The sequence below is a fragment of the Azolla caroliniana genome, unplaced genomic scaffold (genome assembly GCF_043228905.1).
Source record: "Azolla caroliniana isolate FFs.n. ecotype wild unplaced genomic scaffold, voAzoCaro1.0.p SCAF_1, whole genome shotgun sequence".
Lineage (NCBI taxonomy): Eukaryota > Viridiplantae > Streptophyta > Polypodiopsida > Salviniales > Salviniaceae > Azolla > Azolla caroliniana.
Window position 1 is genome coordinate 3562170 of NW_028230436.1, and position 71118 is coordinate 3633287.

General features: G+C 38.0%; 8 protein-coding genes and 1 pseudogene across 11 annotated transcripts; 6 read left to right on the forward strand and 3 right to left on the reverse strand.

Moving 5' to 3' along the window:
* Nucleotides 1–3417: 3417 nt before the first annotated feature.
* Nucleotides 3418–4046, reverse strand: LOC147868383 (glycine-rich RNA-binding protein GRP1A-like; annotated as a pseudogene).
* Nucleotides 4047–13984: 9938 nt separating this feature from the next.
* Nucleotides 13985–19039, forward strand: LOC147868384 (G-patch domain-containing protein 1-like). Its single transcript, XM_087318573.1, has 11 exons — nt 13985–14153; nt 15320–15404; nt 15927–16015; nt 16097–16124; nt 16212–16296; nt 16558–16624; nt 16731–16839; nt 17572–17819; nt 17985–18317; nt 18393–18512; nt 18895–19039. Exons 1-11 carry the CDS (start codon nt 14076–14078, stop codon nt 18955–18957), a joined length of 1305 nt encoding a protein of 434 aa, XP_087174699.1. The 5' UTR covers nt 13985–14075; the 3' UTR covers nt 18958–19039.
* Nucleotides 19040–20179: 1140 nt separating this feature from the next.
* LOC147868385 (single myb histone 1-like) lies at nt 20180–24025 on the reverse strand. Its single transcript, XM_087318581.1, has 6 exons — nt 23048–24025; nt 22460–22662; nt 21621–21705; nt 21460–21543; nt 20572–20926; nt 20180–20479 (listed from the first exon to the last, which is right to left on the reverse strand). Exons 1-6 carry the CDS (start codon nt 23195–23197, stop codon nt 20424–20426), a joined length of 933 nt encoding a protein of 310 aa, XP_087174707.1. The 5' UTR covers nt 23198–24025; the 3' UTR covers nt 20180–20423.
* A 1692-nt stretch (nt 24026–25717) lies between these two features.
* LOC147868386 (uncharacterized) lies at nt 25718–29574 on the reverse strand. Its single transcript, XM_087318586.1, has 5 exons — nt 29409–29574; nt 27122–28472; nt 26761–27033; nt 26500–26655; nt 25718–26069 (listed from the first exon to the last, which is right to left on the reverse strand). The coding sequence occupies exons 1-5, from the start codon at nt 29423–29425 to the stop codon at nt 25950–25952; spliced, it is 1917 nt and encodes a 638-aa protein (XP_087174712.1). The 5' UTR covers nt 29426–29574; the 3' UTR covers nt 25718–25949.
* Nucleotides 29575–31626: 2052 nt separating this feature from the next.
* On the forward strand, nt 31627–37690 carry LOC147868387 (cactus-binding carboxy-terminal, cactin). The gene is made up of 13 exons (XM_087318592.1): nt 31627–31936; nt 32886–32977; nt 33071–33170; nt 33579–33650; nt 33743–33805; nt 34546–34686; nt 34912–35007; nt 35105–35386; nt 35472–35628; nt 35727–35869; nt 35987–36181; nt 36416–36682; nt 36886–37690. Exons 1-13 carry the CDS (start codon nt 31670–31672, stop codon nt 37003–37005), a joined length of 1995 nt encoding a protein of 664 aa, XP_087174718.1. The 5' UTR covers nt 31627–31669; the 3' UTR covers nt 37006–37690.
* Nucleotides 37691–39333: 1643 nt separating this feature from the next.
* LOC147868388 (uncharacterized) lies at nt 39334–42758 on the forward strand. 4 transcript variants are annotated; one of them, XM_087318601.1, is made up of 8 exons: nt 39334–39493; nt 39573–39736; nt 41080–41139; nt 41199–41309; nt 41463–41516; nt 41634–41699; nt 41792–41870; nt 42568–42758. In XM_087318601.1, exons 1-8 carry the CDS (start codon nt 39446–39448, stop codon nt 42643–42645), a joined length of 660 nt encoding a protein of 219 aa, XP_087174727.1. In that variant the 5' UTR covers nt 39334–39445; the 3' UTR covers nt 42646–42758. The 4 variants fall into 4 exon arrangements, with proteins under 4 accessions (XP_087174727.1, XP_087174724.1, XP_087174737.1 ...); XM_087318598.1 differs by having other exon boundaries at nt 39336–39493; nt 39573–39737; nt 41075–41139; XM_087318611.1 differs by having other exon boundaries at nt 39337–39493; nt 41214–41309.
* Nucleotides 42759–44885: 2127 nt separating this feature from the next.
* Nucleotides 44886–46766, forward strand: LOC147868389 (uncharacterized). Its single transcript, XM_087318622.1, has one exon. It carries the CDS (start codon nt 45017–45019, stop codon nt 46205–46207), a length of 1191 nt encoding a protein of 396 aa, XP_087174748.1. The 5' UTR covers nt 44886–45016; the 3' UTR covers nt 46208–46766.
* Nucleotides 46767–55466: 8700 nt separating this feature from the next.
* Nucleotides 55467–56942, forward strand: LOC147868390 (uncharacterized). Its single transcript, XM_087318627.1, has one exon. It carries the CDS (start codon nt 55533–55535, stop codon nt 56784–56786), a length of 1254 nt encoding a protein of 417 aa, XP_087174753.1. The 5' UTR covers nt 55467–55532; the 3' UTR covers nt 56787–56942.
* Nucleotides 56943–69294: 12352 nt separating this feature from the next.
* On the forward strand, nt 69295–70639 carry LOC147868391 (uncharacterized). The gene has a single exon (XM_087332886.1). It carries the CDS (start codon nt 69356–69358, stop codon nt 70619–70621), a length of 1266 nt encoding a protein of 421 aa, XP_087189012.1. The 5' UTR covers nt 69295–69355; the 3' UTR covers nt 70622–70639.
* Nucleotides 70640–71118: the final 479 nt, after the last annotated feature.

A 71118-nucleotide genomic window follows, 5' to 3' on the forward strand; every position in this document is an offset into this window, starting at 1 on the left:
GTTCTCCTCTATCAGAAGCATTGATTGTAAGTCGAAAAAGGAAGGCGTATTCTCCCGGGTACACACAGCCGTTCTGAACACTCCGAACTTCGACGCCAAACCTCCGAGACAGATCTGGACCATCACGCTCTCCTCGATGTTCCCCTCTATGGAGGCGAGGGAGTCGCAGATATCCTTGATCTTGGAGGTATAGTCCGCCACCGACAAGTCGCGTTGTCGTAGGTTGCTCATCTCTTGTCGAAGCTGAAGCTTCCTGGTTGTGGTGCTCGCGGCGAAAATCTTCTTCAGATTTTCCCATGCACCCTTCGGCATCTTTGCATCCCGAACATAGCTCAATAGCTGTTCGTCCACACACGACGCGAAGCAGTATAATACCCTGCTCGATGATTGCTCCCACGACGGGAAGTCTTTGTTTGTTCATTCGGGTGCCGCGTCATTAGCTCCTTCGACATAACTCCAGTAGCCGTGCCCGAGCAGGTACTGGTGCATCTTGTAGGACCAAGACGCGTAGTTGGTTCTGTCGAGCTTCTCTGTTGGAAGCGAGCTCGCCATGCCTCTATCGATGGTTCTTCTCGTTCTTCTTCGTCAAGCTGTGTCGGCTACAGAGAGGTTCTCAACCCTCGCGCTCTGATACCATGCAGAAAGTAACGTGTGGAAGCAAGTATGAAGACCGAACAGAAGGAAGAAAACTCAGGTTTAATGGAGAGCTTGAGCTCACGCAGAATACGCGGGAGAGACAGACAGAGTGAGAGAGGAAAACACAAGAGGTATATTCAAAAAAATACACAATCTCTATTCACCACACTCTATACATATGTGTGTCAATGAACACTTTTATACAAGTCCTAGAAGGACTGACCGAAGTACTAACAGTACTTCAATGCTCATTAAGAGCTCCTACACTAACTGGCAAATATATTCCTCACGGAATATCTTTCCTAACGGCCTCCCGGTTTACGCACCGATCCGGCCCTACCTACGCACCGGTCTGCGTACCGGTTTACGTATTCGGCCTAACCGATCGGTCCCAACCGATCCGGTCCTTGGCTTCTTCAGCCGATCCGGCCGATGTTGAGCTTGTCTCTCAACACATTCACATTGCGCTATTGCCGTGGTCCCCAAAACATCGTCGCCGATGGATTATCCCGCATATCCTTTCAGGCGAACCAGGTCGCCTTTGACACAATCAATTTCCCCATATCCTCATCCCAAATCGCCAACATGCAACAACACGAAAAAAAATTCCAAGACATCTGCCACCGCGTACGAGCCGAGCCCATATCATCCCTCACCAAGCAATTCATGATCCAGGATAATGTCCTGCTTTTTTGCCAAGTAGGCAAGGAACCCCGGGTCTACGTGCCTGAGCAACTGCGCCTGTCTTACCTTCGTTTCTTCCACGATCACCCGTTGTCCGGCCACTTGGGTTTTCATAAGGTGCTAGACAAAATCCGTTGCAAATTCTATTGGTCGGGGCTACGCAACGAGGTCGCCTCCTACATCAAAGCATGCAACTTATGTCAGGCCATCAAATCACCTCAAGTGGCTCAAGGCCTCTTACATCTGATACAAGTTCAAGCTCCATTTGAAATTGTCGGATGGGACATTATGGGCCCCTTTCCCGAGTCACAAGAAGGCAACAAATGCATCCTCGTCATAACCGAGTACTTGACGCGTTGGGCTGAGACAGCCGCTATCCCAGATGCCAAGGCTATGACCATCGCCTCCAAATTATTGGAGAAAATCATCTTCCCCCATGGGTGCCCATTCCAAATCTTGTCCGATCGAGGACCCCAGTTCAACAGCGAGCTCCTACGCCTAGTTTCTACACAATTAGGAATCCAACAATTATTCACGTCACCCTACCATCCACAGACAAATGGATTGACGGAGCGCCTCAATCGAACCTTAAAATAACAAATCTCGGCCTACATCGATCCGCTGCACTCGACCTGGAACCGGATCTTGCCCTTCGTTACGCATGCCTACAACACAACTGTGCAAGCGTCCACCCGCATTAGCCCATTTCGGGCCCTTCACGGAAGGGACCCGCGCTTACCCCCAGAAGTGGCAGTCCCGCAACCAATCACACGACTCCACTCTAACACAGTGTCCTGGTGGTCCCACCTGCAACAACTCCAGCCCCTCCTCCGCAAAGCCATCACGAGCAACCTGCACCAAGCACAGCTACGCCAAAAACGACAACACAATGCAGGCCACGCCAACCATCAATACCATGTTGGGGACAAAGTCCTAGTCTATTTCCCATCCGTTGTCGCGGCCTCAACGAGTCGCTCATGCACCGATGGATTGGTCCCTTCAAAGTTCAAAAGCAAATACGCAACACTACATATCTGCTCCGCCGTGCCTCCAACAACCACTCTACCTTTGCCCACCAGTCTCGCATGAAGCCCTTCCATCAGCTACCATTGCCCCCGCCCACGTCCACACCCACGCCCACGCCCATGTCATCCCCCCACCTAGAACCGTCGTCCACACCCCGTCCACAATAACCTTTTTTTTTACAAGGGGGAATTGTGGCGGTCACATGGACCACACCCAAATTAGGCCACCTAAATTAGGCGCCTACCAAGCCCCATAATTAGAAGAGCTAATTGGAGTGGGAGAACACCCTCCACGCTAAGAGTAGTCTATAAAATGTAACTTAGAACGTAATGGAAAGTGAGCTATTCTTGAGAGCATTTTGAGAGCATTTCACAGTACATAATGTAATGGTAAATTATATGTTTGTTACAAACAGAGACCGTTACATTCTTGTCACATGCACATAATTGTGCATGTGCTCACGCATACTCATCCTCACACTCATATACATTACACATACCGAACAACCCATTTAACGTGTTTTACCCTTATACCACCCCGTACAACTCCTACGAGTAATAGTGCAGAAGTCGTTGGTGTCAAGGATAAACATCCTCTCGTCCCGGCTTGGCCCTCTGCATTCATACATGCATACAAACACAACCATGGAAATGCATATACAAATACACACGCATGCACATGCATACATATACACATACAAACATCGTTTTAAACTGATATGGTACTAAACTAAGAACCTTCATGTTCACAATGTCACCTTCCCTCATGTTTTCAACATCATTGTTTCCTACATCCTCCTCCTTCTCCCCTTCCTTCTCCCCCTCTTCACCACAAACACTTGGATTATCATTGATCAAGTGACAATATTTCCACAAGACCCTCAAACAAAAAACAAAAGTTCACACATTAGAACCTATCCTTCTCTCTCGCCTTCTTGTAACTCGTCCTGCACATCCTTGCTCGCTAGAGGACTACTTCGAAGAGGAGGTCGATTACGCTCATGGTGCTCTGTCTCTGTCTCTCTCTAGAATCGTCTCTTTAGGGATATCAAATTTTTTCCCATCTGAACCATAACAAAAGTGTTAGAGTGAAACAAAAGGCCTCGAGTAACAAAAGCGAAAAGGAAGTCAATACTCAATTTACAAACAAATTTTTTTAAAGTTTTCATTTCGTTTACTTCCTCCAATTTTCCGAAACCGAGCCACCACTTGAATACCTATTATTACCCCCACCATAACCACCATTGTGATTACAACCACCATAGCCATCATTTCCACCACCATTGGCATCATTATAGCCACTGACATGGACACTACCACCATATCCATTGTTTCCTCCATCTGATCTCTCCTTGCTACCATAACTTCCACGATCTCCATATCGTGAACCACCACCTCTATTGGTGGCATGATAGCCTCCATCACCCCTCCTAATCTTGGTTCACAGTAATGTTGCTTCCATTCATCGACTCAATCGCATCCGTCATCACTTTCTCATTAGAGAATGTCACAAAGACAAAGCCTCATGATCGGCTTCACCACCATTGACAAGCTTGGAGTTGATAACTTCGCCGAAGTAACGAAAGGCATCGGCAAGGTTGCGATCATCAATGGTCCACGCGAGACCTCCGACGAAGCAACAATACTCAAGATCTACAACAACCATGGAAGCTTCGAGATGGGGAGGGGGGTGGAGGAGGAAACAGGGCCTCTCTCAAATCGACAATACCTCATGACATTATTAAAGCAGAGTTCAGTTTGCCCCTGATGTTAGTAGAAGCACGTTTCCAAGTGGTAGTTTTTATTCATCGGATACATAGCCAATCACAAGATAGGATCTCCCGTTGAGCCTTTGAGGCATCCCGATCCCTATATGCGTTTGGAGACACTAGCAATTGGTATAGCATTGTAGTGAGTTGGTTACTTGCAAATGGCATAGACATTAATAACCTACCTCCCCTTAAGTACAATCATGGGTTTGATCAAACCTTAATATCTTATGAAGACCGGATTAAAGTAATATGCTAGGAAATATGGCAAATTTACACCCGATATACATGGATCACCCCACACGAGACACTCCCATCTAAAATGTTATACTATAAGGAACACTTCTTTCACTTCTCTAAGTTAGGTTTTATTACATGACCAAGAGATCTAGGTATAGTCTTAGCAAATGCACTAAGGGTGGCCATTGGACAACTTAGGATATCATCTCACCAACTTGAGAGTGGTCGGGCTAATAGAGTCCCGAGAGAGGACAGGCTATGTAGATTATGTCACATAGAGATAGAGGATGCATATCACTTTACATGCAAGTGTCCAACCTATGTCGAGATAAGGGCAGAATACCAAGACATATAGGACTCTCTCCCACCCTCTCCAAACTATTAGATACCCCGGATATAAAGAGACTAGGTAGGTATATCTTAGAGCTAAAACAACATAGGGAGAATAAGCTACAAAGTGTTAACCATAGCCCTTTTAATATTCATCAACATGTAGGAACAAGGGGAGACGATGAGTGTGGATACCCTTACATCACTCGGCCTCTCTCTTGACGAAGCAAAAATGCAAAGAACCACCAAACGCCCTTGGAAGTTGGGCTTCAAAACAACTCGACGTGGAGTAGAAATGATTAAGAAGATAAGGGAACGTGAGCTACACCGACTAGAAGCTATGGTTGGGGTACCTTCTACATTGGGACCACGGGGGGCCACATCCACATCGAAACCCTTTGACCTCCCGCTTCTTTTCAAGAGACGTGGATGGAAATGAAACTAGGCCTAGTATAAAGCCATTTCATTGTAGAACATGTTTGTTATTTTACTAGAACTATTTAGCTTAAGCTCTATTTTTATTTTATTTTATTTTTACTTTCGATGAATGGGTAAATATCCCATTTTGTTGTAAACGAATTGGCTCATGGGCCAATTACCAAAAGCATTTGCATGACTATAAAAGGTTTATTCAAAGAAAGAGACGAATATGGGAAGTTACTCAACAACTTCTCCAAACTCAAAAGAAAGCACATGCATGTGCTAAATTTTGGGGAAATCTAAAGGGGAAACGTGTTGAGAGTTATGGTGACTTAACTCTTCATGACTTGTCTATGCATTGTAAGAATTTATATGAGTTATCTCTTGCCGGAAAGATGATGTGTTATGGTTCTCTTTCACATATGTCTCCCTTCTTTGTAGAACGGGGAAATCGTACACATCGATACATGTTAGAGCCCATACCATTATCTACCATTCGAACCATTGCTTCCATGCGACTTAGCTCACATGCATTGCGATGTGAAATAGGGCGTTGGGGCACAAGTGATGAGAGTGGTCAGCTATGCACACTTTGCCCTAAACAAGTTCGCGAGTCTGAGTATCACACTTTGATACAATGCTCTACCTTTGATCATATTCGACCATGCTTTCCACATCTCTTTGACCGAGCCCAATCTTTGCATGAATTCCTCTCACAACCACAATGTGCACTCTCGATTGCAACATTCATTGGTAAAGTTCTTGAACATCGAGAGTCTCTACTCACTTTCACATGTATCACGTGAAATGTAATATTTTTTGTCTCATAGGTCATATTTGACCTCCGAAGACGATAATATAATCTATTTATCTATCTATCTATCTTTACAATTGAAGATATATGCATAGGACTTAAGAAATTGGCCTCTCAAAAGGCAAGCGATCTTCAATGTATAAAAGATGAAATGCTCAAATGGACGGGAAAGGAAGCACATATATGGATATGCGATATGTTTAATGATGCATTGCAACATGGTATGCCATATGATTGGACTACAAATTGGATCAAAGCTTTACATAAGGCGGAGATGTAAATAATGTAAACAACTATCGAACCATCATGGTTGGCTCATTAATTGCAAACCTATTTGGATGTATAATGGAATAAAAGATAAGTGTATGTGCAGAAAAAAATGGTAAGAGAGCTTATGGACAAGATGGTTTTCGAAAACACCATAGCACCATTTATCATCTTGTCACTCTTCGAGTATTAATAGAGGAAAGTCGCCTTAGAGGTAAAGGTTTATATTGTTGCTTTGTAGACTTCAAGAAAGCTTTTGATATGGTACCTCGTGAGCATCTTTGGAGGCGGATGGAAGAACTTGAGGTGCCAAGTGAATATATGCTTGCAATTTCCTGAATATATGAGAAGGTTATATGTTGTGTGCGTATGAGAGATAGACTTTCAGATTTTTTCAATAGCACTATTGGTGTTAAGAAAGGATGCCCACTCTCACCAACATTATTTGGTCTATGCATTGATGAATTAGAAGAAATGATTACCAAGTTTGTAAAGGAAGAATGTGTTGAAGAAGTTGTCATTGGGAATGTTGTGATTATGCTTTTGTTTTATGTGGATGATGTAGTGCTTTTTGCAAATACTTCAAGAGATGCACAAAAGCTTATGAAGGCATTGGAAAAATTTTGCATGCATACTAGATTAAGTGTCAATAGCTCTAAAACAAAGATTATGCTTGTGAAGAGTAGAAAAGAGATAAACCATGCATTATGTACAACAATGAGCCACTTGAATGTGTGGAAAGCTTCAAATATCTTGGCCTTGAAGTTCCTTCAAATCATAAAGGGAATGAATGTGCTACACGCCGCTTAGAGGCGGGTAAGCGAGCATATTATGCATTTGAGAACACATGCAATCTTGGAGATATTAAGTGTTGGGTCCTCAAGAAATATATTTTTGACACTTTGGTGACCCCAGTTCTTCTTTATGGGGTGGAAGTATGGGGCGGTAGCATCCCTAAATCTACATGGAAAGAGTTTGAAAATGTCCAAAAACATTTTCTTACAAAGTTTCTACAAGTTAAGAAACAAACACCCTACACCCTCCTCCTTGAGATGGGATCGCTTCCCATTGAGATCATGGCCATGGAAAGGGTTGTTGAATACATGCTTAAGGTTCAAAAAAACCCCTCACATCGACTTCCTAGAATTGCATGGGAAGCAAGCAAAAAGATCCAAAAGACTCATAAAAGCAAAATTTTGAATGTGACTCTGTTAAAAATATACATATATTTGCCGATCCCTATCATGATCCCTAAGAGAACATAGATATCTAGCTTTCACAAAGATAAGTAGGTATGATGGTAGTGTGTAACCGGCTTGTTTGTGATCTTGCATCTAAAATTGAGTGAGTTCCGCATTTGCATTCCAATGAACTTGGCTCACACATTGGATGGAAATGGGGACAAATGTGCGATGAATCAATTTAAGTCCTAAATCTAAGAGAATCCAAGTTTGATCCAGCTCCGCATGCATAGGCTCGGCTTGTAAAAAATCAACAAACCAATGTCCTACTTCAGATCATCGATGCATGTTTTTTTTTCCATAAAAATATCCTCCATTGATATTAAAATTAAAGTGGCCAAAGCCAATATACAAATAGTCTATAATATTTTCCATCTCAACAAGTATAGATCATCCGAGAAAGGACCAAAGGTAAGTGTTAGCATCAATCTCAATGTTCATCAATTGATACATGTTTTTGTTAACCCTCCACATAACATATAGTATCGTGATTCGACTTACAATACATGAGGACTCTACTGAAGCAAGCTCTTTGTTTTGCTCTAATGAATTGTTCATTGGGATGTCACATTCATACATTGGCATGACTACTAATTCATGATGATAATCTCCCTCATTGAAACTTTTATCCTTGCTCTGGATACACAACACACATATATAACATGCACAATAAGTATGTATGTGCTAAACATAGAAGCAATGTAATGAAATGCTTTGGCCAAGAATTTGCTCATGCATCACACATAGGAAGAGAGTGAAACAAAGGCCAATGATTAATAGATTTATAACTTGTGTTTCAGCCAGCGGGGACATGGGACTCTATTCCATAAGCATACGTGGCATGCACACATTGGTTGCGGAAAAGCCAGGATACGTGCGTTTTCACTTATGACATGGATAGTTACACCTATTTTTTTATTTTTTTATTTTTTAAATATACACCTTAGTATATTACTTGAGAAATGTACATAGAGAAAACAGAAGGAGACATTTCATCTCACTTCTATTGTGATACAAAGGCTAGTACCAACATCTGATCAAACAGATGGTATCATATAAGAAACAAATGGAGCGAAAACAATGAGCTATGCAGCAAAAAAGAAGGTATGGCATAATTCCACCTCGACCAGAAGTTGTATTTGAAAATAAGAGAAGCCCTTGCTATTGTTTGTTAAAGGCCACTTGACATTGCCATAGAACATCAGCTGAACCTTGCAGATCATCATATTGACCACGCCGTGTATAGACAAATAACAACCAGAATTCAATAAGCACGGTTCAGAGATGTATGTGAGCATTATTAAAAACAATATCACATCTCACTTTCCATATTATCCAAAGAGCCAATGACGTAATAGTACGCCAAATAACCAGTTTTTTAATTCTAAACCGTCGAATAAAATATGGAAATGAGGTGAGATCGAGGTGTCCATGGGAAAAGTGAAAGACATGAGAAGCATACAACTAGTTGAGGGATATAATATAGATATATTTTTAACGTCCATGGGATACCTATTATGATCTGTGAGATGGTGCCTACACCGTGGCAAGGATCAAACTTGGGTTCTCTCAATTTTATGGATAATGTTGTCCTCATCTTATGACTATCCACGTCATGACATAATCCCATGGGTGACCTCTCAAATTTGTCTTGTCATATGAAACACCAACATGCTTATGTTCTCCCATGTTAGAACACCAAATCCATGCATTTGTTGACACGCACTTCATGCAACTCTAGTCCGCACATCCAATATTTAACCCATTCCATTCCAATTCAAACTTCTACCCAATGGAACATTGATCCTCAAAAGCGGTTTCAAGAGCTTCTTACCCCCATGCAAATTATAATTAGTGATAATGGGGCTAACTAATAAAAGATTGAGCTAATCTTGAAACAAGGAATCAATATTGAGGATCAACTCCTCCAAATAAATTGTATTTAACTTCTCAACCTCCCCTCAATTTATAATCATAATATTGAATTTCTTTTAACTCCCACTAACTATGTACAATTAATTCCTTAATTGTCATGTTATATTGGTGCACAACACGTATGGCCGCGATAAAGCTTCCACGTGACTTAGGGATGATTATAGTGTGAGAAGTAATCAAGGGTGAACCCTCCTCTTTCTTTATGATCTACAATGTTTTGCAATGTTTTTCCTCATACTGAAACCCACATACTTGAATGCTCACTATAAGGACACTAAAACCAAACATACTTAGGCATCAACCTATATTTGGTCATGAGAAATAATTCCATGAGAAACAATTACATGAACATTTGAATATATACCCATCAACCTATAGCTCGATCGAATCACAATTTTACATCAATTACATAATTATTCATATATGTCTAATTTGTCAAGTTCCAACATAAACTCAAACTTTGTTTAAATTGCCATGTGCATTATCCTTGTATTTTTCTTGCTTGTTGGTCTCTTTATCATTTACACAATTTGGTGATGGGTTGAAGAAGTGGGTACTTGAGCTTAATATCACACAACATGATATTACCACCCAATGATTATAGTTGTAATGTCATATTGGCACCTGGTGATCTTATTTGCAAAGTTGTGGCAACAATCTAGTCATGGACTCCTTGCATGTCTTGTACATATTAATTCGTGGAATGACAATTTAGTTTAATCATTGGAACTAGAAATGACCCAGATGTAGTGTGCTTAAGTCTAGGATCCTCTATTCCATTACAAACTGGGGGTCTATCATTTGCTTGATCTCCACTAGAAGAAAGAAGGAAACATGTGATTCCTTTCCATGTGTGAACATAGATAGGCTCCACACTAATTGCAAAGTGATCACGTGGTTTCATCTGTGTTCCACATGCCCCATTTACATGACTTTTTTGTATTCTTAGTGGATATTAATAACCACTTCATTGAATTTCATCAAGACACAACATTCCCCAACAAAACTAATAAATATAGGGTCTAAGATTGCAATATCAACGCGGTTACCTCTTCTCCACACAAAGAGTGGATATTGTAAATGAGCCCCATGACATCATCGCAACAACAAAAATATGTACATGTAACAAAATATCCCTTGCTTGCAATACAATTTATTAGTAAAACAAATTCAACTGATGAATGTTGGGTTCAATAGCAAATTGGCATATTTGATCATCATAATTAATTGAATTTGTTAGTTTGGAAACCCTAAAATGTTCCCATTGCCAATTTATAAAAAAACACATATCCTAAATATTCCAAGCTCTAAAAATATGTTGTTTACGCCATCTTATTAGTACATGTGTTAAAGCATACCATCGGGAGAGTTTGCTTTAATAGCTAATACATACATGATGCAATCAAATAATATACTTACATAAACGCATAAATTGATAGCCAAGCATTTTCACATAATTACTCATTTCGTGTGAATGTGAACATAGATGAAATAAATCTTCATTTTTCATATTCTTGAAACATAGTTATATTTAAGGAAATAATTTTAGTTTGGTTCTTGTAGGAAAAGCATTCCTCTTGCATATATTTGAATAGTTTTGTATCTTAGAACATTTGAAAGTTGTTAAAGAAATCTCACGTTTACGGTTGTCTACAATTTGCAAAAATCCCTCCAAAGATTCTTTGGCTTTATTTTGAGCATAATTTCTATTGGGGGTTTGCCATTTTGAGATTCCCCTCTAATAATTTATTCATTGGTAAATAATTATACCAAAGACATTCATCGTATTTTAACTTAAAAAACATTCTTGGAGATAAAACAAGTAAGAGCTTTTGACCTATAGAAAATCGAGAAAGAGAAGCAAGTATATTCCTTGAAACATAGTACCATGATCAAAGAGATTTATGAGAAAGCATTTTAGGTTCAAAAGAGACACCATGACATTCATCATTCTTGGAGGAACCCATAAGATGCAATAAATTGAGGATCTAATTATTTCTTGCATCATATCTTTGTAAATTGCATATAGGAATGGAAAGCCAAGAGCAAATTACGGAGCATCGTGGTGTCAATGCTCCAACTTCAACTATGAGTTCATGGCAATACATAAGGGAACGACTTTCTATGGCTCCGATTTCACCAATTAGTTCGTGGCAATACATATGGGAGAAGCTTTCTATGGTCCCCACTTCAAATATGAGTTCGTGGCTACACATAAGGGAGAGACTTTCTACAATATTCTCTTTAATATGGATAAAGCAACAAGGTGGGCGTATGGATGCAAAAGATTTGCAAGAAAAAATGAAGGGACTTCGGAACGTTCTACAAGGGTTGCAAAGCATAGAAAAAAACATATTGGATACTGCCCAATTAGAGACATCAAATATCCTTGATGTCATTATTGATGATATTCAAAGCCTCCAAAATGCATGTTCCCTTATCTTCTCCAAAATGGCTAACAATGTTTCCTCTACTTAATGTCTTTCTGCCTCTCAAACTATTACTAAACTTCTTTGAATGTAACACCATAAACACATTATTTCAATATTTTTAATGGATATAATAGATATATGTTTAAGATTGTTAAGTTGAAACACTAATCACATACACCACCTTTACCATCACTCTCTCTAAATGTTTTGAACTCGGTTCTCTGCTTGGTCCTTTTCTTCTTGGAATTAAATTCATGCTAGAATGATGGGAATCACGTATGTTTGAACTCTTGTTTCTTGATAGGATTCACAAACTAATTTATTTCAACAAACTTATTTTATTTTAATAAAGCATTCAATACTTCCATTTTCAATAAAAGATAATTAGTCTTAGTTGGATATTTGAATAGATCAATCCAAAATGTGTCTCAACAAATAAAGCAGAATCCTATTCATTGTGTGAAGGAAAGTTGGTCGATGTTTATTTCAATTTTAAAAGGTCAATATGACTCCTTCATTGGTAATGAAGATATTGTCTTTTTGAAACAACAATCCTTTAAAGGCAAGTGGAAGGATTTGTTCGTCTTTGTGGAGAGAAATGACAAAATGGTTTGGCAAGATGTACCTCCTCGATGGTTGTTTCCTCCATAGTACGTAAAATTTGTGTTCGTCTAGCATAACATTCGTTTTCCTACTTGGAAAACGAATGCGAATGTTATTCAAACATTCTTGTGTTTTTTTTTTGTTTTTCCCCCATTTTTTTTATGTTTTTTTTCCCATTTTTTAGGCTTATTTACCTCATAATAAATTGTTAATCCAAAAGTATGGTATTTATCATTCTTTGAGGGTGTTTTTCTTATGTGAATTACTGAAACATTCGCGAAGCACGTATGGTACATATGGTTCATACTATGGTAAACTTTCCTCCATAGATGGAGTTTGGTTTCACTTATGACTGAGTGACGGATATACCTTTTCTTTGCTATCTTACCCTCCACTAGATTGTATCATTATATGTTTTGTATGTGCTTATTGGATTGGTAATGGGAACTATAGTGTAGTTTTGTTTAAAATAAAAAGAGAAAAAAAGATCAGTGGTCTTAGATTTGTAACCATTTGGATTATTCAAGGAAAACCATTTAACTACACAAACCTTTGTTTACAATAATTTACAGGGAAAGACTTCACAATCCCTCGTAGTTTTGCAATATATCCCCAAATGCCATTGGCTCGTCCATCAAGCAAGACATGCTCCCCTCCCCTTTGTGATGTATTCCTCTGGCTTTTAAATGAGATATGTATATGTGATTGCTCACGTCTCCTCGTGCATAATGTGGTATAAATGATGATTCCAATTTCCATGTGCTTGTATACAATTAAGCTTTGGTTTACATCCTTATTAAGAAACAAATCAAAATGAAAACTTTAGCATTTTTGTAGTGTATGCCACTCTTGGATATAAAAATCTAAAACACTAGGTGAAAAAAAAAACTTGTATACGTGAAAGCTTTGATGATATGGCTTTGAGTAACACTGCAAATTCATAATCAATAAGTTAGTTTCAGTTCTCATATTTGATGCAATGCTCTCACATCGTGCTTAACATGCGATGTTGTCTTAAGATACATCGACACTAATATGACTATCATATTGTCATCAATTGGTAATGTGACCTTGAAATGTATAAACTTGCTTTGCACGTCGATGAAAAGGATATGGTTGTCACGTCATAATCTAAGGCATGAACGACAAAAGGAAGTTGCATTCATTTAGGTGTCTCAATTGAGCAAGTGAATCCGTGTAAGGAAACCATAAACGATGGTTGAAGAGGTAAGATTGGTTGGCTCACATGCATTGAACCTCATAAACTCCCTTTCACATGTCAACGGAAGACCACAAAGACAAAATCTAACCCAAAGCAAGCCAAAACAACAAAGGGCAGCCAATCCATGGCACACATGTAAGCAAATGATACGATAACGAATCATCAGTGATTGACAGGCAAAAACCATGTCGGGCAGTGGAGGCCAAGCCATAGACGATACAAATGATCGGTCACACAAACTTCCAACTGAAATGGGAATGTGCATGTTCACACTTGGGCCGGCCGGGCGAAGTGTGTCAGTGTGACCAGACGAACCCAATGGTTGGTTCTACCGTCCCATTATTTGATTTTACCTTCTGCTGCACACACTTTCTCCTTTTCTTCTTCGTCTGCTGCTTTTCTCCTGTGGGGTTTTTAGGGTTGGGCTTAGGGTTAGGCCTATTCTTCTTCGTCGAAGATGGCCGCGCCCGAAGCCCCTCTCTATTACCAGGGCGTGTCTCGAACCTCTCCCGCGTTTCGCCTTCTCAAGCAAATGGCAAGTCTTTCTTTCTTCCTCTGCTTCTTCGTCTCATATTCGAATTTCAGATAAATTTTATTCATTTATCCTGCGTGAATAATCGTTATTTTGTACTGGTACGATGCTAATACAATGGTGAGTCTCTCTTCTTCTCTCCATTTCCTTACTTCAGAAGCATTTCTTGATTTTTGCTACGACCAAAGAAGTATTATAAACTACGAGAATTCAGATCCATTTTGATGATGCTTTTCATCCGTAGCTCTTTAAGAAAAAACTTCATGATACGACCTCTAAATTAGAAGCAAACTGCAAAATGACAGTTTTTGATGTTCAAAGTCTTTAGTTTGTGATCTCTGAATTATAATAAAAATGAAAATGGAGTTTTGTAGCAATCATACAAAGAATTGACTATGTGATCTTTATATTTGGAGCAATATGCAAAATTACGGTTCTAGTCATACAAATCTTGTTCGATGAACACGTCACTTTTTAGCAGCTTTTAAATCTTAATGTGTGTCCATGTCTGGGAAAGGAGCCTAATTTACCACAATGCAGCCTGAATTATATATTTGCTGTATTTGGTCTGAAGTCCAGCACAATTTTCTTAAATGCACTATATATATTTGGTCTGAAGCTCACATTTTTTCATGCATCAAAAGGAGTAGCTGATTAGAAGGTAACGTTGTTTCATGCATGAAAACGAGTAGATGATTGATGAAGAAAAGTTTCATTAACGCACCTGGTGGAATATAAGGAAAAATGTAGCCAAATTTCTCAGAAATGTTCATTGTCCTTGAAAGAAACAGCCTGAGAGAACTATGGACACTTGTAATTACTCATCTCATCCATTCTATGCATTAAGCAATAAATCCATACTCCTTGTTTGTACTTCCTTGGTAGTATTGATTGCACGGATATTTTTCTTAGCTATGTATGCACATTTATTATCTGGTTAACTGTTGAATTATTATTATTTATCTGTAAGCTTAGACCGTTCTCGCTTATTTAGGGATATAGTTATGAATTGAAGCCTTAACAATTGAGTCAAGCAGTTTTATTCACACGTTGTGTTCATATCAGGACTGTAGGTGTGTCATAATCGCCAAATTTCGTTCTCTGCAATTATAGAATTATCCAATCTTCTTAAGGTAAATGTATTCTTATAGTAAATTCACAACATGCAGGGTTGGCAAGAAGGAGAAGGATTAGGAAAGGAAAAACAAGGTATCACCCAACATGTCAGAGTCAGCAAGAAATCTGACAATTCAGGTATTATTTGAACTTTTCACATACCCAATGTGGTTATCAAATTATGATATTTATGGAGCAAATGCTAGTTAACTTTACAAATTGCTGTAATACTATGGTTGGATAGTGGGGTTCAATTTGAACATACAACACATAGATGTGTAGCTAGCAGTTAATTGCATATAAATGCTGAGGTTTCTTTCGCATGTATACACATCTATTAATCTCAAAAAAGGTTAAATGTGTGTGTTGTGTGGTAAATCATAGCTTGCAAACTGCTTAGGATCCTACATCATGCCCTCCTAGTTCAAAGGGTTAGAGATTGTTCTAATCGATGAGCATGTTGCTCTATTATTTATGATTCCCCAAGCTCCTTATGTTTGAAGCATGTACAAACTACAGAAAGCGTATCACCATATCTTTTACTAGCTATTTCCTTATTCAGTACTTTTTTTGTGTTTGCATATTGTGCTCTTTCTTTAGGTTTTAATGTTTAATATAACTTTGAATTGTGCACTTTCTAAACAATTGTCAAAATGGCAGGTGTAGGAATAGATGCACAGCAAAAAGCTGCAACTAACTGGACATTTAATACTTCTACCTTTGACAATATACTTAAAAATTTGAAAGTGGTGAGTACATAGTTAACTGTAGCTTTTTTATATAAGGAGTTACATCAATGTCTAATGAGATGCTTTACTTCTACATGTCAGATAGCTGCAGGAGATGCAAATGAAGAAGGTATGCATACTTAATAATCAAGCATTCTCCATGAGGGTTGTTTCTTGTTTCCTTACATGAAATAGTATTATGCTTGTTGAATGTTAGATAATAAGCAAGCTGCATCAGCTGAAAGTAATGGAATGCAAGAAAAGACAGCACATCCTAAAAAGATCACCCGACCACAAGGAAGGTCAACTCATTAAGTTTGTATAATTTGTGACACTTTCATACCATACATCAGATTTATAGGTCTTCATTTAGAAGAGCGTGTACAAGAAAGCTGGGTTAACTTATGCTAATTGGGCTTGCACAGAGGCATGCATACATATACATATGCTACACATACTCGTGATCCTTTTCTTTCCTGTATTTCCTTTTATGTTTTGTTCTTTTTAAGATTCTTCATTAGTTCTTATATTCATATTATCCATGGCATAAACTCCATCTGCAGGTACAAGAACAGGGAGGCTGGAAAAATCTTACAAGGAAAGTCACAAAATGACTTGGATGCTATATTGGTCAGTTATATTTTGGAAATCTTGCTATATTCACATGGCTTTAAATTCTTTAGTATTGTCAGTTGTCATGAACAACCATTTTTAATGTCTTTCTCAATTTACCTAGGGTTATAGAAATGATGCCAAGGAAGTTCTACCTGTGATAGAAGTTGCAACTAGGAGTAATGGAAAACAGATATCAAGAAGTGCAGAATCCTCTCAAATCCAAAAACAAGGTGGGTGCTTATTAAATTAAGTTTCCTTCTCGTGATTGGAAGGATATGGTGCCATATCTCATCTTTTTCCGGTTACTGTCTGTTAATGATTATAATGTAGTAAGAACACTGCATTTACACTGCTTATGCCATATACATAATCAAAATGTTAGTTTCCCATGTGGGCCATTTCCCACATTGTGAATGATGTCAGAGTTAGTTGTCCCCATCATATGTGGGCTAATGTTAATCAAAATTTTGATCATTCTTATAATATGATGAAACACTTCTTGGTTTCTTAGGATTGTGAAGATTTTGCTTCTTCCCTTGTCCAAATTCCAAATTTCCAGTCATGTTTTTTTGGATATTTAGTTATTCCATAATCCTGAGTTCTGTTGGGGACAATTTTTCTTGTCCGATTTTCATTGTCTAAGTTTTGGGCCATTCGTTTGATTTGATTAAAGCAAGCTGATGTTAGTTTTAATAGATAAATATTCTGTCTGTGTAATTGGCAATAACGCCAGTAATTACTTTAGATTAGGCTTCCACAATTATATAAAAGCTAGTTTTTAATTTTACGTATAAGAAAATTTAGGGCTACTTTCTAATTTTGGAAATGCATTTATGGCTCGTAGTTGAATGATAGTGGTTTTAAGACCAGTAATGCTGAATGGCTACTGTCTAACCTGTCATTGTATTCTGTAAATTTCTATAACGGAAGCTGATTTTAATAAGTCCAATGGTTTCTTTCAGAGCTTACTTATTGCTCTGTAGCTCAAGATTGTACTGTGGAAGTTGAACAGTCAGTTGACGTAATGATGGTAAACATGCCAACTGATTGGTGGGGACTGAAGCATGGCTTTGTTCGTGCTGGAGCTTTAGGACAATCCTATTGCTTAAAGGTGCAGAAAGAGTCAAGTCAAGATGTAGAAATCGTGCAGTCAAATGGCCGGGCATCATTTTGCGAGCAAGATCAAGAGAATCTGTACAAACTTGTTCAGGTTATTGAAAGTAGAATTGAAATAATTTTATGGTTTTGAAAAAATTCCATCGATTTTTGTTAGTTATGACTGTTAAGTTAGACTAGGATATTGATGTATTTCTTAGAATAATTTGTACCATAATTGCACCTGACCGTCAGCTAGGATTGATGGTACATCTTCCAGGACAAGGCTACAAAAGGTCGTCAAGGTCTTGGTATTGCTGATCGTCCAAAGAAAATTGGCGGTGCACATTGGAAAGGGCAAAAAGTGTTACTAGATAGTGATGACGAGGAGGAAGAAGATTCGGAGAGCAAAGATTTTCATGGTGCCCCTGTTAATATTAGTAATGTTGCAACTCAAAGTATAATTGACAATCAGAATGGCTGTATGCTAAGTACTGAGGGCAAGCGGAAGGCGACAGAAACTAGTTCTGCATATGGCAGGAGGAAGTCTAAAAAGTTGAAGGAGGAAGACAAGGCAAACTGGAAAAAAATATGCAAACAGCTTATTCGAGAGGTAAAGAGAAATTTAGATGCTTCTTACTCGAAGAAAATAGATTTTAGTGATTGACTGTGATATGCTACATTGCAGCTCCCTGATCAGACAATTAGTATCAAACGTCTTCATAAAGTGATTGTAGAGAAGAGTAACCTTTATGTTGGCTTGGATGCTGATGACCATGAAGCGATGATTGATTTACTGAAGCAAAAGGTATGCCTGTACTGTAGAAAGGGGATTAATTGACTACAGAGTAATTCTATGCTGAATAATGGTATGATAGTTAAGAGTCCTGGGAATTTACTGCAGTATTGCGTCAATTATGACAATTGCCAAGGCTACCTTTGCTTATTATGAAAATTTTGTATTTAAAACTCTTTAGTTGTGATGCCTATGTTCACATTTCAGATTATTAAAGGATTAAATTTGAGTCCAAAACCAAGAAATGCAAGCTCCTTGGTTACAACTCACAATTTAAAGCTTACAGTTTATCGGATCTAGAATCAAAGTCCCTACTCATATTATCCTCGGTTAAATGATTGAGAAAACATTTCCTTCTTATTAAAACTAACTACTTTTATTTTCTTTTCTGCAGTTGAATAAGAGCTCAAAGTTTATTCTCGAGGGAAAGAGGGTTTCATTTGCTAGTGCCTCATAGTATCATAGTGGATGGATAAATTTTCAAAAAATTATCATTTGTATTTTCTGGTAATCATGAATATATAGGGGTGTTTTGTGTACTTTTGAACCAGTGACAGTGGCTATATTTTTTCCCCCGAGTCAGAGGCTACATTTTTCCCCCAATGATGAGTCATTTATATATATTTTTGTTCCTTATTCAAAGATTGTATTATTATAATCACCACCCATTTGGAATTCAATGTTGATTTTGCGTTAAACAATTTGAGATGCATGCAACTGGTGTCCTATTAGAATTAGAATTAGAATTTTTATCATCCATAAAGAGGCCAATTTTGACCTATTGATGTATGACGAGACGGAATAAATGTTTTTGCAAGATTCAGACGCATCTTTGGATTGGTGACCTCTTTACGCATTATTGCAAGGTCGTTTTTCTATTTCCCTCTTCTGTTGTGGCATTTTAACTACAGTTAACAGTCCTAGTCTTGTGCTTCTGGTTGTGCAAATCTGTGATATAATTCAAATTATGAATATTAATTTTGAATCTGTGGTATAATGTGTTCAGTGAAGAGGTGATAGGAATTCAAATTATGAATGGTAATTTTGAAATTGTCTTTCTGTTTGGTCCAACCAATGTAATGTAATAGGGTGTAAAAGGTCACACGATTTTGTAACATGATGTAAACTCCAAATTTGTTTCGTGGAATTTTGGAATGAGCACTCACAATTAAGTTTTTATTAAATTGAAGATACGAATGGAAAACGAAGCTATGATATAATATATTCACAATCAGAGTTGGACAGGGGAAATAATTTGTTAATAGGTCTTTTCAAGTAAACATATGAATGGAGAATGGGCTATGAGTCATGACCGTTCTCCATTCATCTCCTCATAACTTCCACTGAATATCTAAAGTTTTAGAGAGTAGTGTGTTAGTTAAGTGTATAACATGGTTAATATCATACCAATCCATGCAAATGCAGGCACATGAGGCTAAATCAGATGATTTTCACAAACATGTGCTCCTCTTTCAAGTCAACTACCACATTGGTATCTATAAGCCAATTTTGTTTGTGCAAGGCTTATAATGGTCCTCGTTGCCCTTGAAAAACAATTTCTACCCAATTTCTATCTTAAGCTTCATTTGAGTCTTTGCCCATATTGTTGAAATTCTTTCTTCACATCCACGCCATTCAAGTTCTCCACAAATTTAAACACAGCCTAAACATTCACTATATAAAACATTGAAGTATAGACTTTTAAGCATCTGAATTTGAAAATGGCATTGTTTGTATGGGAGACTCAGTACAATGCCATGCACTTGTTAGAGTCAACCCCCCCTTGGACTAAACTCTTGTAAAATATGTGATCTAACAAAAATTTGTGCTTCCAAGGAATCTCTTCCACTACACACTTGTACAATGATATTGCATTTCAACGTTTACTTGAATGGAATAGGGAGGTATCTCAACCAAACAGCTTCACACAACAATCACTATATCTTCTACACGAAGCGAAGCTCCCATAGCTGATGATCCTGAAAGAGGAAGACCCCATTTAGCAATTCCGAAACATGTAATTCATAAATTTATATAACGGTGGTTGTATTTCACAAGGAAGCTGTCCTACCTTTTCGAGAGTCTTGTGCAGCCAAAGCTGCTAATTCCATCACAATCATAGCAGCCTCTGCTTCTGCTTCCGCATCTTCGGCCTCCTTTGCAGCACTCTCAGCTGCTGCCGCTGCTGCTTCAGCTTCTGCAATAGCTAATGCAGCAGCTCGGGCAGCCTCTTGAGATGCCAATTTTGTGTAACCAATATCATACCTTCCTTTTTTTCTCAATGTTTCCAATGAATGTGGTTCATGCATAAGCTTTCTTTTTGTAAAGTCCAAATTATCGCTCTTCGTTAGTCCTTTCCTATCACAGCGCGTTTGCACTAATGCACCTTTTGGATCTGATGGGTTCACTCTATAATTCTGTTTTATCTGTGCATTCAATAATGACGTAAGCCAATCAAGTTGTTCCTGCAATTATCTTTGAAATGCAAATGAAAAACTGTATATACAAAATATGGATCCTCATGCATCATATATAAAACTATTTTCATCAGTAAAGGCATGGAGTCTCACTTCCCATAACAATAGCAATCAAGTTTCATCTTGTAAGGTAATCACCAATTTGTGGCATTTTATCCCTTCAAACGTTTTACCTAAATATGTTTCCTTACATACACATCATCTAGCCACTCAGAAATTAGCATATCCCTCACCACTGATTTTTATTTTGTTTTTACGAAAACTATTGGAATGTTTTGTATGTTTGGACATTCAAAAAGTCACAAGTTTCTTAAATGCTTACATTGCTACACATTTTAGATAAACTTTTTGACTATGATGATATAGCTTTCCTCTCTCAAAGATCTCACTCACATAGTTGCTGTTCAGGTGCACAGCAGAGTAGCCCAAAGGATCTGACCTTCCAAACAAGTGAATACAGAAATCAAAGAAAGAAACTTCACCTTTAGGAGATTGCCTTGGCTGACCATGTCCCTAAGCTTTGAGCTGAGTAGCCTTCTGAAGTTTGAAGGCACTGGATGATGAGCCTGAGAAAAGTAAAAATTTAGACTTTGCAGAAAGAAAATTCACAGTGCAGAAAGTATATCCATCATGAAGTAATGACCTCAACAAAGGATGCAATCTCTGTTGTACTGCAGCCATTGTATTCATTCATGTCAATAATTGAATTAATGATTATATCCGTGTACCTATATGGTAATCAGCAGAAAACAAGTTAGAATGCAAATAGAATGGTGATTTAAGAATATACAAAGAGAGCCATGTAATACATTCAATCACTCATACATTGAATCATATGTACTCCAACAATTAATAAGCATTCCCAATTTCAGCTTATAGAAACTTCAGGTGTATTCTCGAGTTTTCGCATGATATCTTCCAGCTTATACTGAAAACTTATGATAAAAAGACATCCGGAAGAATCTAGATTTTCATCCACATCCATATATATGCATACATGAAAGGAGTTCAGAATTTATCCCTTGGAGCATATAATGTCAGATCAGGTGGGATCAGATACCCCTTCCATGCTCTTTTGGATGCACCAATGCCCTCCATGTTTTGATTTCATAAATGTATAGATCTCACAGTTGGCCTCACTCTGATATTCAGCCAAATAAAACCCTTTCTTACTACGACTTGAGCACTCAACTTCATACTTTGGACCCTGGATGATTGTTGAACACCCCTCAAAAAGCATGGAATAGAAAACTAAAACGCAATGAACTAAATGATTTTGAACGTATATTTCATTCTGAGATGTCTCTTTCATCAAAATGTACAGTATCATATGTTGAGTGTCTAATATGTTCTTTGCAGAGAGCATTCTAAGCTATAAAGCATTTAAAATTTCCTTCTAGCTATTGATAATTTCACTTAATGATATCAGATAAGAAAAACTCAAAGATCCAGATACAATAAGAATATTTTAGAAAATCTTACCGGTTGTCGAGACACTTTTTATCATGCATGCTATCTGAAGTGATAAGCATATCAGAATTGCTCCGGGATTCTTCTCCCGAAGCATCTCCAGACAGAGATGCTCCATCATCTGGGACCCTTGGAAGACCAAGTTTGAATCCCTTGGGTTGCTTCTCTCTTGATGATGGCCCAATTATTCCAACATTCATATTTCTCCATTTATCCTGCCAAAAGAAATAACAAGCAATGTATCATTAATTATGCACACGGACTATTGTGAAATGTTCAAGGTTTGCAAAACCATCACTTCAAGAGGTTGCAGAAATTGTAATAAAATGTTAATAATGTATAGATAATTATGAATAAGTTGCATGTGACATATAGCTTTAGCTTCCAATTTAAGGTCAAGGGATCCGTTTCACACATACATCTAAACTTTTGTTCCAAAAATGTTGATACATAATCATTTCCTTACTATAAAAAAAACTACTCTTTTCTTTATACTTATTTCATCCCTTCTTTCCTCTACAAAGATGCCGAGGGCATTGTGTAAAGCAAGAACTCTATTTCGAAACTTAAATGAACTAAGAAAGAGAAATGGATCGTTACCTTCAGGTCTACATTTGACCGTGTTGCTAGAACAATGGAGAATTCAGGATCTTTCTGTATAGTTCTCCACTTCCCTGCACCATGCTTCTCAATTCCTGCTCTCAATGCTAGTTCCTCTTCAGGTGTCCATTTCTGCTTCGGATTACCCATTCCCGCAAGCTTAGGGCAAGCAAATATGGCCAAAAAACGCTGGTCGACTACTAAAACTTTGTCATTCTCATAAAGTTTCAATAAAAGTGATGGAGTGAAAACCCTAAGCAAACCTTAGACCAGAAAAATTCTTGAACTTGAAAAATATTGCAATTAGAGACACCCTAGAATTGGAAAAACTATTGAGAAAACCCAGGAAACCCTAGAAAAATTCAATCGCTGAAGCAACCAGGAATTAGAGAAACTCTAGAACTAGAAATACCCTAGAGCTCCAAAATGCCCTAGAACTAGTTAAATCTTAAGACAACCCTAAAAATCTTCCTTCAGCTTGAAAAGCCCTAGAAATTGAGAAATCCAAAAACAAGTAAACCCCTATGAACTAAACAAAATCTCTCGTACTTGAATAACCCCTGTAGCCCCTACAGCCAGAAAAAAGAAAAGAAAAGAAAAACCTAGAAAAATCTCTTGAACTGAAAAACCCTAGCTAAACCTAATTGCGCATGGAATGAGTCTTGTAAGTGCCCAATTCAACTCTTTTACACTAGACAGGGAACTAGAGTCTACGACAGAATATGTGAAGATGTATATATGCTCCTAGGGTTTTTTGTCCGAGGCTTCAGTGTTGTCGTTTCTCCACCATATCCATGAGAAGACAAAGCTAAATAAAGCTTTCAAAAGAAACAGCAAACATGAGTGAGTGACTGGGCTGTTAGGGTTTGTCTGAAGGTAATCGGCAATTCTTTCTCTCAATTTGGTGTTATACTAGGGGGAGGACATGGTCACATACACATGAAATGCACGCCCTTACATCCTGCCATCTCTCTTCACCATCAACTAATATATATATATACATATATGGAGATAGCGAGAGGGTGGGGGTGCCAAATTATAAAAATGCCACTCTGTTTTACCGTATTTCCTAAAATGCCACTCCATTCCACAACTTAATTGTTTTGGGCACTAAGTTCGTTCAAAAGTTACTTGATGATTAGTTACTCACTAAAGTTAAGATGATTAGTTGCTAGGTTAAACCTACTAGCATAAAATTCACTCAATTGTCACTCTTTCAATTTACTAAAGTTATTTATTTTGTGAATTATAGTTCATGAGAGTAGCATTTTGATCGAATAAGGTTAATGTGTGTGTGTGTGCGTGAGAGAGGGAGAGGGAGAGGAGAGGGAGAGAGTTTTAATATCATCATCAAATGTCAAACCTGTCCAACAAGATCAACACAAAAAAATTTCATCATGTGAAAGACAGGCATAATTGATTCTCCATGGTAAAGAATATATAAAAAACAATTTCTAATGTGACCAATTGTTGGCCACTCAAGTAGAGTTTGATACTCTAATCAAGCACGTAGTTGGAACATGACATACATCGCCAATGAAATTTCTTATTAGTACCCAATGCCATGTCTAACATAAGAGAGAATAAGAGGTAAGTGAAGCAAATGGCAAATTGCATATTTTGATGAGGCATTTGTGGTGTGGTGCATGGTGCACGATATGATCGTAATGATAACCAAGAATCATCCATGTTTCTTCTTGGAATTAGATATCACAAACTTGATTAGTATGCATCAAACCAGACCTCACGGTTCCCTTCTAGCTAGAGTCTACAAATATTTTTTACCTACAATGTGGCAGGTATTATTTGATTATTTGCATTGAGTTTAGTACAAATACAACATTTCTTGTGAAGCATATCAACTCATATCTCGTATGATATATATCTACAAGACCTATCAGATCAAAAGCCTACATTAAGATTTTGATGATTCCCCAAGCTTCAAGACCAATCAGATCAATTCAAAGTATGTCAATGATTCAAAAAAAAAAGCATATACAAGAAAATTTACAACTCAAAACAAGACTTCTTTAAAAGGTTTAACACACATTGTGCCGCCAATCTTAATGCTCAGATGACAATATGTCACCTCTACCACATGATATAAATTCCTCTTCATATGATTATAGAATCACCAATCATTCACAAAGGATAATTAGGATATTTGTATTTTGATGATTCCTCAAGCTCCAAGACCAATCAGATCAATTCAAAGTATGTCAATGATTAATAAATAAAAAGCATATACAAGAAAATTTACAACTCAAAACAAGACTTCTTTAAAAGGTTCAACACACATTGTGCCGCCAATCTTAATGCTCAGGTGACAATATGTCACCTCTACCACATGATATAAATTCCTCTTCATATGATTATAGAATCACCAATCATTCACAAAGGATAATTAGGATATTTGTTTCTTATAAAGAAAGATGAATTCAAAAGGAAAAATGTTTTATTAAGTTAATTTTAAATCCTATATAATATTGTAATCAATCCTTGAAATTTTCGATGCTGGAGAGCAATCGTATTGTTACCTCAAGTAAAGATGTCCAATGCAAGTTTATAATATTTTGATATTCCAGGATCCATACCTTCAATAAACAGATGATGGACCACAATTTATTCCACATGCAAATATACCTACTAAATGCATGGACCAAGCCGATCAATGGCATATAGCAATTGCATTATTATTAACAGCATGGACCAAGCCTCAGTATGATGGCTCGAACTGCAATTCATTGCTCAAGAGTAAAAGAAACCTTTCTATACATAGTTGCAAGTAGTGTACATACAAATCTTCCAGTGGGTCGGTCAATTTTACTCTTCGAAAATTAAAGCTTGGAGAAGGCAGAATAGAAACTCTTAATCAAAATCACATACATGAAGGCAACCTGAATTATGGCGCCATTATTGCATGGATAGTGTAGGAAAGGGATTGAGCCATATCCACCTTGAAAAGAATTGTCTGAAGGGTTTTCATAAGACTGTACTCAGGATCCAGTTTACGTTGCCATCCCTGTTACAAATATCGTTACGAAATATCAGCAAACAGGAAATGCAAATCAACAAATATTTGAGCTACAAAACACAATCAGTCTTTAAATGTTTGTTTTATTCTTTTCATTTGCAACGTAACTCAGTAGTTTGTAAATCTGTTATGAGATCACAGAAATAAACAATGCAATTCAGTGAACATAAAGCAAATAAAGCCATACAAGATATATATTTAACTCTTTTATTAGTTTGATTTATTTTAATTCATGAAACTGCAGAAAGATAGATCAGGAAAAATATATATACTATTCCTATTTTAATTCCAATGTGGTAAAAGTTATTTACACTTCTACTTTGCTTTCAATTTAAACAAATTATACTTTCTGAAAAGATACAGAGTTGTTCTGCCCTTAACATGGCAACAGTTTTTATTTTAAATTACAACGATGTACCTCCAACACCATGGTGGTGACCATCACAGCACAAACTTCCCCATCAATGTTAACTCTATGTTTCCTGATCTGCTCCAATAGGTCCTGGAAACATTCTCCTGGACGTATACCATTTCCTTCTTCAGAGTTCCACAGCTTAAAAGAAGACTCAACCCCCTAGAGTCATGCATATCAGTAAGAAATTATGAGCTTGCACGAAACAACTAGGAGAAAAAGCATAGTTTACACTTGTATGGATAGGTCCCAAGGCATATCTTGTACCTCAATAAATGCCTTTGGATTTGGGCAAGATTGGTCACTTGAAAACTTGAGGGCATACTCTGCAGCTCTCCTACCGTCTCTTTTTGCTACAGCCCTGAAGAAGTCCAGGAGATTAGTGCGATCATTACCAGAGAGCTCTGCTGTCATGCCCACATCAAGGAAAACAACATGAGGTCTTGAAGGGAAAAAACTTTTTGAGGAACGGCCCTTTTTCCCATCAACCCGAACCAGAATATTTCCAGGATGCATATCCGCATGTATAAAGTTATCAACCTGAACAATCATATGACATTGAATTTTGATCAGAAAGAAACTATAGGAAAAATAAATCTAGTATTCATATGCTAAGTAAGGAACTTACCAAAAGCATTTTGAGAAGTGTATGAGTTCCAATACGTGCAAGGGCACTATTAATATGACTCTTTTCTGGAAGCTCAACAAACCGAGATACGCTTTCCCCTTTCTCATAAGTTTCCACCAACACTGCTGGGTGAACCAAAGGATAAAGAGGCTTGGGAAAAGAGACATCCTTTGATTGACGGAAGTTATAAAGGAACCTACTAAGATGTGCTGCTTCCCAGGCAAGGTCAACCTGAGTTTGCATGAATACAGCAAATTGCTGAACACTTTCATCCAATCTCAACCACTTCAATCCTGGGGCAAATGTGCATAACCTTGCAATCCAATTTATTATCACAAAATCTTGTCTGATCACATTGACAACCCCAGGGTGTCTTACTTTCACTGCAACTAGCACAGGATTTGATTTTCCTCCAGGACGATGGAAGCGCAAGGTCGCTCTGTGAACCTGTGCAATACTCCCTGATGCCACTGGATCCTCCTCGAATTCTTCAAAAATATCTTGCAACTTACGTCCAAAAGCTTTTTCCACTGTTTGTGCTGTGTATGAGTAATTGTGAGTAGGTGCTTTCATGTGAAGCTTTGACAGTTCTACACACAAGTCCCTTGGGAATAAATCTGGTCTTGTTGCTGCCCACTGGCCCCATTTTATAAAAGCTGCACCAGCTAGTTCTAGTGTATGACACACAAGTTGTAACCAAGCTTTTCGAAATCTGTCCCCAAATGAATCAGCAAATATGGAAGCTAGAACTACAGGTGCGAAGAGAGACAGTAGATAAACGGCTCTTAGTACAATTGTGAAAAAGTCAGCAATAGAGCATATAACTGCTGAGAAGAAAGCAGGTGAGATTTCAGACCTGTATGATGAGCCATTGCCAAGTGATGGTTGAGCCTCAGCCATGCAACCATTCATACTACTTATAGCTAATGCTACCAGACCCAAAGTGAGGTGTGACCTTGAGAATGCAAGGCTTACTGCCCTGACAACCAAACCAAATGGAGGCAGTACAGGTTTGTAGAACATATTCTTCATATACAGATTCTGCCAGACTCTCTTCCGATAAATGAATTCATTGATGTCATACAACCTTTCCCATAATTTCTGAATGTTTGTTTTGTAGGGATGGATTGAATATCTAGCTGTTCTCAAAGCAAGCCGAGCTTCATGTATGACTCCTTGCCCTGACCTTCTTGCTAAGAAACTTCCAAGGATATTTGCCAAGCTAGAACCCAAATTTGAACCCATCCCATCATTGCGAGAAATTGAAGAATGTGCACCTATTAATCTATGAGAAAACAATTCCGAATAACTCCGTCGTTGGTTGTAATAGAACGTTTTCTTCAACAAATTTCTGGAAATAAGACACTGTGTTAAAATGGAGACATACTCAATGCAGACCAAACAATAAATACAACATCAAGGATGATATCCCTTTCACTATTCCTAATGTAAAACATTGATTCCTAGCTCAAGCATATCAACATTTTCAAAACAAAAATAGACATGTGATAAAATATCATGAGAAAGAGCACTAAATGACATAAAACTAGCAAATAAGTACATATCAGCATAATATGAGCCTTAAGAAAACGTATCCATGTCAAAAGGAATTAGTATGTGTCATCGGTCGTGAACAATCAGGAATAAGCAAAATCTGGATCCATAGCTCATGATTATAAATATGAGTGTATTTATCAGAATTCAGGAATCAATCATTGAATTACAGTGACTAAGGTCTGATTAAGCCAGTGTAGCAGTTAAAGTTTCATGCTCGTGTGGTACCAAATCCTTCCGTTTCTCAAGGACGATCAAATATCTATGCAACAAATCCATTTGAATTCGGAAATCAAATCATTGCATTATAGTATCTAAAACTGACTATGCCTGCTTAAAATTCCATGGTTATGTCATACAAAATCATTACATGGCTCAAAAGCAAACAAAAAACTGAATTTTTTAAATCACATTCTCTCTCAACTGCCTGAATACTAGAAAAATATGGCTTCTTGTATTTGCTTTTTCCAACTCCAAAACCTTTGTTGCTTTACAAGGCATAAAAGAAAAAACTAAACATAAGAAAGGAGGAACATGCACATACAAAACCATGATTTTGAACTAAATCCAAAAATTGGTCAATGAAACTCTACCCAACAATACTTTTATCCTTGCATCGGACCCAGCCAGTGAAGAAGCAGAAATGCTTAATTCCTTCCCGTGAATTAAAAGCAACGTCCGATATAAACATCCATAGCAAGACGCTAACCCTAGTGACAGAGAAGAAGCGTACCTGATGCAAATACTCATGAGACCAAGAAGATCTGCACCACAGGGAGAGAGACTCGAGCTGAAGATTACAGACTAGGGGAAGGCCTTGTTCTGTGACACCTCCCCTCCTTCTGGGTTTACCTCTGTCTCTGCTTCTACTCTCTGTGTCTGCATTGGCATCCTTTGTGGACACATATATGAGCAGCAGCCCTTTTATGTCCACCAAATCAATAAATTCATGCTGCGCCTTTTCTTTTAATCGTGGCGTGTGTGTGTGTGTGTGTGTGTGCCCATCGGAAGCTGTCCGGGACGACATTAAAAGAGCTTGACCGACTTTTACATTGACCGAGCCGGCCGGCATTTCGTGTGGTCCAGTCAAAGCACATCATGCTCCGCTATGGTGTTTTACAATTCTCCCATGGTACCCAATGCCCGTCCGTATACATTACGTACATATATGATATATGTATATATGTATGTATGTATTTATGGTTAGCCATTACTTCTTGCAATGGCTGCCTGCTCCTGTAACATCCCCTTACGTGGCAAATCGGAGACACTGATTGGATATACCCATGCCGAGGAACAATCCATGTGTAAGTAGTCGGTCCTATGAACCCAAGACTTGCCATTCCATTATCATGCATTTCCCCTTCGATTGCCGAGGGGTTAACTAGACCTTTGTGAGCCTCTTAAGTAGAGATTGAGTTCATGCTCAGTGTATGATGCGTTTGGAGCAAAATTAAAGCCATGGGTGCCATGAATGTGCTATATATAGACATATATGCATTGGGTGTAAAGGTGAATTTTTCGGGCTATATGCACTATTCTTCTTCAACAATAATCAAGCAAGAATTTGCCTATTGCATTTGCCTGATCTAACCATGAGCTTTCGATGTATACGGCAAACTACATCTTGAAATAATCTTATGCATAATGCAAGACTAGTTTAGTCATTAGTAAATAGTGCATTCCAATAAGAAGATACTTATCACGTCTAAGTAACATACTTAAGCCATAACATAGGGCTAGTTTAAACTATTTAACAATTAAATTAATTTACTAAACCGATTAACCATGTGTCAATCATCATGCAATCAATCCAAACTTAGAGTTTGATTAATATCAAGAGGTATTAATTATGTTCTTAGAAGGAAGCTACATCATCCCAAAGAGCTCAAATATATAGAGAGAGGGATTTTAATCCTCACATGTCAAACATTAACTAATGGAACCAAAAGTGAAACATTGATCACATAACATGCGTGAAGTCGAGGAGTGACACTTGGTGCTTGAGCATCCCACTAATACAATGGTGGGGGTATATACATAAAAGGGATCATCACTAGAGCAAATTGACAATGGTGTGGGGAAGGAGCCACTCGAACGTGTGATAAAGGGTATGAGCAAGCAAAGAGAGGGGAGTCAGGGGTATTGTGCTGGCGGGAGGGGGGGGGGGGGGTCTGGTTTGTCCAAAGGACTAAGAGAGTCGGTTTCATTAGTTTAGGTTACGAAAACATAGGATATATGTACATAGACATATTTGTTGTGTTGTGGAGACCTAGAACCAGCCAGGGGTAGTATCTGTAATTTTGGAAACGTTAGGGAGAGTCTCCGTCCTTCCTTCACGTCTCTGTCTCTCTCTCTCTTTGTTTTCTGTGACTCACTCACTCTGATAGTAGTAGCATGTATGTATATGTATGTATGTATGTATGTATGTATGTATGCTATGTATGTTAGGTATGTATGACTGTAGCATGTATGTGTGTATGCTATGTAGTAGTATGTATGTATAACTTATAAGGAAGGACTAGAGCAAATTGACAATGGTGTGGGGAAGGAGCCACTCGAACGTGTGATAAAGGGTATGAGCAAGCAAAGAGAGGGGAGTCAGGGGTATTGTGCTGGCGGGAGGGGGGGGGGGGTCTGGTTTGTCCAAAGGACTAAGAGAGTCGGTTTCATTAGTTTAGGTTACGAAAACATAGGATATATGTACATAGACATATTTGTTGTGTTGTGGAGACCTAGAACCAGCCAGGGGTAGTATCTGTAATTTTGGAAACGTTAGGGAGAGTCTCCGTCCTTCCTTATAAGTTATACATACATACTACTACATAGCATACACACATACATGCTACAGTCATACATACCTAACATACATAGCATACATACATACATACATACATACATACATATACATACATGCTACTACTATCAGAGTGAGTGAGTCACAGAAAACAAAGACAGAGAGAGACAGAGACGTGAGCCATCGAGCCTGCCGTGATGGGCAAACACAGCAGACGGAAGAGGCGCGACGACACAGATTCAGACGACGGCAAGCAGCAGAAGCCGAAGCAGAGGCGAAGCCACCGCAGGAGTAGTAGACAGAAGAGCAGGCACCACGATTCGGATTCGGGTTCTGATTCTTCTCCTTCGCCTTCTTCATCTTCACAGGAAGCGTCAGATACTGTAAAGCATTCTGGTCGTCATCGGCATGCTCCTGATGACCAGGAAATTAAGGAATACCTCTCCAGAAAAGCTTACAAAAAGGTATTTTTCTTTATCGTCCCCCCTTTTGTCTCTTGAATACCTGACATTCTTTGGGTTGCATTTGGGCTCATATTATGTTTTTTTGTTCTGTGTATGTTAGTATGGATTTCTTGTGGTACCATTCGAGCTTGTGCCAGCTTTGCTCGTGTATGATTTTCTTTTGGTTCTATTTTGCAACCGGAGTAACTTTTTTGTCCTTAACATGTTAGTATGGATTTCCTGTCATTCCATTTGAACTCGTATCACCTTGTTAATGCCTTTTATGAATTTCTCTTGGTTCCTTTTTGGAGTTTACATTAGTTTTCTCTTGCTTACTATTTGTTGTACTTTCCCATCGTGAAGTCATTTTTGGAGCATTTATAGCATGAATTTGATTTGGTTTCTTTTTAGAGGTTACAATGTCTTGAAGCTTGAAGTATGACTTCATTTTTGGTTCCATTCAAGGTTGCATTATCTTTTTTGGGCTTACTATTTATGAAATGTCATTCCTAAACATCAGCTTTGGAGTGCCCATTGAATATCGATAGCTGAAATATCTCCCTGGTGTTCAATTAATGTATATTTTCGTTTGATGACATATTCTGTAGATGCGTTAATGATGGTTTAAAGTTCTAATATATGTGCCCATGTCTCAGGGCATTCATTACTTTGCATGTTGATTTCTGAAACTATGAGGCATGTTTCCCGGATATCACTACACTTGGATTTTGAAGTCACTATGTACTAAATACAATTTCACTAAAAATGGCTTCTTCAGTCCAGTTTCTATGATATTGAACGTGTAATTTCTGAGTGGATTCTTCTTACTATAGCTTATCTTTACTTTCACGTGTAATTTCTGTCATTGAAGACTCTGAAGATTTGATGGCATTTAAATCATTACCTATTCTTTGTGTCAGTAAATCTGTTTGATTTTTATGGCTTACATGTTGACAAATCTGATATTCAGGCATTAAAAGTTGCAAGGAAGCTTAAGGCTGAAGCACCTAGTGGATACTCGAATGATAGCAATCCTTTCGGAGATTCAAATTTAACAGAAAAGTTTGTTATATTACTTATTGTTTCAGTATTTACTGCTTTTCTTTTCATTACCTTGTGCAGTAAGACCTAATAAAAATACGACAACTTTGTCAGGTTCATATGGAGAAAGAAGATAGAACGGGATCTATCTCAAAATGTCTTGCCCACTGAAATATCATTGAAAGCTGAAAAAAAACGTCAAAAAGAGCGGTTGGTATGTTCTCTATACTCTCCCTCCTTGTTTCATTCTACAATTTCTTAAGAGAGCGAGAACACCTTTACAAAGGTACTGCAGAGTATCATAGAAACAAGGAGATAGAAAAAAATAAATTGCCTGTATGTATGAAAACACAGCATGTTTGCAGTCTCTTTGTTGATGAGGAGTTGGTTTTATCCAGATTCCTACTGTGTTTAACATATTTTCAAATCTTTATATATATATATATATTTTTCCATTTCAGGGCTAATGTATGCAGAGACTCTAGTCTAAATTTAACATTTGTGCAGTCCAATTACTATCACTTTGTGTATATAGTATCAATACTAAATTGTAGTGGCAGTAAAACTATTTAATGTTTCTACCTGTCTGATTAGTTGTTAAAATGTAAAATTTATTTTGCAGGCAGAGATAGAAAAAGTAAAGAAAAGAAGAGAAGAAAGGGCAATTGAAAAGGCACAACATGAGGAAGAGATGGTGAGTAAACGTACTTGCTGTTGTTTCTGGGGATGGTCTGTTAAGTTTTTGGCTATATCACCTCAAAAATTATTTTACTTTTTTCTTCATAGGCTCTGCTAGCAAGGGAGAGAGCGCGAGCGGAATTCCAAGACTGGGAGAAAAAGGAAGAGGAAGTAAGTTTTAGATTTAGCGTAAAACATGAGGGATGTTTATACATATCCATTCTTTTTCAGGTCACATACATGCATATAGGAAAAGGAAATAATTTATATTTTATAAAGTTCTTTGTGGCCGATGAGTCAAGATCTTTGACTGTTGCAGTTTGTTGTGGAATTATTAATAAATTTCTATAACAGCTGTTAACAGCTTTGATAACCATTTTTTTTATTATATGTTGGGTTCTGTCTTAGAGTACATGCACGCATACAGAAAAAGAAATTAAATTAATTGTAACATCGCATTGTTCGGCATCTGGAATGTGAAATAAAATTTCTGCTGTTGCAATGGTCACCTTTAATAAATTTCCGTTAACTCTTTATTATTTTTCAGATGATGGTGTATCAGTAGTTTGTTTATTTGCAATCCAAGGCCATTAGTTTCATATTATTTATTATAATCCACCCAGATTATTTCTCTTTGACTTGTAAGCTGCATTTGTATGTCTGGATACTGTCCTTCCTCTCCATGTGATCAAACCTCATTTGTGGTTATGCTGTTCTTGAGAGTCCTTTGTATTGGTGTTGGCTACCTAAAAAGAGGCCAATTGCTGGAAATAGTAAAGCCACTCATCCTGTGATTGACGTAAATAAATTAGGAGCATATCTATAACGTCAAAAGGAATAAAGAAGTAGTTATGAGTATAAAGAAAAATTTGACTTAATCTAAATGGCTCATCTGTATTTTGTTTGTGCAGTTTCACTTTCAACAAAGCAAAGTTCGATCAGACATTCGGCTAAAAGATGGTAGGGCAAAGCCGATAGATGTTTTGTCAAAGAACCTCAATCTTTCAGATGACTTTGATGTAGAAATCAACGAGCCTTACAAAATATACAAGGTGTGTTCACTGGCATTTGTATCCTAAGAGAGTGCTTATATATATATATATATATATATGAGAAATGGATATTTTGCTGCATGAAATTATGAATAGCTGCACAACTTATAGGCGCTAACTGATTAGTGAAATAACATCGTGACATTCTTGCTTTTGAATGTTTATAGGTTAAATAGCCATTACACATAAAATTCAAATTACTAATTTGTTGAACGTGAATTGCAGGGTTTGACAGTGAAAGAAATGGAGGAATTGAGGCAAGACATTAAGATGCACTTGGATCTTGACCGAGCGACTCAAACACATATTGAATTTTGGGAGGTTAGTCAAAAGAAATCATTTTGCAAACATGCTTGATGTAGGGCTTGGAGGTGTGTCTATATGTATAGTTTGCTTATGTCTTTCCTGCTCCTATCAGGCAATGATGGTCGTGTGTAATTGGGAAATTGCCGAAGCTTGTAAAAGGGATGCTGTTGATCGTGCTCGGGTTCGTGGTGAGGAGCCACCTCCAGAGTTAGTTGAAGAAATGGGGTTGCATGAAAGTGTGGAAGGAGAGGTGAAGAACCTGCTACAAGGAAAGACCTATAAGCAGCTGGAGGCCTTGCACTTACAAATTGAATCTGAGATGCAGTCTGGAACAGCCAAAGTGGTAGAATATTGGGAGGCAGTTCTTAAGAGATTGCATATTTTTAAAGCAAAGGTATGATCTGGCTAATCTAATTTAAAAGGTCAAGTTCCATTTGATGCATTTTTTTCTCTACATTAAGTCACATGCTATTGTTTAGGCTCAATTGAAAGAAATCCACGCCGAGCTGCTACGGAAGCACTTGAACAGGTTTCAAAGGATACAGGAAGAAGAAGAAGGAGATAAAAAAGAACCAGAAACATTACACAAGGAGGAGAGTCCTGAGCATGTTGTCGAGAGCCCGGAACAGGATGATGGTATGTGTTTTCGTATGGTTTCATATGCTTTCGAATGTTCATTTAATATTGAGTATCATGTCTGATGATAGATCAAATGAAAATTTAATGCATTTTAGAACCACATGCATACTCGCCAGAGCCTGTCTCAGCAGAAGAGGGAGATTTCGCAGAAGATGAGCCTGGTTCCTTGTCACCAGAACTTACTCGTACTACTGAAGGAGACGAAGTTGTAGACCCCGAGGCTGACAAAGCTGAGTTAGTAAGTGATATAAGGAAGGATGATAAATACTTTTACTTTCAAATTCTATTAAACTGGCTTGCGAATGAATTTCAAATTCTGAATGTTGTTGATTCAATGTACATCTTTTCCAAACAGGATCGGAGGAGGGCTAAGGTGTTGGATGAGCAACATCGCAGATTACAAGAGGCTGCTGCAGGCACAAATGCAGCAGATGATGATAATACAGAATTGACTGTTCATGAGCGAGAGCTTGTAATGAAGTCTATGGGTACTATGGATGAAGGGGATGCTATAATGGGGTCTGGTGCAGAGGTCAACCTTGAGTCACAGGTCAGTACAGAATAGGCGAAAATAAGAAAGATAATTAAACATGAAATATGTATTTTTTCAGTGAATCTAGTCAGAAGTATAGAGGTGTGCCAGTGTGAAGAAAAGCTGAGAACTAATGATATTGAGTTTAAATGATCTATCCAGAACTGCAGTTATAATGTTCAACATATGCATGTGTGTGCCTTTGTGTGCCCTATGCTTAATTCTTTACTTAACAATATGTCCTTTATGCAGGTTTACTGGTGGCATGACAAATATCGACCGAGGAAACCAAAGTACTTTAACCGTGTGCATACAGGATATGAGTGGAACAAATACAATCAAACACACTACGATCATGATAACCCTCCACCGAAAGTTGTCCAGGGGTACAAATTCAATGTATTCTATCCCGACCTGGTTGATAAAACCAAAGCTCCAGTCTACTTCATTGAGAGAGATGGAAGTAATGGGGAGACTTGCATCATTCGTTTTCATGCGGGTCCACCATATGAAGATATTGTAAGTTGTCTTTACTATTTAAAAATTGGAATTCCTACTTTTAACTAGTACCTGCTATGGTTCCTTCTTTTTATAGCCCATGAGTGTGCATCTCTGCATTTATATAACTATATATGTACACATTTTATCCTGCTTGAAAGGAATTGTCATGTGCTAGATATTGTGTGATATTTCGGAATGTTGATTTCCATTTTGTTTTGTAGGCATTCCGTATTGTCAACAAGGAGTGGGAATACTCCCACAAGAAAGGTTTTAAATGTACATTTGAGAGGGGTATATTGCATGTGTACATCAATTTCAAAAGGTACAGATACCGTCGGTAAACTGAGTCAGGTATCTGATGATACCACTAACACCAATGAACTTCATATTATTGTAAAATATGATACCAAAGAACTAGAATTCACACTTCTTCAGCTGAGTGGGTCAGTTATTTACTACACTGTTGTTTAATCACCCCTTCATGAGCTCATAAGCTCTGCTTATTGTATGTGAAGTCTGGAAAAATGCCATTAGAAAGATGTGCAGGGGAGATAAAACATCGTATCAATCACAAGTGTATCCTATGTTACTTGCATATGACCTATGGGAAAATGAACCTGTTAGCCACATGAATACTACAATCTAGCATATTCAGGTGATTGGATTTTGAATATATACAGCATCTCTATCTCTGTGGTGGTCAGTTTTGCTAAATGGTGATGTAAAGGTATCTATATCAGTAGATGCTACTCATCCAGGTACCACCAACAGATTGACTAAGGAAGAAATTGGACATCTGTAAGGCATAATTTGTACATGTGTTGCATATGCATAGAGACGGCACTAGGATGGAATGCCTTCCAGATATTAGCTCATGATAAATGACTTAAAAGAAATGAAAAGTGATTGCAATATAAACCAAGCATAATAATATGCTGTGCCTAATAACGTGTATGCCAAAAGTTTATTCAGCATTTTTTTTAAAGATATTGGGTGGAGCCTCTATCTGATATTTTTTGTCTTTTAGGTTGCGTACTTGTTGCTTTATGATGGATCGTGTAGTCGAAATTCTAGATATTCAAAATGCATGATTGATATAAATACATAAAGATTGAGATAAAGAGATTCTATGCTTGAATTCAGAGGGCCATTGCATCGTGTAATGTGTTTGAGCGATAACACACACACACACACATACATACATACATACATACATACATACATATATCATGGAATTGTTCTTTGATGTTTATTTCAAGAAAATATAGGGTGGAAATCTGTATCAACGTCATTGGCTGGTTTGTATTAATGGTGGTGCAATTTTGAGAGTTTCTTTGCAATTTTACATCTGAACCAAGCTATCCTGATTCCATAAAAATTAATTTGTATTTGGTTTCTTCATTTTGAATTATTGTATATCGGATGAAATTTTGTTGATAATGACGGATTATTTTCCAAGTGGTAAAAAATGTTTGTTTTGCAAGTACTTCAATCAACACTTTACTCTCTCCCCCCATTGTGCCCCCACCTTTTTTTATTTCTATTTAAGCACTCTTAACTAGTTCTTGGTGGTGTGTGTTGTCTTTAAAAATGTCTGTTATCTTTAAAAACAAGGTAGCATCTGATGGAAGGGGGCCTGTATTATCTTGAAAAAAGAAACAAGAGGTAATCAGCCCATTTATTGGACTTCTAGAAAACTTGTGATGGTACATTGCAAGTTTAAGGCTCATTGTGCCAATCATGCAAAGGGCAGGTTCATGTAAAAGATGTGCATGAGAGGTTGTGGTTGGTTCAATTCTTTGATGGATAAGCTTGGGTATTCTCCAAGTATATCAGTTACCAACATGATAATAAAAGATTCACATATATTATAGTGATCCAGTCACTATTGCCATCTAAACAATTTAAACATTATCCTCATTTTTTGTGCAACTTCTACTATAAATACTTTTTTAACTTCGTTAGTTTCTCCTAATTAGCATTTGGTGGAGGCAATGGCACGTTAGATGCAAAGCTATATTTGTTGGCCAAACTGTTAGTGTGTTTGAGTGGAGGAATAATGAGCAAAATATTGTTTTTCTCATGGGTAGCATGGGGCCAACTAAATGATTGTAAAACAACACTTCATCAAGAGATAATGATCTCAAGCTAAAATATAAAGATAATCTTTATAAATGACACGCTATCACTTTCTTATAAATCATTAGCATTGGCAATAAAGCAACAATATAGTGTGGAAATTAAAATGGTATAACGAATCTTATTATTTTCACCCACAAAGTATATGAACATTTTTTATAATCAATATGTCTCATCTTTTCTTGTAATTAGGATTGCCTTGAGGCTTACAAGGCACACCACCTGGCAATCTAACTGTTGTGCTCATATGCTAAAACATAATGCATTTTTAATAAAGACAAGTAATGGGAGCACATGTTACATGTTTTGTTAGAAGGTGAGGGTGCTTAGGGTTCTCACATAGGCGACTAATTGTCAAAGGCGATCCGATGCACCCAAATTGCAATCTCTTGTTTCCAATCCCTTAATGCGTGTGTGATAAGGGGAATTTTACGGCAATCCACAGAGCTTGCTTTTTTTCGCCCCCGACTTGTTAGAAACATAAAAGATCACATAGCCTCAGCAAGTGTATGTACTCCTTCCTTATCTTAGCATCATGGTATGGCTTTCTGAGATGGCCTTTCCTTCATTTCAAACCCACGTTATATTATCGATCACTTGCTTCAAGAATACTCTGAAACCACCGTTACTCATGCCGTCGACATGCTCCTGCAGTCGCAGAGCTTCTTCCGGCCTTCACCGCCATGTCCTGTGAGTACTACTCATTCCCAAGCTAATCCATTTCATCCATGGTAGCTCTGTCCCATCACCTTGTCCTGTTTTGGTGTAGATCAAGAACCCTTGTTATATGAAATGGATGTGGGGAAGAAGAAGCATCGACACCCTGCCTTCGTCATGCTTTGTTCCTTTCCAAACAAGGCATGATTTTGTTCGCATAGCCACGTCTCTTGAGAATGGTGGACGTCCTCTTCTTTATCACCTACAGGCTGGCAAGGTTAGCGTCAATTTCTGTAATGTCGCTACTTTATCCATGTAAAAAAGGAAGATAATTTCACCCAATGTGTTTGAAATCGATTGGAAAATAAGATTTTGTTGAAATGTTTCAATATGAGATGGACCTTCACATCAATTTGTTCGGAATGATTTATTAGCACCCAAAAGTAAAAAACTCTTCCTCACCTTTGGTGATCATTATTCACAAAAGGCACTAAAATTTTTGTTGCACTTGGTAATATTTATTCAATAATTTCTTACAGCCAAAAGTAATAGCCTAAAATTGTTCAATTATCCAAAGCTTAATACATGTCATGGAAACCTGTTGAAAATGTATAGAAAGTGATAAATCTTCCTCCAATTTTTTCTAAAGGATTTATAAGTTGCTAAAGCTTCCATTCAAATTTGTTTAAAAAATTCGTTTACACTGAAAGGGATTAAACTTCTAGCGATTTTTTTTAATATGTTTATTGCTAGTTATCTCTAGTTTAGAGAGATATTAGAGGTGTTTATATCGTGAATTTTAAATTTTGAAGCTGATTTACGAATAATGTGAGTGTAAATTGCACAAAAACAGTTTTTGTATTATGAACATTGATCTGCACTTCCGATATTTACATTCACTATTTTAGAGGTATTTATAAATTCAGTCTCAAAATTTACAAGTGTTTCAAATTCCACTAGTGTAAGCCATACTAAACCAGGGTTTTTCCAAATACATTATTCGAATAACCAGGGAACTGAACTACCAAAGGACCCCAAATTTGAAACCATCTAGAATTCTTGGAAGCATGCTAAATGACAGAACCGTTCTAGCATAAATAGGAAATGATAGTTGCTTGAAGAAATGGACTATCCTTGTCTGTATCACACGAGGCTGTGGTGAACGCATACCTTGTGTGTGCAAATTTTCTGTTGTAGGGCTGGTAAATCGATACAAATTTTCTGAGATTTGTGTAATGCAGGGTTATTGTAAAGCATAGTTGTAGAGTACTTAGCATAAAATACACGTAAAATACGTATGCTAATTATTCTGCCTTTTTTTTTGAATACTTAGGATATTTATTCTACAGATAAAATACGTTAAATACTTCTTAAAAATTTATTTAGAATATGTTAAAATCTCATTAAATACATAGAATACGTTGTGAAAGTTTTTAGAATGGAATTTCTAAAACATAGAAGAGGTGTAAAATACTTCAGAGTATTCTGAAATGACTTCTAAACGTAAAATACACGTTTTCTAATACCCTATGTCCTATGAAGTGTTTCTTATTCCCTGAATCCATGATATCAGCATCCAAATTTCATCACATTGTTCCATTGCATGTCTTTAAGGATCGGATTCCAGATAACTATGCATCTACAGATAACAATTCCAGAAAAGAGGAGAGCAAAGACAAGTAAAGTATTGTTTTTTCTTTTTTCGGTAAATAAAATTGTAAGCATATCTAATGATTAGGTTGTCTGTATCCAGTATCATGGCTAAATTGAAGAGGTATGGAGTAGCAGGTGTCTTGTCGTATGGTCTCTTAAACACGGTCTACTATCTTGGAATGTTTCTATTCGCATGGTAAGCTTTATTTTGCTTCATGCATGAAAAACAAAACTAACCTTCACATTACAATAACATAAGCATGTGAACGTCTGTGCTGTAACGTTGTTCAGCACCCTTTTATCAAAAAAAAAATACAACATAATAATAAACTCTGTCTTGTCTGACTAGGTTTTATGTCTCCCCAGTTTCTGCTGGCCTTGGCTATAGAGCTGCAGCTGAGAGGTAATGCTATCTCTTGGACTGTAAAAAGCCAAAGATTTATTCACCATCTTAGGTGATTTCAGGATGAAGAGTGGATTTTACTACTCAGCTTGAAAATTTGGTAGTACTTATTGGCAGGTTTATCAAATTATTTGCGTTGGTCTGGGCTGGTAGCCAGGTTACCAAAATACCTAGAGCTGGCTGGTATAGTCAATGGTTCTTCAGTTGATTTGACTGGAATGCTTAGTTTGTATGACAACAGTTAATGACAAACACCTGTAACCACTTGTTTGCAGTGCCCTTGCCCTTGCTCCAGCAATAGACAAGGGTCTCACTTTCTTCACAGATCATTACAAATTCAAATCTAGGGGTCAGGTATTTTTCAAACTTTTGTGTTTTAAACCCTAGGATTTTTTTTTGTAAGATGAACCAAATTGTAAATGTCTGGTGTTCATGTGGATGCATCTACATTACCCTTTTGGTGGAAAAAATACATTTTAGAACCCCTGAAATCTCCATGTTTGAAAAACATATGTTTCAGAACCCCTGCAATTTCCATGTATGCAAAATGCTCCCTTTCAAGTATGAAAAGTGTTTTTGTACATGTCGATATGCAATAATCCGTTTTTCCGATCTTATGTGGACAGTAAAGAAAATGAGACAAATAAGGATTTCATAGAAAAGGAGGGCACTCTCTCAGGCATCTTATAATCTCTTCTTCGTTAAGATTTATTAGCATAGCCTTACTAATAGGACATTGTTTGTTTTATGAAGAGCCTAGTTTGGAGCATTTTTTGTAAAACCTAAACTTAGAAATCTTATCTATTTATGAAATACTGCTTTTGAATCAATAACAATACTCCATATTTGGTGTAGGAAACTAGCTGCATTATTTCATTTGTGTCTGTTGAAGCAATGATCTAATTGCAACTTCCACCTCATTTGGATCCATCATTCAAAAAGCCTAGGAAAGTGTGCTTCACATTGTGCTTTGTATGTGATGCCACTTTTTCCTGTGTTGATTTACATGTTGTTATAGAGATCTCAGACATGTTAGGTTTGTAATTTACAGGCCTTTGGGATTATTGTTGCTTCATGCGTTGGGCTTGCCTTGGTAGTTTTTGCTGTAATCACATTTTTGTGGGCGTAAAAGGCATCAGGAAAATGTGGCCGTGTCAATGGATTAGAGTGTTGTAGAAAACTCCACGTACAGCTTCTACATTGTTCTTTAAGTTTTTCATTTTGTACAGTGGTCAATTTTCTTATAGTTGGAGGGTGGATCCTGGATATTGAACTGCCATTACACTAGCGGAAGTGCAATCTGATCTTATTTGTGTAAAGGTTTTGATATGCAAGAACACTCAACATCACCAAAACGTCATTAATATTTTCGAGAAAAAAACTTGAGCATTTTTGCTAGATCATTCCCTTATTTTAATAAAAGAGCTCAATTTTGTTTTACAAAAACCATCCAATTATCTTTAATTATAAGAACATACCTATTAGTCATGTTGTATGTTGAACGTTTCAAAATTAGACTTATGAAACAATAGGTTGTTTCTTTAGAAAGGCAATTCATGATTAGAGAGAAAGTGTCTCGTGCTTTTAATTTAATAGAAGACTAACATTTGACAACAATTGTTTTAATATAATGTGTTGTATAGATGAGGTAGATATATTCCTTTAGTTAATTATATTGATCATGGCATGCAACTAACAAAATGCATTGTTTCACATGATTTAATATTGCGATTAAGTTTAAATGCAAATCTAGGAATGTTTGTGATAAAAATGTATTGTGGTGTCCAATGCAAGAATAGATGTGATAGCAGTTGTTTGTAATAATCATGGTAATGACGTGATTAGATGTACACATTATTACCCTAGAATGGTTGGAATACCAACTTGTTTTGTAATGACCATGGTATTGAAGAAAATAAGTGCACATATTATCCAACCTATGTATACAACTTGATATGCACTATATGCCATGGAATGCATTCATGTAGTCTTATGAATACAACTTCATCATTAGGCAACACATTATGGAGTTAACATCCCCAAAAATTGATTGGAAACATTAGAGTTTGAGACATGGATTTTGATATGCATATTTTATTTCAACATCTAATTAAGTAGCAATAACATAATTAAGCATAGATATGACATCTACTAGCTAGCAACAATATTCAATATTCAATGTGGTGGTAGTTTACATGTTTAAATTTTGAATTAGGTACTTACCTGACGTAATTATCTTTGATGCGTTTGTCTTCAAGAAACAAACAACTAGTTGGTTACCTAATCTTCTATTTGGGTATCTAATCAACTTGGAAATTGAGATAGGTGAACGTGAAGCTATTTATGGGACACATTATCAAAGCTAATGATAAACCGATAACAACAATTTGAGATAGGTCAACGTGAAGTTTGAACCATTTTTGTGTGTGTGTGTGAGAGAGAGAGAGGGAGAGAGAGGTTAAATGTGAAAGTTAGTTGCAACTCTTGATGTTTAAGAACTTTACTAATGGATGTCAGAATCGAAAGTGTACACTGTGACTATGAGAGAAATTTGTGCAAGTATTGAATTTGGTTGAATATGTGTGAAGGGCATAGTAAGATGTGATTAAAGGTAGAGCATCATATGAAATTGTAATGCTCAAACTCTCTAACTTGTTTTGGGCAAAGCGTGCATGCGTGCATACTTGATTACTCTCATCATGTGGGCCCGAACACCTTGTCTCACATAGTAGTCAGTGTGAGCTAAGTCACATGGTAGCAATGGTTTAGATGGTAGACATCAAGATTGGGTTCTAACATGTATTGGCGTGTTTGGTTTCCAGGTTCAGCGAACGCCGAAGAACATGGTTTTGTAACTAGGTGCAAAATAGGTAGTATACCGTGTGAAGCATAAGCCTCCGCAATGGTCTCATGTCATGATACATTGGAGTTGCAAAAAGGCCTCATTCATAGAGGAATCTATTGTTTCATCATGAAGCAAGTATTTTCCACCCCATCCTCCAAGCCATTTTCCCATACCTTTGTATCAATCAGAAGCACAAATGGGTCGAAAAGGTATTAATTGAGAACACAACACTTTTAAGTTCTCTATGATTGCACGTGTTCTCAAATGCATAATACGCTCTCTTTCTTGGACATTAACATTCACATGGAGCTATATATATATAATGAATGGGAGAAGGAAAGTTCCTTACCAAATCAAATATATCCTCCATATGGGGATCCGCCCTCGAATAAAGCTTCTTATACATACATATGTACATGTACATGTACATGTGTGTGTGTGTGTGTCTCTCTCTCTACATATATTAATATATACAGAAAGCTGCAGCTCCTCTATTCTGGATCCCTTTTCTGCAAAAAAGAAAAGCAAAAGAAGAGGGAATTTCAGAGCTTATGTCTTTACTCTGTTCCCCTTCCCTCCCCAACTCTCTCAGCGCAGAGCTTCTCAGGTATGCCCACACACTCGTCCTGACTCACACTTGCATATACACATCTAGATGGAAAATTGCACACAAACAGTCCAATTTGCATCAGAAAGATGTGAATTACCTCACAATAGATCATGCCTTTTACCCCCTAGAAAAAGGCTTCTTGCGAGCCTCAAGGAGAGGCGGAACATTCCAAAGCGAGAAACATGTCCACCTTCTAGCCCTTGTGGAGGTGAGGGAGGAGATTTCGAGCCAAAAAAGAAAACATTGGAGGTGGCAATAACAAGGAGTAGCTGTAAGCTGACAGAACCTACATCTAATCCTCATGAGAAGAGTCTTGTGGATTTGTGCTCTATGAAATGTTGTCATTGTGGTGATTCTGGAGTGCTTTTGCATCGAATCTCGGCCGGCCATGGAAGCTATCGATGTAGTACTTGCATTCTGGCCTCCAACAAACACATGTATTGCTTCCTTTGTTTGCAAGTTATCAAAGAAAACATACTATCACCATCATCGCTATCAACTCTATCGTTTATCTCCTGCCGTATTTGCGAACGCTATGGCCACCTCGATTGTGGCCGGAAAGTATGGTCTCCTTCTGCTCTTGATCGATCTGATCTTATTTTATGTGATGAATGTATTGCCAAAGATGATATTAATAGCCCTCCTGAGAGGGTGAAGAAGAAAGCCATTAATTCTATGTCTAAACAAAAGCTTAAAACTACAATGATTGACCAAGAAGTTGTGATTGCTGCTAGGATAGTGGCAGCCCTAGCAGAGAAGGAAGCTCACATGGCAAAAGCCAGAGCTATAGATATGGCCAGAGTTGCTGCAAGTGCAGCTATCCGAGCTAAGGTTGCGCTGGACAATGCATATGACCTAAATCACATGCAAAGAGAGGAAGAAGGGGAAGCTGAAATTACTATGAGTGATGAACAAGAGAGAAGTATATCCAAAACCCATAACGGTTTAAAGAAAAGGGCATTATCTTCAATTGTTGCATCAGAGATACTCTGTAAGGAGAGTAATGATAGCTATGAGGCGACCGTAAAATCAGTTAAAAGGAGGAAGTGGAAATGTTCTTCGGATCATATGGCCTGCTCTCCTCATCCTGTCATGAAAAATCAAGGCATTGCTTCGAGTGCTAAAAGGAGAAAATATGTGTCTTCAATTCCGACATGCTCAGTTGTCAAATACCAAGGGTCAAAAGTAACTGATTGTAAGTCTAAGAGCTCTAAAAAGCTGTTAAGGGTAACCTAGGGTCTTTCTTCTCTGGAGCCTTTGCCATAGGAAAGGGTGATAAGACATTATCGGATATTCCTTAGAGCTTCGACAATCAGGGAGCTACTCTTGGTACCTGAGTGATGTGAATGATTCATTTGCCGTTATCTGATTTGTCAGTTCTAGTGTGAATGCATCCATCCTGCTGTCTTCCGAAGCTCACATTTAAAGATCTTCCACTGTAAGTGGATGCAATCATTCACAGCATGCAAATTATCGATGCACATTTCAGATCACCAATGGCCTTCTAATTGTGTCATTGAGGATTATTCTAACTCACTTTGATGATGACCCAAGAAAGAAGGCTATTTTAAATCCTTAACAGATTGATGGCTTCAAACATTGTGATGCATTCCAAGCGACCTATTAATACTGAAAAGATCTCTTAACAAATGTGGCACTCTCTTGATGTCAAGTGACGGTGTCCAGTAGGCATTTCTAGCCTTGCATTTGGCTTGTGGAATCATGATTGTTAACCCAACTTCCCAATTGTTGTCTTCTATGATATCTATTTATAGAGTTTCCTGTAGTTCGTTTATCAAGTATATATACTGTTTGTACATCTATTCAGTTTAGGTTCCTACTCTCCATGGTTTACCAGGCATTCCCTACAATATTAACTCTGAGCAATTATTGGATTGACATATATTTTCGTTGTAAATTGTCATAACTGTATTTCCTTGTGGTTGAAAAGAAGAGCTATAATTTGTTCAAGAAATTGTGCATATAATTCTACATTATGTACCATTTTCTCTTGTTAAATTTTGATGATCCATCCTGCCATTGATGATCAAACATAGGAAGTCAAATTTTATTATGAAAGCTACAATTTTGCTTACATCGCATGTTCACTTTCTTACATCAACAAGCTTCATAAGCAATGCCATGAGTTGTTTAATTTCCTTCACCATGTGTTTTATTTTCTAGCCTTAGTAGCCGTTAGTTTTCGATGTGTCTTCTTATATAAATATATCTTTGTTATTGAATATACAATTATTCTTTCTAGTTCTTTAGAAACTGAAAGTGATTATCTATTGATACATATATTGATGTGTTAGTGTATCCAACATATTGGTAAGCATTTTGCAAGATTTCAATAATACATTTTAGCTATCCCCAATTATTTAAACTCAACTAGCGAGGCTATAAAAAGGAAATGTTAAGAACTTATGAGATCTTATTTAAAGCCTGAAAGTTGGTGTAAATGTTTTCTCGTCTGATATTTTGCGAAGGTAATATGCAACAGGTTTTAGGAGCCTCAAATCATATTCATACTTAGGGGCTTATTTCCATGGAGACATTTGTGAAGTGAAAATATATGTTATAGCTCTGGTAAAACATTTGTAAATGGACCATACTGAGTAAAACATTGAAAGAAGAGCACAAAATAATGAAATCAAACACATTTGCAAAGCATTACTGCAAAATGTATGTGCCATTATAGAGATAGCTTAGATTCTAGGAATGTATCCAAAAAATGGCATATGCCACTCTAATTAGTTTCATTCATATGAATCCATTTGTAGTGAGTTCAACCTCTAATATTGGTACAAGCTGACATGGAGGACTTAGATGTCATGTGCTCAAATCCCCTTTGTTGAATTATAAGCAAACTGACGGTAATAGAGATAGTGTTGTTTGGGATTGGATTGAACTGAGAGGTATATACCATTGGTATCATTGGACAAACAATGATTCATCGGAAAACTTGATGTAAATTCACCATCTAAACATAGACCTTTGTAAACTGCTGCGTGGGAGAGAAATAGTGCACATCTTCATTTAGATATCTTGAGACGAGAAATAGACTTGGTCGAGTTTCTAGGTTGCTTGTTGCTAATGGTGATCCGAGGGTACTTGCTACTGACATTGATTCAAAATAATTAAGAAATGCATTCTGCCAATCACAAGATTGAAGTAAAGATCCCGCTCTCTCATTAGGAAGTAAGCAAGTGTCAACTGATCAATCGAGATTATTTTACAATCTTGATTTACTGCTTTTTAGCTCTTATTTTCTCATTAGTCAGCTTTGGCAAGACGCCAAACTAATGATGCAATCAACTTCGCATAGGAGATTTGGTCACCGTGATGTTAAATTTCACGCCATTCATTAGGTGGTAGCCTCTATATGCTTTGTGTCCAGGCATCCAACAGCAAATCCTAAAACCTCTTTTCATTAGGAACAGTTTTGCCAAACCGCTGTTCCCTGAGGAGATAGAGACACTGGTAGTAGCTTTTGGATGCGATGGATTATCTTGGAAAAGAAAGAATCATACACTCTGAGATCCTCCAGAAGGAGTTGTTTCCTGATGATGTTTTAAAACTGTACTGTGATACTTAGTATGTACACTAGATGTGGTTTTCTTGATGAAGCACAAGATGTGTTTGATGAGATTCCAACCCCTAGTGTTGTCTCTTGGAATGCTTTAATAACGGATATGTACAATATGCATATGATGCCGAAACCTTCCAGTGCTTCAAATGAATGTGAGATGGACTCGTGCCAAATTCAGTTACCTTTCTATGTGTTCTGAAAGCTTGTGGCATCAATGGATCTTCCTGGTTGGGACGAGAGGTACACAATGAAGTTAAGGGATGTGGATTACTTGAAAAGGATTTCATGGTTGGCACTACTTCAGTCGATATACATGTATTCAAAAATGTTCAATGAGCCTCTGGAAAGAAATTGGATATCGTAGAATGTACTCATCTCTGGGTGTGCTCAACACGGGCTTGGAGAAGAAGCTTTAAAATTCTTGAAAAAGATGGAGGAAGGCTTCTCTCCGATTCTATCACTTTCGTCTGCATTTTGAAAGCTTGTTGCATCATTGGTTTACCAGAAATGGGAAAAGAGATACATGTATGCTGAGATACGTAAGAAGGGTTTATTACAAAAAGATAATCGTCTCGGTTACACTGCATTGGAAAAGCATGGCAAATTTTTCATGAGCTGCCATGATGTAATATGATCTCTTGGAATGCATTGATTTCTGGATATCATCATCAGGGGTTCAGTGATGAAACTTTGGTCATTTTTGAACAAATGAAATGGAAGGGATTCTTGCCAAATGCAGTCACGTTTAGTTGTGTGCTGGAATCCTGTAGCAGCATTGGATTTCTTGATCTGGGAGAGGAGATACATCGAGAGGTGGAAAGCCAGGGGTTATTGCACAAAGATATTACTCTTGGTAATGCACTAGTAGCTATGTATGTATTCAAAGTGTGGTGTAGGTGAAAGGGAACAAGAAGTGTTTGATGAACTTCTAGGATAGGATGTCATTTCGTCGAAATTATGCATTGGATGGACGGTTATGCTCAAATTAGTGAAGGGCAAACGGTTCCGAATTTATTCTTGAAACTTACAACTGAAGGTATTGATCCAGATCTGTCGACCTTCCTTACTGTGCTACATGCATGCAGTCATGCTGGTCTAACAGAGGAAAGAGAGGTGGTGTTTAATTATATCAACATTGTCTACCAGTTAATCCCAACACCAGAGCATTATGCTTGCGTGGTCGATCTTTTCAGCCAGGCGGGGTACATTAACAAAAAGCCCTATCTGTGATTGAGAATTTCCCATCTACTGATCATCTTCAAGTGTGTTGGACTCTGCTGCTGGCTGCATGTTGAAAGTGGGCCTTTGAGCAAAAGCACTACAGATAGATCCAAACTATCTTAGTGTTGTATGCATATTATATGGATGGCACAAATATATGGAGCTGCTGCTGGTAAAGCTGAAAACGAACATTGAAGCCTTCTAAGAGAAAAACAAAAGAACGGGCATGCTGGGATATTCGTGATGGACAGATGCCCATAAGAATGCCGATTCGCTTATAAATGGGGACGGTAGGCATCCGCAAATTAAAAGTATCAATGCGAAGCTAGAGGAAATCTGTCCAACATTTCTCTAAGAGGGCAGCTTTCCATTCCCTCATTGGATGCCAGAGACCATTCTGGATGATATGCAATCTGGCCATGCAGAGAAACTTGCCATGGCATGGCATGCAGCCTACCTGCTCAATACCCCGAGAGGCTGATCAGTTGCCATTAAAACACATATGCCTGTGTCAAAGATGGAGATACAGAATATTCAGGTCATGAATAGTATAAGAATTTACATATTTGGCGAGGTTTTTCATGACAAATTGAAGCATCTTATCAAGACACAATTGTCCCTCTATATTTTGAAACACACAGCTTGTTTCTTTAACTAGCTCTATTTCGAAACACACAAATTGTTTCTTTAACTAGCTCTATTTTGAAACAAAACGCAAGAAAAGGAGAAGAAAATGGTCGTAGAAATTCATTCTTATATTTTCAGTTGTAAAACATCGTGAATATCTCGTAATTTGTACACTACTAACGAGTTGAAGGAAATGCCATTTCTTTCAAGTTTTGCACACATTTGGAACATTATGGAAACTGTGAAATCCAACATGTATAGTTCTTGTGAAGTCCACAAGACTAGGCTTTTCATCATTGTTATTAATGATTCTTATTTTTATGTAATAAGGTTTGGGGATATGTTTGCCAAGCCATATCTCGATATAAGTGGATCATAAAATGTATAGATTTGAAGTTTGAGATGTGGAATTTGATAAGGCAGAATGTAATATTCACGTGACCAATGAATTTAATTTAATTTTTTTCCAAAAAAAAACTCTTTCCATTAGTTCTAAAATTTTACAAATGAGACGATTATGTACAAATCCCTGTAGGGACGCGATAGTTCAATCTTATGTGGATGCCCACTGACTTAAGAAAGGGAGAGGACAACCATTGTTGGAGGAAGGCAATTCGTTGTCTTTCAACTCCATCGGAGCTGCCCTTGAGGCCATCATATTGGCTCTTTAGAGTGGCTACAATTTCAGTCCATATCTCTTGTAGTAACCTTGTTGGATGTGCGGTTTGGTTAGAGAAGACTCGCCTACATCGTTGTTTCCATAGAATCCAAAGGGTTATTGGGCTGACCAATTCCAACACCTCATAAGATTTATCATTAAGAGGAGTCAAGTGGACATTGCCATTGGAGGAGAAAAAGACCTCTTGTGCTTTTATCACCAAAGTCATCCGCTCCTCCTGATGCTCGTATCTGCCAACTACGGTCTGCCATGATAGCCAACATATATTTCCCCACTTGATTGAGCCTTGCACCTAGCATAATTGCAACAAGCGGCCAACCCCTTGCCATATTCAATGGGACGTTGGGCAATCCACAAAGCGTGTCGTATTGATTCTACTGCATGTGACCAATGAATTTAATAAGATTCTCATATTTAGACTTGGATTAATTCATGAAATGTTGCCACAAAACAAACATTCACTTGAGTACCCTTGAAGGGAGTGACCTACAAATCACATTCCCTACTAATGAGAGTATCCACCTTCTAATAGAGAATGGATTCCCTGTGACCACATCTTTAATATTATTGGCTCAAAACAAAAATCATGATTTCACATTTGTTGAGCCTATTTACGAAATTCTATAAGTCTTTAGGATACATATGTAAAGTTAACTGCCAAGGCTGACACCACTTTTCAAGGTGAGATAGACAAAATAACGAAAGAACCCGGTCTTTCTCGCAATCTCATTGAACATACACAATCGGATAGAATCTACCCATCAAAAGGTAGGCTCCTTTCACACATGTGTTTGTGAACATCAATTCTTTGGCATGATCACATTTTCCTTTCGCATTCTCCCTACTTTAATAAAGGACAAGATTGTTATACTTGACGATTCTATCATTATATGGCACAATCTTCCATCAAATTCTACATAGGTGTTTATACATATCAATGCTTGGCATGATCACATTTTACTTTTACATTTTCCCTACTTTCCATGAGATTTGAAGGCACAAATTTTTTTCACCAAATGCTAAAGATCTATGAAATGTTTATTGGCCTTTGTTTCATTTGCCTCATATTGGAAACCAAATGTAAAAGAAGACATTTCTTTAAAAAGTTGATAGTTGAATGTCTCTCTTGGAAGAGTATCCTATTATTGTGCTAGATTTGCATTCTTTTTATCATTTAATAATCATGAAATGTGCATGGTAGAAAACAACTTGTGGCTTTATGACATCTTTATGAGAGCACTTGAAACGTATTCCCAGATATGTCTAAAGTTCCCCATGATTGCTTTTTGACATTCGTGCAAACTTTACCCCTGGATATTTAAAATGTTAGGGGGCTTAAATAATTCACCTCCGTAAATGATAAAACCACTACTTTAGCATCTGCTTAAGTCCAACAACTATGTGTGTTAAACAACATGCATGGGAGTGGTAGAGAAATCTTTATATATGTGTGTTAAACAACAATGCGTTAATAATATTAAACTAGTTCAAATAATTTGAAAGGAGAACTCAATCGAACACCATGAACTAATAAACAAAAGCACATATGTTGTAAACAAAACCGCATTTCAAGGATTTCGAAGTAGGGAGATCTTTATATAACTTATCTTCTCTTCATTTTGTACCCAAAGGGGAGATGATCATATTAAATCCAAAAACATGAAATGGAAAGGGAGAGAGAAAGACCATCTGATTTCAAAAATCACGTTCAATATTTTCCATTTGTGTATGTGTGTGACGCACCCATAATATCACATCCAAGAATCCCATCACATTTGAAGAATTTCATCACACCTTTACAATATACTCTTCATTAATTAAATGGCACCAAACCATAGAGAAAAAGGAAAAAGGAAAAAGGAAACAATAGACTACGCGGCACCTTTTAATAAGCACAAGCTTAAAATGTCTATTCTTGACAAGGAAAGATATCAATCAATGATTCACCACGACAACAAAAAGAACCCAACGTGACGTGACTCATTGGAAATTATACCACAGCTATAACTTCTTTATTGCCTAACAACCACTAAATCTAAATCAAGTGTGCCCCAAACTCACAAGATGAACTACTTTGCTTACCTGTCTTTTCTTATATGCCCACGACTTTGATCGTGTCAAGTATTAGAAAACCTCATGTCATTTCATATAAGAGAGAGACACATAAGTATCATAACATCATACTTCAACTTCACCTCCTTTTAATAAGCACAAGCTTAAAATGGCTACTCTTAACTATGAAAGATATGAATGATTCATCACAACAACAAAAAGAACCCAATGTGACTCATTGGAAATTAGAGCACGATGACAAATAAGCATTTCGTATAGACCTATAACTTCTTTATTGCACAACAAACACTAAATCACAACCAAGTGTGGCCCAAGCTCACAAATTGAATTGCTTTGCTTACCCATCTTTTCTAATATGCCCATGACTTTGATTGCGTCAAGTATTTCAAAACTTAATGTCATTTTATAAAAGAAAGAGACACATGAGTAAACCATAACTTCATATCTTAGCTTCATTACCAATCAACCCATCTCACCCTACACGTAATGTGCATCCATCTCATAGTGACCTTGAAACATTAATTGCAATTCCATCATAAATTCATCGAGTGCATACAAGAAAAACATCTCAACATATAAAGAGTCTAGAGTTGTCATCACTAGCAACATATACCTTTTGTCAATACATATAGTGATGGGAAATAGGAAATCAAGATATGATTATATTATATTGGAAATGTCTGACTAGCATGAGTCACATCACATATGTGAATAACAAGTGTAAGATATTATTTTGCTCTTCACATTAAAGTCTTGAGATAGTAAGGTGTGTAATGTGTAACATTGAAAGTACTTGATTAAAGAAAAATTTTATAATAATTTGGTGGTGGCATCATGGGAAAACGATTAAGCCTCCATATTGTGTGTTCGCGTATGTATGTGTTGATGAGCCTATTGATGGCTTTTGTTGGTAAACACAATCATGGTTTCATCTTGATATCATGTACACTACCGCTTTCCTTGAAGACAAATTCATGTGCATAGTTTCAAAAATAAATCATATTTCAAGTTGAAGATAATACTATTGATGAGCCATAATATGATGGCAAACAAGAGGGAGATAATTCAATTAAATTGTTAGCACTTAGGAGTTGTTGGGGAATCGTAATATTCAATGTTAAGATATTGAATATAGTATTTTTGTAGTGGTAAGATAAGTGCAACCTTTGTGGGTTATAGTATTCAGTTTTAAATACTGAAAAAGTATTCATTGAATTGTAAGGTTAGCTATGTTCATGAAATGCAAGGATGCTTATAAATATTGTACGTGTCTTTTATTATATGGATGTAAATGTAGATATATATAGCTATAATATAAACTAGTTATGTTACATGTATGTGGTGAAGAAGTTGGCATATTAGTGAAGATTTGCACCATGCGTGATCACATGACCGAGTATGTGGAGGCGGCACATTATCGCGCCTCACTTATAGAAACACGATCACAAGGGACCATAAAGCAATATGTGGTTTTGAGCATATTTGTTAGTGAATATAATGAGTGCCATGAGCTAGGGAGACAATCGAATTACAAGTTTGTGAGTGAACATCGAACATTGCATTGGTTACATCAAGGGGAGACGGAAAGTAGGATGGGAGCCTTGTGGAACGGCTTTTTGTTTAATAGAATACCAAAGAGTGCCATTACATGGGGAGACAAGCACAAAATTTAAGAATACTTGTGAGCGGGCGGCAAACACGGTATAGCTCGATGTGGGTGATAAGGAGAGGGGCGGTAAAGGCTCGCTCGGTCTGCGGAGAGGGAGAAAGGTTGGGAATAAACAAGGCATGACGAAGAAATGTGAGGCAACATGGTTGGTAAAGAGGTGCACAATGCATATAGATATATACATATTAGATATGTAAATAAATGTATATAACATTTAGTATTTTTGTTACTAGGACTACTAATCTAGTACTATACGCGGAGGGATATTATTTGCCCTTTCACGATTTGGGGAATGCGAAGCCCCCTTTTTTCCTTAGTGATGTCAAAAGCGTTTCCATTGTGTTTGGCTTCAGTCATCGCTTGCGTTAGCATAACACGCATACGTATGCGTTAAGACACGCATTGCCTTTGCTTTTTTTTCGCTGTTTGCTTTTTCTTGTTGGTTGCTTTTGATTCGCTCGAAAAGGAGCTTTCTAAACCAGCTTTTAAAACAATACTAGCGAATCCCTGGCCCCCGCGGGGCCGCCCCCACAAAAAGGCAAAAAAAGGCCTCTGCGACGTGGCAGAAAAAGGCCACGTCGACAGTACAGCCTTGTTTATATATATATATGAATTGGAGACAGGAAGACGCAGAGACTGAGTGAGACCTTCATCACCAGCAGCAGAAGCAGTAGAAAATTAGCAGGAAAATCAGTCGATCATGGGCCGCCTGCTCTCCTCTCTGTCTCGATCCCTTTCTCTCTCCCGCAGCGCCTCCTCCTCCTCCATCTCCACTCTCCAATCTTCATCTCCATCTCCATCTCCATCTCCATCTCCATCCTCCCTCGCACTCCACAAATTCCAGGCGGACCTCGCCGAACGCCTCCTCCACCTCACCGCCGGCAGTAGCTCCCCCACCCTCAACTGGCTCTCTGATGCCATGGCCGTCCTTCTCTCCACTCAGTCTTCCGCCCTTTCCACTCTCGCCCCCGCCATCCGTTCCCTTCTTCTTCTTCATCCTCCTCACGACGCCGCCTCCGACACTTATAGGAATCTAATCCAGGACCACCTGGACTGCAGTGTCGCACTCCTGGATGTCTGCAAATCTCTCAAGGAGGCTACGTGCGAGCTCGAGCATCATCTTGGCCGCCTTGATCACACCCTCTCTCAGGCTGCCTCCGCCTGCAGGAGCAGCGGTGCTACTACCATCGCCACGGCGCAGCTCCAGGCGGCAGGGCGGAGACTAGCCACCTGCTTGCCGGCTCAAGACGCAGTGAGGAGGCGATCCAACTCAAGGCCAACACTGCGAGCGGCAGGGTCGTGCTCGAACGCCGCAACAACGCCGATTACATGGCAGCAGAGGCTAGCGGAAGCCCATGTCTCCCTGCGTTCGCTCAAGAAAAGCCTCAACTCTATGCAACCGCAGCTGAGCGCTCACCCTGATCCAGCTTTCGCCGCGGCGCTTCAAGCTTTGAGTGGCACCACACTCACAACCGCGCTGCTCCTCAGCGCGGTGACCTCCAGCTTAATGAGCCTGTCCAGCTCCGGCGCGAGCGGCTTGCGCTCCAACTCGTGGCGGAACATGTCGGCCGCATCGCGGCGGAGGCGGCGGGCCTGCGTCCTCAGCCGATCTGTTGTGGACCACGTGAACGTGGGGATGAAGAATCCATGGGCATCGCCACTAGGGAAGCTTCAGCAGGATCTGGCGGCACACGAGGCGGAGGAGGTTGGGAAGGCCGGCGGCGGAACGCAGCTGGATCAGGTGTACGTGCTGGGCCACATCGCGGCGGCTCTGCTGATGGTGCAGCGCCACACGAAGGCTCAGAGCACGCTAGGTCTGATGAAGCTTGGGGTGGGGAATGTGGTGAAGGAAGTGAGGGAGATGAGGGGCTCCATAGCCGGGCTACAGGCGCAGAGCGGAAGCCTGTCGCAGGCGCTCGCCGCCGTCCGAGTGGCCCTGCTGAACGCCCTCTAGACCAAAACAATACAACAAACATACAAAGCCGAATCGCCGGCGCCGGGGACATTTCCCGGCGCCGGCTCCACGTGTCACGAATCTGTACATACCAACAACAAAGAAAATGTTGAGAGTAAATTCATAAATAAATTAACACAACCAGTTTTTTCCAAACAGAACAAATCTCTCTCTCTCTCTCTCTCTCTCTCTCTCTCTTTGCGCTCTTTTTCCTTTTTGTTAAAAATAAAATTAAAGTAGCAAGACTTCCAAAATGTTCGAAAAGAAGAAGAAGATAAGAACCCAAGATATTTCGTTCCCGTTCCAATGGAAAAGCAAACACTACGCAAAATGACCCACATCATCCATAGAAGCCATGGAGTGAAGAGGATTTGCATACATAACAATGGATTTACGAGAGTGTGTCCATTTGTGTCCATGTGCGTGTGTGCCTGCATCAATCAAGTTTCATTGTTTCCTCGCTTATTTCTCGTTGTTATAATGTTATCGATCTCATGCTCCGGATGTGTTTTAGCCCATTATTAAACCTTGACATGGTTTACCATGATCTCCTCATACAACCAATGGATGAGATATATTTGCAGATTGCCCAACGCTAGAAAGAGGTGCGTCGGAATCTCTACACCCACAAATCATGCTCTAGAAGTCTGTACCACGTGATTAATTGGAATTGCATTTGCAGTTTTTTGGAGGATTAAGTTCAATTAATTATGCGTGATCGTTCTACCTTCAATGTATTCAAATAATCTTCTAAATTCATTGTGAAACGGATAGAGAGAGTTGTGCATAGTCTTTTAGAAGATTAGGTGTGCTTGTTGCACATAGTTAGAGAACTATTCATGAGGTATTATGCGTACCTATCTTAAATGTATATGCATAAACAGCCTTGATCATTTGACATAAAGAGTGAAACTCTTTAATTTGTTCTCACTTGTCCAAAGGACTCAAATACTTTTACGTTTCTATCCTGATTCCTAGCTATGACTAATTTAATTGAAAAAAGCATATGCTTCATCTTTATTTACTGTAACAATATTGTTTTTTTATCTTCATTGGCACTTTCATTAAGTTTGTTTTTCGTTGTGCTTCTTGGCCTAATGATAAGGCATGAAGACATGTTGATTTTGCTATATTAGCACATTGTGTAGAATATACCGATGAGCCTTAATAATGTCAATTTAAGATATGAAACATAGTCCCAAAAGTAAACTCGAACCATCCTTGAATGTGTATTCCCTTCATTCCAAGAAATGTGCCTATTTTATATTGTGTGGGAAGCATCATTTATTTGGTGGCAGTGGTTAAAGCCCAATGGGCTTTTTAGATGTCCAAACTGTAAATGTTGTAAAGAGGCCTTTGGAGATCTAACCTTGGAATGGTCTTCATTCTCTCTCATTTGGTTCCACTATGAGCCACTTTCCTCTAAAAATACTTTCCGATCTAATTAATTCACATATCCATGTTTCTTAGTAAGTTAGTTACCGTAGACATCCAAGTTTCATTAGTGTATTGAGACCTTGATGGTCACAATGAGTATAGATTGGAAATTTGGAAGTATGGAAGCATGAAGTTGTTAAACTGCTTAATTAGTCCCACATACTTACTTAACATACCCTATATGGATGAGAGAAAAGGTCAAATCAAACTGTAGCATGCTAACTTAGTGAACTAGTTCCTTTCTTAGACCATCCTCTCACACTCTTAACACCTTAGTAGTTAATTAAAAGTGTTACCGACAAGACTTAATTCATATTCTCAAAACTAAATGACCATTTTAATAAATTAAAGAAGATGGGTGAGAGAGGGGCCCAACCACTCTTGAGCGTGTTATCTTGGTGAACTAATTCACTCCATGAACTATCCTCTCACACATTACATCCCCTTAAATAGTTAATTAAATGCAGTAATGAAATGTTCGAACTCACATTTTGAAAAGCCAAGAAGCTAATAACACAAGAAACATTTATGTGACAACATGCTCTTGTTCACTAATAATAACCGACCAGTCGTAATATAAGATGAAGCTCAAATAACGAAGTTGTAAAGTTAAGATTAGCATACAATGAGGATCAAAGCTTAGTATACATATGATATTATAATATATATATATATATATATATATATATATATTAATATCAAAAGTTCACTAAAGTGACCTTTATATTCTTTTTCATCATTTCCACTCTTTCACACTACAATGTCTTTTTCTCTATCTTTTGATCTTTTGATGACTTGACCAATTTAGTACAAATGCCAAAGCATGGGAAGTGAAGCAAACAACGAGTATTTAATAGAAGTGATCTTAGCAGTTGGGGGGTGGCATTCCTGTCCTTGTGAATTAGCACATCTTAGTCGTGGCCAATGGAAATGAAACAAAGCAGCGCTTAAATTTAAGATAATCTTTGAAAATACGTACAATTTATTTTCCAACATAATTTGCTGTTCATAATAGAAAACAATTTCAGTTTTGAGAGGCTTTTATTAATTTTGATTTTTTTTCGTTGTCCTTTTTTATTATCAATATTAGCAGCATGCTAGCCCATTTCTCGAAGAATCTTTACATGTGTAGAGTTGTGATCAAGACAATACAACCTTGGTCCATCCAAGAGAAAGAAATTTTAAAAAATCAAAGGGTTGGTGTAAGTGTCCTATCCTTCCTAGTTATCCAAACTTGCTAGATATGATTGATGGTTTGACAAGTGAGTTTACCCCATAGAACAACTAATCAAGCAAAATATCTAAATGAGACGGACCCATTTATGGGTAACAAAAACCTAGATACTCAGGAATGTTCCTGAAATTTTGTATGTTTTCAAGTATATTATATAAATAAAACTCATGAACGTTACGAGTGAGATAGTAGGCAAAAGAAGAATGAATGATTTGTAACTTCAAGAAAGAATAAAAGGCATACAAAAAGAATTAAGGCTCATAAGAAATTGTTATTTCCCATTGAATCTTCCCCCCTCCCACACCCAAGATTTTATGTTGACAAGGTTGATATTAAAATGAGAATTTTATTTATTAAGATAATGCAATGAAATATCATGTAACTTAATTAAGGCAAAACGATGTAATCATGTTAGAGCATCAATACCAGGTCACGCTGCTATGCTTTTATTTAAGCCTTTTTTTCGTCATTAACTAGCTTCACTCAATGTATCCAAGTCCACCATATACACTTTACCTTCACTTTTCCCCTTTTCATTAAAGCTTAGATTTGAGAAAGTACCCATTAGTCGTTCTACTGTTCAATCACCTAAGTACACAAGTCCTAAGTTAACATGTTCCATTTGTTTCAATCTGGCCAAAAAAGTCTAAATAAAATGTATGCCTCCTAAACTACTTACGTGGATAGTTTTAAGACCACTATTTATGGTTTGGCAAGCAAAGCTTTAATGCTTCAATGCCAATTTTTCATTTTGTTTTATTCAACGAAGTTGGGGGAAAAAAAGTATTTCAAATATAATGATACAAATTTGAAATTTGATCATGTGCACATATGCCTTCACTTTACAAGCTTGAGAATACCACTAATAAGTTCTAGACATAGTGTGTTCATCTCATGGGTGGTAATGTGGTGTGTGTTAAATGCCATGAATTACATCACACCTTTATCAAGATACTCTAGATCTAGTATCTACTTTGGAAAAAGTGATTTTTTATACTGTTTAGCAAGCATGAGCCTAGTCTTACAAAATGAGATGTGGATGGTTTTGGAAAGAAAGAGCTTTAGAAAATGACCTGTAAACGTGTGGGGAATGAGTATTGAAATTATTTGAAACAGATGATAAAGGTCAAAAGATTATAGAGCTTTGAGCCGGATATAAGTGAACAAATAAAGTTGAGAGTGTCCTGATGCTATCTAAGCTAGCACACATGTGATATCATTGATGATAATCTATGGTAGGGTTTATGATCTATGCTCTTTAGTAGACTTGGTATGATACCCTAGTAGAGGTTATGATCTATACTCCACGACACAATTTCTCTTATTAGAGGTTTTGTTGTTTATATTGGTCTCATGCTCTCTAATAGAATTGATATATGATACCTTATGTTCTCTAGTGGAGTTTATGAACTATACTACCACAGAATGGTTTCTCACAAGAGGTTTGGTAGTATGCCATCGACCTTTCTTGTTCACCTTGCAATCAATTGTTTAATATTTATATGAATATCTACGTACTATATGAGAAGCATTATTTGCATTTTTGTCATAACAGCACACCGCACCATATAGACCGTGATTGAAAATGAGCTAATCTATTGTTTTCTTTATTACCTCCATTCATTGCATGTTAATATCTTAACAATGTTCAGAGAAACAATGTTTAGGTCTCTTAAGACAGATTTGCCGATTTAGAGATAGAAACATTAGTCCAATTCTTTTTCTTCATTGCCACAAGTTCTCTTCTTGACAAGAGGTGCTGAGAATAACCACTAGGTTCTCCCAGCTATCCGGCAGTGTGCACATCAATAGGATGGCCTGCATAGCATCATCAAGGGGAAACTTGGTATATGTGGTGCTAGTGGAAAAGAGGAAAATGTGAAAGAAGCTCAAGAAGAATATTGTATTGTTAATTCCCGCCGAACTCGTCTACAATACACAATTCCTCATATTTATAGTTAGGGTAACTAATCCCTAACCATGAGGATGTGTTCACACTGAGAGTACAATTTGTAGAGTGGGACTTTTAGCCCAACACAACCTCATGAATAATGCGAATGACACGTCTACCTACAATATATACTTACATGATACATCTTAATATACATAGGGATATTGGGTTGTGTATGTAGTCTGTATGTACATACTTGATACTGCCCACACACACATACATACATACATAAGGAGTGGGACAATACATACATTCATACATAAAATACATGGAATTGGAAACTAGATACATACATTATACATATATATCGTCGTTATTCACGATCATTGGGCCGGTCTTCTCTCTCTCTGTGCTCCTCAACTATTGGATCATGAGTAGAGAACCACCACATTATGTTGCATCTCTGCATTGAGGGTTACTTCCTCCTCCACCCGCATAAGAAAAGCTTCTAAAATTGGAATTGGCTATAAACTAACATTTCCTCAAAGCTTTTCGCGTGGTTTTATTGTTGCGTCAAAATAGAATCATATATCGAGAAGAATATCTTTCAAAGTTGCCATTGAAACTCGTGAACTTAACACACACACACACACACACAACATGTTGAAGTTATGTTTCTCTATCGTGGTGTTCACACCACATCAAAAAGTTTATATTTTTCTCCATCGTTATTTGTTATAGATGCTCTCAAGTATATCCATCTTGAAGTTACGTTTTTTTCTCAATGCTCGTAGACTGCAGTATATCTTCATGTCATGATATTTAATTGAATCTTTGTGCTACACATGATCTACATTTATCTCATAGTTCAAAGGTAGAATTTATTGCATTTCACTTTTATGTGCACAAAGACAAAGGGGGGGGGGGGGGGGGGGGGGAAGAGGGGCCCGAATCAACATATGTATTGTAACCTAACAAAAGTTTTTATGATCATACTCATTTTTGTAGGAGGTACCTTCAACATATTGTAACCTAACAAAAGTTTTTATAACCATACTCATTTTTGTAGAAGGTACCTTCACAGGGAAGGATTGAACAATCCAAATCCCAATGGATGGAGGGATGTTTTGCACATGGCCAAACAGGAATATGGTCTAGGAATCCTAATTAATATCAGGCTTCCAAATTTGTTGTTAAGTTAGTACTACAGTACCTTGTTAAGTATTCTAGAAGATATAGCTCAATTAATTCTCTATTAGTACCTTACCTTCAACATGAAATGCCATAATAATGTCTAGAACCTTCATTTAAGTGGTGCTAAATTAATTGCTAGCAAACAAGAGATTGTCTTGGAAGGATGAAATCTCATCAAGCATACATAGGATATATGATTGTCAAGACAATTCCAATTGTGCTCTATTTCCTTCTTTTCTAGAAAAAAAATCTATTGCCCCTTAAATCTTAGGCTACGACAAGGGGGCTATCCTAGACTTAATGAGATTTGGTGTGGTAGTCGCTCGACCAGCTAGTTAACTTATAGATGTAAACAACTTTTTCTCTGGAATGGTTAAAGACTCAATTGTCCAAAGTATAAAAAGGTTTATTTATGTATTACGGTAGTGCAAAAACATATAATAAAGGTTACCATGCAATCTCATCATCGTACATAATGCAACATTAATATCATGCTTTATTTTAACTTCCTTACACACTTACTACTTTACTTTTTGGCCTTTTATTAACTTTTAACATTATACAAAGAGTACAACTTACAAGTATGTACATACATATATGATTGATACCATGCCATTTTACAAAGGGATATTTTAAAGAAATGGTATTGCATTGCATGAGAGACCTGAGAATCCCTGGAGACGTGGTGCACGCATGAAACAAGAGCACCTGAAAGTAAATAATCTATCTAGGACATTCTGTAGTTGAATCGATAAAGTTGAGACATGATGCAGTGATGTTAAAGGTGATGTGAGAAAAATGTTGAGTTTGTTTTTAGTGCTAGATATGAGGCAACATAGAAACAAAGCACACTAACTAGTCATGTCTAATCTGTCTCAGGAAAACTTGGCTGACAATGTCTAAGTAAAATGTATAACTCGTAAACCATTTACGTGGGAGGTTTTAAAACCCTTCCATTTTGGTTGGCAAGAAATGATTTTCTTTTTCGATTCCAATAGATCATTTTGTTTTTTCATGGGCCGAAATGTGAAAGCAACTCCTAACTCCTAGCCAAGTAAGACGAAAATACTTGGCTCCTCTCTCTATATGACCAATTTAACATAGGGAGGTCGGAAACAACTAAATATTTAACACACAAGGGAATAAATTAGGAACTAAGACAAACTACAAGAGCATTGCTTAAATGTAATTAGCAACATTTTTTCCTTCATATGCATCAAATTTATAGGAAGTTCATTTGCAACATTTTATATATTTCTGTACTAATTTTTTTATGTTATGTAATGGACACAACTGAAAAATTGAACCTATTGTGCTTAAATGAAGGGAAAAGTACCAGGATACCCTTGGAAGTTCGTCTATTTACCAGAATGCCCCTGGAAGTTCCAAATTTGCCAAACTACCCCTATGTCCAAAACAATACACTTTATAAAGTAATTATACACTCAAATCCACAAGCCCTAGTTACCAGAATGCCCCTGGAAGTTCCAAATTTGCCAAACTACCCCTATGTCCAAATAAATACACTTTATAAAGTAATTATACACTCAAATCCACAAGCCCTAGTTACCAGGATACTCTTCAAACACAAATTTCTTTACTTAAGCGATTCTTTGGGTCCTTTGTATCTAACAACGTAGTCTTTCTTTTCTTTCTTGTTCATTGGGTTTGGTTTGCGAGTATTTTTGAAATTGATGAGATTGAGGAGATTTAGTTGTGATTGCATTTTGCTAACAAAATTTAGTGTAAAATCAGGAAATTTGGTTTAAGATAGCATTTTAATAGCAAAGTGTTATGTGAGATTTTGTTAAAAATGACATTTTGGGAGCAAAGTTTTTCGTGAGATTTGGTTTAACATTTTGGCCGCAAATTGTTTGTGAATCCGCAAATTCATGGATTTTGGCTTCAAAATGGCATCCCAATGGTAAAATTTGGTGTGCGATCAAATGCTTTGGTTTTAAAAATTAAGATTAAGTTTTGGTCACTTCAATCACAAATTTTGGTTTTATGGGATTAAGCCAGTATAACTCGGTGTAAATTCATAGAATTGGATTTTAAGGTGACCTTTCAATTGAAATTTTTGATAATTTAGTTTGATTTATGATGTATTTTGAGAAATAAAAGTGGTATAAATTGGTCAAAATAGGTATATAGTGGCATTATGGTAACTAAGTTTAGGTTTAAGGGTATTATGGTAAATAGGACTTGTAGATTTAAGTGTATAATTACTTTATAAAGTGTATTGTTTTGGACATAGGGGTACTTTGGTAAATTTGGAACTTCTAGGGGCATTATGGTAAATAGACGAACTTCCAGGGGTATCTTGGTACTTTTGCCTTAAATGAATAAGAGTATTGTTTCCTAAAACAATGTGTAGAGCTCCCATCCATTGGTTCCTTCTAATTATGTTGCTTGTTGTGATTGTACCCCCAATGCCTAATATTGTTTTGATTATCAAAGTCCACATTCTTGTCAATTGGTTGCATCTAGCTGTAGAAAATTCCTACTTGGAAGCATTTGAGAGTCTCCAAGAAGGTTTTTTCTTGATGAAAGGGAGATTGGAACATCTCTAATATGCTACATGTACACATTCCATGGGAACGTGCCCAAGAGATGATGTGTGTCTACAAACCCTAAACCTACTTAGACATGACAAATTCTAGTACATCTGTTGGCACCTAGTTCATGATGATTGACCATTGTAACATGTTCATATGCCTAGATAAATTATCGGCGACATAAAGAGTAAGATTATATTATCTTAGCGAACCAACCCATGATTATATTTTCACATTCATGGTCCCTGGACCTAATGAGCAACCACTAGTTTTGTCGATTCGATTTAAAATGGTCAGTGTGAGCACCCACCCATCCAAGAGATATAGGAACTAGTGTTGGACAAAATTTCTCAATGTAGCCTCGTAGTGAGAATCTTGCTTAAATAAGTGTTATAATATGGGTCACTAAAAAGGCAATAGGATTGATATATATGTATGAGATTTCATGTGCACAAATGCCTTTATTAGATCAACAATATTGATACATAATAGGTTGATTTGGACGAGAGGTCATAGGCACTCATGTTTTATAAATCTATCATGCATATCATTTATATATAGTTGTAGTATGTTAACCACATTGGTGACCTAGCCAAGTGAGTATTAAATGCGTGATCGTACTTTGTGGATTGCATCCTACCCTTACCAAGATACTCATGATCTTGATATATACTCCGAAAATATTTATTTTCAATAATTTCAAGCAAGAGCTTTCTCTTATATAATCAGATGTTGATGGCTACACCAACAGAACGAACTATGGAAAGTTACCTACAAAACTATGGAAAGTTACCTACAAAACGCAGGGAATGAACTAAAATGGATCACAAAACTCACAAGGAGATAGGGCTTTGAGCCAAATAAAAGTGATGAGGAAATGTGAGTGTCTCTTATCGCTAGCTAAGTTAACACACATACATGATATCACTTCTCAAGCTCTCTTGTAGAAATGGTATGATATTGTATTGTCTTCCCTCAAATGCTAATGGTTTGAAATCCCCACTCTAGTAGAGTTTTGGGATAATGCAAGATGCCATGCCCTTTGGTAGAATCTATTACCTATATTGCATCAAATGATTTCTCATAATAAGAGGTTATTGGTCGACCTTTTTTGTCAACATGGTACACATTAGTTGAAAATACACTTTCATATCTTTATTTTTTTTCATAAAAGATCTTCTTCAATAGTATTAAGAAACAACGCCCAAAGGCTACAACTTGGACCTAGTTGCCCAGGAGGGAGGTTACAACTTTTTATATACAATGATGTAAACTAACCTAGGACCAAATATCGAACCTTGTAGAAGGTTGAAATTTGTTGATATTCAAGAAAGATTCCATGGAAGTCAATAGCGCCATCAAGGCTCTTGAGTTGACATTGTAAACAGGGGCAACTTTTCACGTAAGTGAAGGAGCTTTTTTCCTTCTCTTGTTCACAGTGTATGGGGAACCATGCATATTATCATACTGGCCACAGACAACTGCCAACAAGTTCTCCCATATCTCGAGTAGCACGTCTAACAGATGAATGTTTGCTGCATCATAAAGTCGGTTACGTCGACATTTCCATAATTCACATAATGTTATTGTGGTCACTGTTTTCCAAATCTGGATAGATTGCATCTACTTTCGAGGTTGCTACAAGGTATTAACTAATATTAATATTCTATTATGTACTGTCATTGCCTCCTGAATATCGCTTGTCTCATGCAACATCAAGTTGGAATGTAACACTCCCCACATTATTGATCCTCATGAGAATAGGCAACCGACATTGAGTGTTAGGAACAATGACATGACTTTATTCCATACTTGTTGAGCAAAGGGAGAAGACCATAGGACATGCTTGGTAGTCTCCTGCACCTCATGGCAAAATCCACATTGATGGTTTGGATGCTTTGTTTTCTACAACCTTCCAACTAAAGTAGGAACATCTATGGTTTGGATGCTTCACAAATGATACATTGGTGGTTGTTAAGGGTGTTTCACCTAATGGGTGGTTTCTTATTTTGAGGTCCTAGACAACAATAGATTGGAATCTTATACCTTTGATTGCAGTTATCTACAAGACTTGCGAAGTGCACCATTATAGTGGTTGCTAAAACTAGAAAGAAATGGACACTTGATCCTTATCCTTCAATTGCTCATATGTGTGATATACTATGGTTATACGCAAAAGACCTTGTTGCAAGATTAACATGGGATCCGGGGGATTGGCTTTGGTCACACTCCTTGGGGGAAAAGATCGTAAAGGTCCCCCGTCTTTCAGTACTCCGTAAAACTTGGAAAATCATTGCTGCTCTCTCAGAATGTAACGATACCAGTAACAATTAGCAACGGTTCGATTTGAACTGAACCGAATAGCGAAACTACGGCTTAACGGTTTAAACGGTTATTTATTTATTATTTATTTTTAAAACAATTTCAAAAATTTCAAAATTTTGTTTTTAAACAATCTTTTCATTTTCATGCCTTATTCTCACATTTTAGGAAAATCTTTAAAATTTAAATTAATGAATTATTTTAAAATTTACAATTTTAATTTTGACCTAAGTTGAAAACTAAAACCAAATCACGAAATTGCGATTTTACCGATTTAATGGCTTAATAGTTTGATTTTTTTAAATGGTTTGGTTTAACGGTTTCGTGGTTTGGTTTGATTCAAGTTTCAAAAATTTCAAATGGTTCGGTTTTGACCCTTTCAAATTGAACCGAACCATTGCCGATTGTTAGATACCAGTAGCTTAGAAACATTGCACCAACTTGGGTGTCTCAACTTGGCATTTGAGAACTTAATGGAGATGGATTTGGTCATTTAAGGGGCCAACTAAATTTATTCTGTTTTAATTGTTATTAATGCATATGGCACTACCAGTCGGTCATTCATTGAAAGGGAATGTAGCACCCAATTTGTGGCAATGCATTTCCATATCTTGGAATATATGATGGAAACATAAACTCCATCATGATTTTATCATGTATACAATGGATGGAATGCAAGACTTTTTGGTATGTGCCTTTATTTATATTCATTGGGATATTAGACTACGATACGTATGTAGAAGTAGAGGGGAATTGAGGATGTGATCAAATTTAGTTGTAAGTTGTAACTATTATTATCTCTATTTAAAGTGTGTCAATTCTCATTTCCCAAAGAAACGAAATGACATATACTACGGTAAGGTCCTATGGTAAGCCCACTAGAGATGGGAAGAGGGGGGGGGGGGGGGATTAGTTAGAGGCACGCTGAATACAACTCCTCGGCAAACTAGAGCTTGTGCTAATAATGATAAGGAGCGAAGAAATGTCGATTGTGATTCCTTGACTTTATTCGGTCGCGAGCAAACTATAGCTTGTGCTAATAATAAAAAGGACCGGGGAAATGTCCGAAGCTAGGCATGGAAGATCCGCCTTTTATTTTGTCGCGGAGGAAGTGGACAAGGGTATATAATGGGGAAGGGTCCCAAGATGGTATCCCAAGATTTGGTGTTTGATTGTGGGGTCTATAAGGGGGCATTGGGAGCCACGAATTTTGGCTCTACCAAAAGTGTGTCAAGTCTATATCCATATACAAACATAACATATATACATACGTGTGTATGCATATAAAGCATGTGCAGACGAAAGACGGCTGAACGACAGCCCACAATGGGACAATTAGGCACAGTCCTAGACCTACTAACCCTAACCCTAGCCCTAGCCCTGAGAGCGATTGCTCCTCCAATAATTTGTTGGAAAGTAAATATGGAAGAAACTGTAGGAGATTTAGAGTACATCCTTCCCTCAATCCCTGTGTGTGTGTGTGTGTGTGCAAACATAGCATCATGCCCATCATGCCCATCATGCCCATCAACCAACAATCATCACCATATCTACGCAGCTGTAGACATGTAGAGTCCTGGATTCCATCATGCCATCTCTCTATGCAGACCAGTACACATATAGAGTACTGATTGCATCATGCCATCATCTCTACGGCTAGCAGTAGTAGACATGAATGTAGACCACTGCTGAATGATTTCACCATGCCATCTCTCTCTCTCTCTCTCTCTCTCTCTCTCTCTCTCTCTCTCTCTCTTAGAAGACGTTAATACACCTTTCTTTCTTTCTTTCTTTCTCTCAGAGTCTCTGTCTAGTTTCCATATCTCTGTCTCTCTCTCCATATATACATAATTTCTTCGCAGTCCCCAGAGCACACAGATTGGTGACTCTATTACAGAGTCTGTCGATCCTTTCGTGATTCATCACATCATCCATGGGCCGATTGGTTTCCTCTACTTTCATCTCTCCTTCTCTGTCCCTCAGCCACCGCACCATGAGCACCACCTCCTCCATCGCCGCCGCCAACGACTCTGCATCTGCTCCGCCTCCTGCAGAGCTCCAGAAATTCGAGGCCGACCTGGCGGAGAGGCTTGAGCATCTGAGCCTGGCTACTAACCCCCCCAACCTCAACTGGATATCTGATGCCATGGCCGTCCTGCTCTCCACACACGCCTCCGCCTCCGCCAGCCTCTTCCCCACTCTCCGCTCTCTTCTTCTACATGACGATTCTGCCACCGCCGACGCCACCAAGCATATGATTCAGGAGCACCTGGAGCGCTGCGTGGGGCTCCTGGATGTGTGCCACGCACTCAAGACTGCGACGTACGAGCTGGAGGAGCACCTGGGCCAGCTGGACCATGCCATCGCCCGAGCCGGGGAGGCCTGCACTAACGCCACCGCCAATGGAGCGGGACTGATGCAGGCCGCTGGCCGCAGACTGAGATCCTGCCTTCCTCAAGCAGACTGCCCCATGAAACGCCGCTCCCACCCGCGGCCACCTCTCACAGATGCCTCCAACCGAAGCCTGGCATGGCAGCAAACCCTAGCGGAAGCCCACCGATCTCTGCACCAGCTCAAGAAGCGGATTACGTCTCCCCCGCCACAGCCATCACGCCATTGCAGCGGCGATGCATGCACTCTTCTTCTCCTTCAATCTGTTAACGCTACCACTCTCACAGCAGCGTTTCTGCTCAGCGCTCTGACGTCCACGCTAATGGGGCTCTCGAGCAGCAGCAGCAGCAGCAGCAGCAAAGACGGCGCATGGTGGAGCAGATCCGGCATGATGGCATCACAGAGACAGAGACGGCGGCACTGCTGCATGATCAGCCCATCCACTGTGAGCAGTCTGGGAGGTAGAGATTGCCGGTGGGCGTTACCTCTGCAGGAGATCCAGCGTGACCTGCTGGCACACGAGGCTGCAGAGCTCAGCACGAATGGAGGTGGGGGGCAGCTGGATCAGGTGTACGTGCTGGGACGCACAGCCTGCGTGGCGCTGGGGCAGAGCCACAAGAATCATGAGGCTGGGGCGGCACTTCTCCTAGTGAAGCTAGGGATGGGCAATCTGGCGAAGGAGGTGGGGGAGATGCGGGAATCGATCGCCGGCCTGCGAGCTCAGACTGGAATTCTGTGTCAAGCTATGGCGGGTGTCCGAGCCGGCCTACTGGACGCCACCTCCTCCTCCGCTGCGATCATCATCTAGTGGAGTCTGCAGATCAAATACATAGATATGGACACATTAGAGAGAGAGAGAGACAGAGATAGAAAGAGAGAACCTATATGGATTTAGCTCAGTTGGTAAGGTTGCCCAATGGAGATCATGAGGTCATGGGTTCAACCCTACATTCTACATTGGCATCTATTTATCTAGTGAATTGAAAGAGATATCTATAGGTAGAAGTATCTAATAGAGAGGTGAGACAACAGGTGGGTTTCGAACCCAAGACAATTGTGCTTGTTTGGTGTAACAGCTTACCATTAAAGTAAGGTGCTTACAAAAAAAAAAGGAAGAGAGCCCCTTGTTCTTTGACTTGAAAAAAGAAATGGAAGAAGAAGAAAAACATTCCAAGCATTTGGAGTGTTGTGGTGGTGTGTGTGGGCCTTATCTAAATGTGAAGAGAGTTTTTGTCTCATGATCTTGTATTACATAACCAATCACAAATTGATGGGCATTAGAACTATTACATTTATATGTATGTA

Bases quoted from the DNA above. Each gene is read 5' to 3' on its own strand.
- LOC147868384 (XM_087318573.1), top strand. From the start codon at position 14,076: ATGGCCGCGCCCGAAGCCCCTCTCTATTACCAGGGCGTGTCTCGAACC. The intron at 16,625-16,730 runs GTCAGTTATATT...CAATTTACCTAG, and splicing joins ATGACTTGGATGCTATATTG to GGTTATAGAAATGATGCCAA. The intron at 18,318-18,392 runs GTAAAGAGAAAT...GCTACATTGCAG, and splicing joins GCAAACAGCTTATTCGAGAG to CTCCCTGATCAGACAATTAG.
- LOC147868385 (XM_087318581.1), bottom strand. From the start codon at position 23,197: ATGGGTAATCCGAAGCAGAAATGGACACCTGAAGAGGAACTAGCATTG. The intron at 20,927-21,459 runs GTGAAGTTTCTT...TTGAATGCACAG, and splicing joins GCCAAGGCAATCTCCTAAAG to ATAAAACAGAATTATAGAGT. The intron at 20,480-20,571 runs GTAGGACAGCTT...TTCCTCTTTCAG, and splicing joins TGCACAAGACTCTCGAAAAG to GATCATCAGCTATGGGAGCT.
- LOC147868386 (XM_087318586.1), bottom strand. The intron at 26,656-26,760 runs GTACAAGATATG...GCATGACTCTAG, and splicing joins ATCCAAAGGCATTTATTGAG to GGGGTTGAGTCTTCTTTTAA. The intron at 26,070-26,499 runs GTACATCGTTGT...TATTTGTAACAG, and splicing joins TCACCACCATGGTGTTGGAG to GGATGGCAACGTAAACTGGA.
- LOC147868387 (XM_087318592.1), top strand. From the start codon at position 31,670: ATGGGCAAACACAGCAGACGGAAGAGGCGCGACGACACAGATTCAGAC. The intron at 33,651-33,742 runs GTGAGTAAACGT...TTTTCTTCATAG, and splicing joins CACAACATGAGGAAGAGATG to GCTCTGCTAGCAAGGGAGAG. The intron at 35,387-35,471 runs GTATGATCTGGC...GCTATTGTTTAG, and splicing joins TGCATATTTTTAAAGCAAAG to GCTCAATTGAAAGAAATCCA.
- LOC147868388 (XM_087318598.1), top strand. From the start codon at position 39,446: ATGCTCCTGCAGTCGCAGAGCTTCTTCCGGCCTTCACCGCCATGTCCT. The intron at 41,140-41,198 runs GTAAAGTATTGT...TCTAATGATTAG, and splicing joins AAAGAGGAGAGCAAAGACAA to GTTGTCTGTATCCAGTATCA. The intron at 41,310-41,462 runs GTAAGCTTTATT...TTGTCTGACTAG, and splicing joins GGAATGTTTCTATTCGCATG to GTTTTATGTCTCCCCAGTTT.
- LOC147868389 (XM_087318622.1), top strand. From the start codon at position 45,017: ATGGAAAATTGCACACAAACAGTCCAATTTGCATCAGAAAGATGTGAA.
- LOC147868390 (XM_087318627.1), top strand. From the start codon at position 55,533: ATGGGCCGCCTGCTCTCCTCTCTGTCTCGATCCCTTTCTCTCTCCCGC.
- LOC147868391 (XM_087332886.1), top strand. From the start codon at position 69,356: ATGGGCCGATTGGTTTCCTCTACTTTCATCTCTCCTTCTCTGTCCCTC.